The sequence below is a fragment of the Lissotriton helveticus genome, chromosome 2_1 (genome assembly GCF_964261635.1).
Source record: "Lissotriton helveticus chromosome 2_1, aLisHel1.1, whole genome shotgun sequence".
Lineage (NCBI taxonomy): Eukaryota > Metazoa > Chordata > Amphibia > Caudata > Salamandridae > Lissotriton > Lissotriton helveticus.
The window spans coordinates 1,582,764,411-1,582,836,499 of record NC_136059.1 but is presented as its reverse complement, the minus strand read 5'-3'; the positions used below and the strand labels follow the sequence as shown (position 1 = coordinate 1,582,836,499).

The window sequence follows — 72,089 nt, the reverse complement described above, 5'->3', positions numbered from 1 at the left end:
AAAATAATGAGAGATTAGTCTAAAAATTAAGCATGACCACTAGAAATCTGCAGTGAATAGAAAGAGTGGTGACACAGGACACTGGTTGAAGGACCAATTGGTTGGGGCAAGAATATGACAACTTTCTAAAAGTGATGCCAAAAACAGGGGCAGCCCTGTAATCATAACCTGGGGCAGATAAACACTGTGAATGTGTTTTAAGGAAATTCCAACAACGTTTTGTTGATATCTGTAGGTTTATTCCAGTATGATAAATATAACCCTCACAGGTGCAATCCAGCTTCAAACTGCTCAGTGGTAGATCATAAAATGCCACAGTCAACCGCTGTACAACACTAAACACATCATGCATTATATAGTGAATATTCCATGGAGTGTCACCTAATACATAGAGAGTGTTCTCAGGAAATTTTCCAGATTAAGAACATAACACATCTTCCCTCCTAAAAAAAACCAAGTAGAAGTAAAATAAAATAAAATAAAATAAAAACTAATCTATGCATTAATATATTTGAAATGTGAAGGAAACAGGTTTTGAGTTCAAAACGTTTTTATTGAGGTTTTATGCAACAAAAGAAATAAACAAGTACAATACAGAAAGAATAATTTGTACATGCGTAAATGATTAATTGATAAGTATGAAATGCAATAATCCAAAAATGAAGAGGAAGGGAAAGGGGAGAAAAAGGGATGGGAGGATGGGGGAATGAAGATATCATAGAATCATAAAAAACATAACATATAGAGTTACCAGTTGGTTGAATATAACAAAGATGGCAAATAAAGAAAAAATTAACCATCAAGAGACATAAAAGCATATTAATCATGTCATTGCAGAACATACGAATCAATAGGCGACCAAAAAGATTGAAATGACTGTGAATTGTGAGTAACGCCTTTAAGAGACAGCTGAGCTCCTCTTCTTGTAAAGGTAATCCAAGACCACCAAGCATGAACTGAAAGAGAAGAAGCGTCTTTCCAGCAAAAAGTAATGGATTTTAAAGCAGCTGTAATTAAAAAATTAAATAACTTTGTCTCTGAATCATTAAGAGGATGGGAGAGGGCAACCATATTAACACAGCATAAGAAATATCATCATGCAAAGGTACAATTTTCAAAATGACATTACAAACATCCAACCAAAATTTCATCCAACCAAAAACATATGACGAAGTGATCCAGAAGTTGACTTGCAGTGCCAACAAACATCAGATGGTATCAATTTTTCATGACTTAATCGAGATGGGGTCCATAAAGCGTTAAATAAAATATAAGCATTAGTCTGATAAAGGGACACCGGAAGCCAACCGGAGATGCTGCTGAGCCATATTGAGGACCATGAGTCATCTGATAGGGAAATGGAAAGTTCAGTGCTCCAAAAAGATGATATTGCACCAACATTGGAGCCCTGGAAAGTAGAATTTTTTTCATAAAAAACAGAGACATCTTTGGAGGATGACGTTACAGCCTTAAGATAAATCAAAAGGTCATTAGTGGTGGAAGAGGGAATACCATTGGGAAAGGAATCTAAAATGGAGTTACATAAAGATTGGTATTTTGAAAAATCAGAAACCGGGATACCAAACTGTAACTGTAGTTGCTCAAAAGGAATAAAGGCATTGTTATAAAAGACATCTTTAAGATATAAAATTCCTTTTGAAATCCATGAGGACCAAAAATTAATGTTTCTGTTTAGTTTAAGTAGAGCACTGTGCCATAAAGACAAGTGGACTGTAGAGAGTAAGGGTAATTCAAAATTAGAGTCTAAGTCATTAAGTATTAATCTAGAAGATTTAATTATAGATGACCCATGAACAACCTTAGAAACAGAGGACATTGACATCAAAGAAAGCAATGTAAAGGGGCGTACAAGTGAGGTTTCAATATCTAACCAAATTGGAGGCTTGACCACATGTGAATTTGAAAACCACAAGGAACTTTGTTTTAAGATAAAAGCTTTAGGTTAAAGGTAAAAGTCTGGAAGGGCAAATCCTACCTGGGACTTGGGGAGTTTTAATTTTCTGTAAGCAATACGAGGAACTTTGTTGGACCAAAGGAATTTAGATAGCAGTTTATCAACATCTTTATAGAATTTGAGAGGAAATTGAGTGGGAATCATAGCCAAAGAGTAAAAGATTTTTGGTGCAATATTCATTTTTACAGTCTCCATTCTACCCCACCAGGTGAGATGAAGGGGAGACCATTTGGACGTTTTGTCTTTGATGTAATCAAGTATAAAATCCGTATTTAGTTTTAATGTAGCAGGCAATGAAGAGGCAAATAGAATACCCAAGTACTTAAGCTTAATGTTTTGCCGAAGAATATCTGCGTTTGGTAGCATATCCGGTGTACAAAAAGCATTTAAAGGAAAAAATTCAGTTTTACTTACATTTAACTTGTAACCTGAAACTACAGAATAATTTGTAATAATGTCTAAGAGGGAGGGAACAGAGGAGAGAGGATTGCTAATAAACAATAACACATCATCTGCATATGCTAAAGTTTTAACAGTGACATCATTTATCGCAACACCTTGAATAGTATCACAGCATCGAACATAATTAGGAAAAGGCTCAATTCCTAATAAAAATACCAGTGGGGAAAGGGGAAAACCCTGCATAGTACCTCTAAAGAGTGGAAATTGAGTAGAAATTTGACCATTAATAAACAAACGAGCAGTAGGGGCAAAATATAAAGCAGAAATCATACGAATGAAATGGGTACCAAAATTAAAAGACAATAAAGTTTTAAATAAAAATTGCCAATGAATTTTGTCAAATGCTTTTTCCGCATCTAAAGCCATCACTCCCGCAGGAGAAGTAAGGTGAGAGCTCTGTTCAATAACGTGTAAAAGCGTTCTGGTATTATTTGCAGAGTATCTATTTTTCATGAAACCAGATTGATTTGGATGAATGATGGAATGAAGGATAGGAGCCAATCTAGTGGCAAGGATTTTAGCATAAAGCTTACAATCCTGGTTTATTGGGGAAATGGGACGATATTTAGAAACCAGGGTAGGGTCCTTATCAGGTTTTGGCAAAACAATGATTAAAGCATCCGTAAAGGAGCCTGAAATAGTACCAGAGGAACCAAAATTGGGAAAAAAGGGCACTTAAATAAGGTAAAAGGTGAGAATCAAATTCTTTATAAAATTCAGCTGGGATACCATCCGGGCCTGGGGATTTATTCTTAGGAAGGGATTTAATAGCAAGTAAGATCTCATCACAAGTAATTGGGGAATCTAAAGTTAATCTATCGGAGGGAGAGATTTGAGGCAAATTACATTTATTTAAAAAGCAATCAATTGAAGAATCATCACAGGTATCAGGTTTACTATATAAGGTAGAGTAAAAAGTTAAAAATTCTTGGACAATATCATTATGGGAAATAGCAACTTGGCCATTAGCACTACGTATCGAGGTTATTTGGGTCTTATCCTTCTTGATTCGTAAATAATTTGCAAGGAGTTTCCCAGACCTGTTGGCATTAAAGCGAAACTTAGCATTGGATTTTGCAAGTTGAATCCCTGCTCTAGTACTAAGTAGAGCATTAAATTCATAACGAAGCTTTTGTACTCTAAATTTGTGTTTAGGGTCATTAGAAGAAATAAATAAACGTTCATATTTGGCAATTTGTTTGTCCAAAAGTTTAACTTTAGAGTTAAATTGCTTGTTTGCATGGGCCATAATAGAAATTGTGGTACCTCTAATGTAAGCCTTAAACGCATCCCATCTATTGACAAGTGAAGTTGAACCTTCAGGGTTAAATAAAAAATAGTCCTGAACAGCTTGTAATAGTTTAGGTTTATGCGTGTCATTAAGTACAACATTTGTGTTCATACGCCACCTATTTTGTTTGGTAAAAGTAGAGGAGACATTTAAAACAAAGGAAATTAAGGCATGGTCCGAGATATCAATATTACCTACAACAGGATTGTCAGCTGATTGGAGTAAAGAAGGCGAAAGCAAAAAATAATCAATCCTTGAATGAGAATTATGGGAATTAGAGAAAAAGGAAACACATTTATCAGTAGGAAAGTGTATTTTCCAAATATCAGCCAACTTGGTGGAGCAAAGGAAAGATTTAAAGGCATAAATAACTTTAGGAGGGTGGAATTTTGCAGAGGAAAACCTATCTAATAACGGATCAATAATCACATTGAAATCCCCCCCAACAATTAAAGGAACTTGTCCCAACTTCAAAACTTCAGTAGTTATAGCAGACCAGAACGAAGGGTCATCAGCCGTAGGGCCATAAATATTAAGCAAATAGAAGGTTGAGTCATACATTTTTACCTTAACTACAATATATCTACCTTCTGTGTCATTAAACTTACTAAGAATCTGACAGTGTAACCTTTTTGCAAAGAAAATCGCAACCCCATTTTTCTTCCCCAACGCAGGCGAGGAAACAATATTATCAACCCATTTTTTCCTCATATATTGTAAAATCTTATCATCAACATGCGTTTCTTGAAGAAAACAAATGTCAGCTTTGCATGCACCCAGGTAGTCCAAGATTTTCGTGTGTTTTACTGGATGCCTCAGGCCCTTGACATTAAGTGAAACAAGTTTAATAGAGTGAGTATTAGCCATTAAGAGTTAGAAAGAAGAGGATAGGAAAAGATACAAAGGAAGAGGAACTGAAAAACAGCCATAGAGAAAAAGTAACTCTACGTAGTGAGTAATAAAAGGAAGGACACAAAAGGGAGAAACACAAAAGAAGGGAAAAAAACCAAACAAGAAACAGAAACATAAATAAGAAGATAGAGACGCACACACGTTCCTCAAGCATGGCCATATAAACCGTTGGATCCCGTGAAGAGAGAGAAGTATAGATGTCAGGAGAAATCAGAGTAGACGTCTTCAAGTAACTGGATCATGAGTGTCCATTGACGGTGAAGCCTGTTGTGCCAGAAAGAGTCTCAAATCTTCAGGATGATGAAAAGATTTAGAAAAGGTGTCTTTCCAGATTCTCATCGTAGATGGATCAAATAGACCATACTTAAAACCAAGGCTTCGCAATTGTGGACGAAAAGAGGAAAATTCCTTGCGAATAGCAACTGTTTCCTTAGCAAAATCTTGATGGATAAAGATTTTACAGCCATCTACTAAGAGGGAGGGAATGTCTCTTGCTGCTTTCCTGATAAGGACCAAATGATGGTGTCGCAGAACCTTAAAAATCATTTGCCTGGGCTTAGTGTGGCGAGGATTCCTGTGTGAGGGAATTCTGTGAGCCTTATCTATTTCAAATTTTTCGGGAAATTTGATATTTAGGAGACCAGGAAGCAAGGACTCTAGATATAATCGGCAATCAGATCCCTCAACCTCTTCAGGAAGATTGAAAATACGAAGATTGTATTGTCTATTACGGTTTTCCAATTCCAGCAGTTGAGTATGCATTGGTACTATTTGACTCACCAAAGGAGTAAAAGCGTCCAATTTATTTTTATTGTCCTGAATTTTGATAGTATTATCAGACACTTTCATGGAGATAGAAGCCATATTTTTGCGCACATTTTTCACTTCAGTGGCAATAGTGACTGTATTCAGACGCAGCGCTTGAATTTCCTCGAAAATCAAAGCAAGGGAAGGTTCAGAAGATTCAACAACCTTAGACTTAGTTGGAGGAGGTGATATCTGCTGTTTCCTTTTATTAGTAGGTACATTTTTATTTTCCTTCTTGAGGTGAAAAAACAACCTTTTGCGTCAGAAAACTGCAAAAAAGTAAAAATCACCCCAAATTTTAATAAATATGTGGGAAAAAGGATGTAAATTCCCCAAAAGTACTGCAAAGGGACTGGTGCAGCAGCTAAACAGGGTCGTGGGTGTGGCCAGGCCAAAGCCAGGCCCTTTCTTTGTGTTCACTCCGACCCCCCCAAGCAGAGCAAGCCAGCAGAAGCTGGAGCAGAGGCAGGGGAGAGGACCGAAGAGCGAGCAGAAGCACTTTCCCTCAAAGAAATCGCCCAGAAATAGAGCAGCCGGTAGGGGACAGTGAAAGAAAACAAGCGCCGCTATAACTTGGCGGGTCCTGACTGAAAATTCGTCGTTTTCCGGCTAATTGGGCTGGGAGACTTACGGAACTCCGGCCGTGGCGGCCATCTTGGTCGACGCGCTAGCGCGACTCCTCAGAAGGAAAAAGTTTTCGAGTGTATTTTTTTGACTTACATTACACAAGAACAATTGTAACTAATGGAAATGCATTACATAATCTTTGTGCCATGTAGGTTTAATTGTGGATCTCACTGAGTCACTTCTCAAACTTGGAGAAGAGTGGAACAATCCAACACAATTAGATAATCGTGAATAACTGCTAGAAGTTTTCACAAGACATGACATGTTCCAAACATCACCAGAATCCAGTTTGTTGGACCTGGCCCTTTTGGCAGGTTCACCCCAAAACGTTTTGCTTTTTCCTAGCCTATTTCTGTAACCATAGTGTTTGTGATTTTAGGCCTCTGCGCACTTTTTCACTGTGGTCCAGTGTAAAGTGTGTGCGCTCTCTGTCTGTGTGGTGAGGGTGACCTGCCCTCCCATAGGAATGCATGGGGAATATGTGTGACCATGGTAGTTCCTGATGTGTGGGGAGTGCAGGGTCGAGTGTGGTATGTGCAAACTCGTGAGATTGAATGCTGCGCAATGATGTATGCGGCATGATTGTGTCTAGTGTGGAAGTGCCACTTCTAGAAGTTGGCATGTTAGTGTAATTTGTGTCTGGCGTGTGATTGGCTGGAGCTGGCTGGTGAGCCTGGCTCCAGGAGTCAGGATGGGTCTGCCCCGGTGGTGAGTGGAGAGATTAGCATGCTGATGTGAGGGAGGGGTACACCTGGGACCTGAATAAGGCTGGTCCTTCCCTTCACAATGTTGGCTCCACCCCCTGTGGTGTGTCTGATGTCCCTAGCCTGGCCAGTGAAAGGGAGTTCCCCATAACCAGTTGTAGCTGGTTCTCACATTGCCTGCACCTTGTAGACAAAGGATTTTGCAGCATAAAAAGGGTGCTGTGACGCCCTGAAGATGTTCTTGTTTTACTAACTTGAAACTACCAGGGGCGTGCTGCTGCTGGGGCCCAGGGGAAGGCTTGCCTCCCTGGGCCTGCCCAGCCCCTGGTTTACTGATGGACTTTCCTTCTTGGACCTATTGCTGTGCTTGCCATGGCCAAGGCTGTTGTAGCCTTCCAGCGCCTAAGGAGCGCTCTGATGTGCTTTTTCAAGGTTGCCCAATGGAGGGAAAGCGTGGGCATCGTGGCGCAGGTGCCTACCCTGCTTTATAGCCAGATTTTGGAGGGAGCCTACCCCTCATGGCGCTTTTTAAAAAATGACCGCGTTAATTGTGCTGAGCGTGGGTGCCACCCCGCTTGTTGGATTGTTTGGGCGCACGGGCGCCCACCCCGCGATATTGCCCGACGAAGGAGCCTGCTCCTGGCCGATGCAGCACGACCAAGAAGTCAGGCACATTGGAGAGGGACATGGACGGGGCACCGGAGGCGTCACTTCCGCCTTCCCCAGCCGGGGGAAGTTGACCCGGAAGTCTGGCAATGGATCCTGTAGGGCTCCCGTTGCGAGGAGGGAGCCCGTGTGCCGCCCGCAGTCCCGCCGAGGCCCAGTGATTGGGGCCGGTGAGGAGTAGCATGGTGCCGGTGGCGGAGGGGGCCGAGGCACATTTTCGGTGCCTGCCCCGCCGCATTAAAGGAGAGCTGTTGCAAGGTAGGACGTCCGGAGTTTGCCGCCCCGCCTAGGCAGAAAGAAATCCCCTGTGTAGAGTCCCGAGGTCAAAGGGGCTATGTGCATGGGGCCACCGAGGCTCAATCCCGGTGAGTGAAGGCTCGAGGTAGGGACAGTGTGGGGGCTTAGGGGCCTTTCTCTGCACTCTCCGATGTAGTGCACAGTCCTAGCGGCCCCACATGGCAGGGGGTACTCCAACGAATGGTGGTTTCTGCCTGGCTTAGGCGCAAGCCTTAGCCAACCAGAAATCCCAGTTCTAACACAGTTCAACCACATTTTTCTTGACAGCAGAAATTACGAAAGGACCCATAAATTTAGATAAGCCTTTTTTTATGAAACCAGGTTTTCTAACTAGAACAGTATCACCTACACACCACACTGTGTGTTTTGTGTTATGTCTATTATCAAATTGAACTTTATACTTATCTTGATAAGACTTTCTGCGTACATCAAGATCAAAAGGTGAAGGTTGGTTAAAGTTGGATGTATCCAATCCCAACCAAACAGGATTTAACTTACAGTGTGGTTTTCTACCTCTACGAACAGAAAATGGGGTCACAGAAGTCACAGAATTTTGCGTTATCCTATGTGCCCACCATGTTTCTCTGAGAGTTACTTTTAGAGACAATTTATTCTGAATTGCTCTTAGCACACAATTTTTGACAATCTTGTTCATACTCTCCACAAGACCATTTGCTTGCGGGGGGTAAAGTGCAGTTTTGTAATGGTTGATAGCTAAGCTAGAGAAAAACGGTTCCATTTCTGAGGACACAAATTGTGTATCATTATCAGTTATGATGATTTTTGATATGCCTTCACTCGAGAACTCTTCACTAAGAAATTCAATAACATTCTTAGTGTTGGCCACTGGAACACACTTAGTCACTACCCACTTAGAAGTGTAATCTATAAGCAAAATCACAAAACGTTCTTCATGAGGAAGTAATTCAAATGGTCCCGCAATGTCTAGTCCTAATTTTGTCCATGGCTCAAGAGGGATCTCTATGGGAGAAATTGGTGCTGTGAAGGTTTTTTTAGATTGTTTGCACACTGCCAACAATCTTTCACAACACTCTCCACCTCATGAACCATACTTGGCCACCAATACCACTCACGAAGTCGAGATTTTGCCTTGTTACGACCCAGATGACCTTCATGTGCCAAATTAATCAATTTTTCTCTTAAACTTGAAGGAGCAATTAAACATTTACCCCTAAATATTTTTCCGTTCAAAATACTCAGTTCATCCTTGACTCCATGATAACAGGACATAGTGGAAGACAACATTTTCTTGTCAGGCCACCCCTTAACTATGAAATCCCTCAAGATGTAAAAATCTGGATCATTCTCATTAGATTCAGTCCACTATTTGTCATCCAATGCTGACTCACAAATCCAATTTACTTTGGATAAATCAGTTCCTGTTACTTCTGACTGTATGGACAATCTCGACATACAATCTGATAAACAATTGTTAGGACCAGGTATGTATTCCACAACGAAATTGTAATTAGACAAACCATCCACCCAACGAGAAATCCTTGGAGAAAGATTGTCTTTCTCCCTAATAGTAAAAATCTTGAGAGAGGCTTATGGTCAGATCTCACTGTGAAAGGTATACCCCATAAGAAAAATGTAAAATGGAGAATTCCCCAAAACACAGCCAACGTTTCCCTTTCTATTACAGAGTATCTTTCCTCTGCACCTCTTAAAGCTTGTGAGGCAAATGCAACAACTTTCAAATCATGATTGTCAAATTGGGAAAGAACAGCTCCTATTCCAGAAATACTAGCATCAGTATATAAAATGGTTTTCTTATGTACATCAAAATTTCCCAAAGTTTGTAACTTTGCAATACAATCTTTAACGTGGCTAAAAGATTTGTCACAATCATCTGACCAATCAAATTGAGTACCCTTTTTTAAAAGTGATCTCAAAGGCAGAGTAATGGAAGCAAAATTCTGTATAAATTTTGAACAGAATTCTGCCAAACCAAGAAAAGAACGAATCTGATCCTTATTACAAGGTTTGGGAGCTTCATATATACTTTTTGCCAACTCCAACTTAGGACTGATACCTTCTCCAGATATGGTATGACCAAGATATGTTACTGACGTGACCCTAAATTGACACTTTTCTTTCTTTATCACAAGACCAGAAGATTCTAACATACTCAAAACTTTCCACACAATTTCATCATGTTCTTCCAAATCCTTCCCATGTATCAATATATCATCCTAAAAAAACAGAACTTTATCTAGACCATTCAACACTTGTTTCATCACTCTTTGAAAATATGCAGCTGCCGATGCAAGCCCAAATGGCATTCTCACAAATTGAAATGCCCCAATAGGTGTAACAAACAAAGTCAAATGCTTTTCCTCTGGATGTAACTTAACCTGGTGGTAAGCGGAGGACAAATCTATTACACAAAAAATGTTAGCATCCTTGATAAGAGCTAAGGTCTCATTTATGTTCGGTAGAGGCTGTCTATCAACCCAAATACATTTGTTTAACCCTCTCAAATCAGCACAAAGACAAATCTACTTTCCTCCATCCTTTGGCACCAAAACTATTGGAGCCAACCACTCTGAGCTTTCGATCTCTTCAATAACACCCCTATCTATGTTTCTTAATTTCACGTTCCAAAGGCTCCATCATCATAATTGGAACTTTTCTGACTTTCGCTACACAAGGTGTGGCTCCATGTTTTAGGATAATTTTATGTTCAAAATTTTTTAGTAACTCAAGATCATCTCTAAATACTTTAGGAAAATTCCCACAAGTATCTTCAAGTAATTTACCCATGTTCATTAACAACACCTTTTGTATGCCATTAGGGTTAAGTGTAATTCCCATGTCTCTCTGGTGTCTCCACCCCAGGTAATTGTCACCTCTCTTTGCCACATATACTTTGCCCACAGTTTCACGGTCATCAAACTGAATATTTTTGATACAGTAACCTAGTACATCAACTTTCACACCACCATACCCCACAGGATTAATGTCTGGAGGTAATAAATCAATGTTCCCACCTCCAAATGTTATATCCCAATTTTTATCGCCAATCATAGTGTAAGGTGATCCTGAATCTGCTAGAACTGATATTTTCTTTCCACCCACCATTATCTCACATTCTGGCATCTCTAAAGGATCTGTATCCACACTTCCATCCTCACGTATACTGGAAACGATCCTTGTTTCTTTAGAAAGATAATTTATAATTTGTTGTTTTGGTGCACGACAAACTCTGGCATAATGGCCTTTTTTATCACAATTCTTGCAAATAGCATACCTTGCAAAGCATCCTGGTCTATTTGTCCAATGTCCTTCACTACCAAATCTGAAGCTTTTAGGATTGCCACTCCTACTATCATTCTGAGGATACTTTTTCTTTTCGTTTACTTTCTCCATTTCATTGTTTACAGTATTGGAATTCTTTTCATTATCCTTTTTACTAAGTTTGTCTGTTCTGGAAACTTCATTAATTGATTGCTCCCGAGAAGTGGAATTCTCTTTACCTGAATCATCTTTACCTATATCATTACGCATCTCTTGTACCCACATATTAGTCTTTTCCATCCCCTCAATAATGGCAACTGCATCTTTTAAATTAGGATTTTTGCGTAATAGTTTCTCTTGTACTTTTGTATTATTTGTACATCTGACAATTTAATCTCTGATAAGAGAATCAGTCAAATGTTCAAATTCATAAGTTCTAGCTAAGGTCCTAAGGGCAGCCACATAACTAGAAATTTTCTCAGATTTGCCCTGAACTCTTGAAAAAAATGTATGTCGTTCTAAAACCACATTCATATGTGAACCAAAATGTTTTTCAAGCATTAAGACTGACATGTCATACAAATTAGCAGGTTCCCCAGCTTCATTTAGAATCTCAATCAAATCTAAACTCTCATAGATGCATCTCCCTTCAATACCTAAGTTGTGTAAAAGGATTGCTTGTTTGCGACATGCAGAGAACTTTTCACCACCAATTGCAATGAGATAAGAGTAAAAAATTTGCTTCCATCTCTTCCATGGCAACACAGGCACACCCTTCTCTGATAAGAAATGTGGGGGGGTCACAAGATGTCGACATTGTAACCACATATAAATAAACAGACTCTACAATAAAATCTCAAAATGTAAGTGTAAGAGCATGAAAATGAATTACATATATTATTAATCAGTCTGTTAAAAAAATACCATAAAATGTGCTTATATCACAGTGTATACACAAAAGTCAATTCCTAGAAATCACAGTAACTCTCTACATGGAGAGATGTATTTGCGAATTTCAGTTCACAGAATGGCTCGTTAAAAATGAAATGTTACTGGGTCTGTTGATAAGTTCCAAAAGATGAATGCATGCCTAGTTCATAGCGTATGAATATGAGTTCTGTTGAGATATTAATAAATATTTTACATTTAGAATGATACCTCAATGTCCCACTCGATCGGTAGTCCTTCAACGTGTGAATCGGAGTTGCACTGCAATAAAAATAAAATTACGAGTGTTACCTCATTGCTGCTCATGATCGGTAAAAGAAGAAAAGTACAAGTAAAATGGCCGCTACGTTGCGTCAATAACATTGTGACGTATTGACGTGCCTAAGTTCTTCCGGGAAGGTTGGCAGTCTAGATGCTTGAAGACGCTCTAGACGTGCGTGACCGTTGAGTTAACGCTATGTCATAATTTCGATGAAGAACAGTGAACCATCCACATACCTTGCACGGAGTTTGGACAAAAGGCTATACACCACGAAATACCTGAAGGTGGTACCGAGCCTTATTTCGCTTAAAACTTCCGTGAATATTGCCTCCCGTCGTCTCCTCAACTTGCTCGACTTGAAGAAATCGGAAGGAATCTTCAAGTATTCACGTGAGTTCTTCTTTAAAAGTTCTGTGTTTAGGGTTGTTTAATCTTCGCTCTGATCGTCTCTTTACCTCGTCGCCAGTGTTTTAAGGAAATTCCAACAACATTTTGTTGATATATGTAGGTTTATTCCAGTATGATAAATACAACCCTCACATGTGCAATCAGCTTCAAACTGCTCAGAGGTAGATCATAAAATGCCACAGTCAACCGCTGTAGAACACTAAACACATCATGCATTACATAGTGACTATTTCATGCAGCATCACCTAATACATAGACAGTGTTCTCAAGAAATGTTCCAGATTAAGAACATAACAGAATGTTACAATGGTTCAGGTTCCCATTTGAAAAACAAAACCTTTACACTGCCTAATGGTTCATAAAGATCCCATTTTTAGCACAATCATGAAATAATTCACTACCCTCAGTACCATTGTAATCAAAAATTATATTTTTCATGAATAAGAAATTCCAATATACAATAATACAAAAGGTGCTCCAAAGGGTACACAAGCATATGTCAACAACAAGGGACAAACTAAAGTGTAAACATGAATAATAATCAAGCAAAAAAGAAAGAATAATATACAAAAGCTGCTTTGTTGGATCACAAATACAAACAACCCCCAATGCTTTCTACTAAAATATATTAGTACGGGTCTTGCTCCCATAAGGTCCAATAAATCTGTGTCTAAATAATAGTTACTTGAGGTAACTATAACTGGTGAAATTCAGTGGTTTTGTATGTTTAAAACATTACGTTGTCACTGAAATTCTCACCTAACTATAACCCTATTTTAGCCTTTGTTTTTTAGTGTGAAAAAAAAGATATATATATATATATATATATATATATATATATATATATATATATTACCTACTGGCGGTCGCCAGTAGGTATATATAGTTAGGATTTTTTCTCTATGGGTTTTTTGAAAATTCTATGTCTAATAACTTTGGCGTTTGTGGACGGAATTGGCTGAAATTTTCAGGAAAATGGCACATTTTGTTTCTGAGCAGCCCCTGAAAATTGGGGGGGGTTTCGTCCAGGGGGGGTCGAGAAAAAAGGGGGGTCCCAAAACGTGTTTTTAACATTGAGTTTTCCATAGGGCGGTTGGCCTCACTTTTAGCCCGAACGGCTGAATGGATTTGCACGAAACTTGGCAAAATTGTAGGGACTGGTAGCCCGATGTGCCTTTTGTAGGTCTCAATATATGTGCTCCAGTGGATTTTGAGAAATTAACGTTTAAAAAAAGATATATATCTGTAACAGCGGACCGGGCAGCGTCCCAGGACGCGTACTTTTCGCGCAACGGAGCTTTGTGAAGCGAAGCTGATTGGTTCTCCGGCGTCTGTCAACATTCCAAACAGTCCGTAGCAGCCGCCATCTTGTCTCTCGGTAGGATCGAGAGACAAGAGGAGGCCAAAGCGAAGGGGCAAATGACCATAAGGGGGAATAGTAGATCCTCGCTGACCCCCTAGGTTTGATGTGGAGGTTTTAAAAGGGCCCCGCGGGGCAAAAAAAATAATAATAATAATAATCGAACGGCTGAATGGATTTGCATGAAACTTGGCAAAATTGTAGGGACTGGTAGCCCGATGTGCCTTTGCTAGGTCTCAATATATGTGCTTCAGTGGATTTTGAGAAATTAACGTTCAAAAAAAGATATATATCTGTAACAGCGCACCGCTTCGCGTACTTTTCGCGTTACGGAGCTTTGCGAAGCGAAGCTGATTGGCTCTCCGGTGTCTGTAAACATTCCAAACAGTACGTAGCGGCCGCCATCTTGTCTCTCGGTAGGATCGAGAGACAAGAGGAGGCCAAAGCGAAGGGGCAAATGACCATAAGGGGGCATAGTAGATCCTCGCTGACCCCCTAGGTTTGATATGGAGGTTTTAAAAGGGCCCCGCGGGGCAAAAAAAATAAATAATAATAATAATCGAACGGCTGAATGGATTTGCACGAAACTTGGTAAAATATTAGGGACTGGTAGCCCGATGTGCCTTTGCTAGGTCTCAATATATGTGCTTCAGTGCATTTTGAGAAATTAACGTTCAAAAACAAGATATATATCTGTAACAGCGCTCCGCTTCGCGGAGATAAAATTATATCTGTATTACCTAGCTGTTGCTAACACCAGTTAGCGACGGCTAGTAGGAGATAGCGACCATCTTGGGCCCCACTTTGCATGTGAGTGATATTTATCACTAATGACATGCAAAGTGGGCATGCCAAGATGTTAGCGACTGGAAACAGTCGCTAACATCGCTATCTCCTATTATCAACTTTTGGAAATATTCGAGATAAGCGCGAATATCCCCAAAAAGTAACAGCTGCCCTGAGCAGTTCTTAGCCATGTTATCCAATGGGAGGTGGATAACATGGCTAAGAGCATTAGCTCGGTAATGCATGAATATCGCTGAGTTTTCAGCGATATTAATGCATTGCGGTCGTTTTTTATCGTATTTGCGATAAACCTTGATAATAGCAAGGTTTATGTGCGATAATTTCTGACGGTAAAAAAATCTTTGCAATGCATCGTTAGGGATAAATATCGCTTAACTTTGGTAATATGCCCCAACGTCTGTTAACGTTCGATTCGAAGGAAATCAGGAAGTGTTGAAAAACATTGTCTGCGCCATCTTGTCTTTTTTCAAATGCCACACTTTTGTCGTGCACGGCAGCCATTTTAGATGCCTTGACCAGACCCACTCTGTGCACGCTGTCGATCCTTAGCATGGCTCCCCACCCTCGCAAGCATCTCACCCAGGCAGTGGTCACCCCCGCTCTCTGTCTTATGCATGGGTAATAAACCTCCCCCCATCTGCGCTGCTCTTCCCTGAGAATCACACCCTGTGCCCGCCCGACACCTCCCTTTCGCCCTATTCACTACCGCACCCTCTGACACTCCTTTTCCTCTGTGTCCGATTGTCCAGGCCGGTCCTAGGCTATCAGCTAGCCCTGCAGATGTAGTTTATGGCCACAGCTGTAAAGAATCACCCCTCTTCAAAGGAGTTATAGTAGATCAAGGCCCACACTCGATGAGATCCGTCACAGCAGAAGCGTTGCTATTATCTGAAAACCATCCTGTATTGTGATTGGGGAGGGGACCGAGCGTGAAGCGGAAGATTCCAGGGATGACTCTTTGTACATCAAAGTTTTTACAATTATGTGTCACATTAAAAATATATAGCACTCCGACAAAGTAGTAAGATTATAAAACTTTAATAATTTATAAATATATACAAGAAAACAAAAATAGTAATAACATATAAACATTTTTAGGGAAAAACAACGAAGTAGCGGTCGGCTGTGCGAATAGTCCCAACGCAGCACAACGTCCAGATTTCCGGCGTGGGGCGTCGCGGGGGGTGGGTCATCAGTAGCAAACTGTTGTGCGAATAGTTCCAAGGCAGCAGAACGCGCCGAAATCTAGATGACACGAAAGTGATGTCTAGTAAGTTGCCACCCAGCAAATAACGGCGTGGGGCGTCGCGGGGGGTGGGTCATCAGTAGCAAAGTGTTGTGCGAATAGTTCCAAGGCAGCAGAACGATGGCACCAAGGTGATGTCCAGTAAGTTGCCGCACTGGTTTTGGTATCCTACAATGCTGCTCCGAATAACGGCGTGGGGCGCCCCGGGGGAGGCGGTGTGAACGGGCCTCTCCAGGTGGAGTGTCATCTGTTGTAGTGGGGCGCCCCTTTACCGTTTCAGTTGCCATTCCGTCCGTTTTTGGTCCACTGTGTCAAAAGCCGCAATTCAGCTGAGTTGCGCCCACTCTTGCGGTGCAGCGATAGGCGGCTGTCACAGGACTCTCAAAATGGCGGCAGGCTCTTTCCTTTTTGGGCCTGGTCCACTGAAATGGCCCTGGGACACCTTGGAAATCGGACGCTTGTCTGCTAGGTCTTGGACCCCATTCTCGAAAGCGTCCCCTCCGCATTGAGAATTCATCAAAAGTTTTGGGGGCCCCGACTCCTGCAGGCTTCTGGTGGGGAGCGGCTGCCATGATTGCTCGCGGAATGACCACGACGGAGCTACGAGATGGTGGTGCTCTCATGCTGACGCCAGCTTCAGTCTGAAACATCCAGAAACAAGGTGGGGCTTTCATCGTTTGGGAAAAAAAAAAAGTTTTCATCCAATGAAAAGTGTTGTTTTTAGGTCATATGATGAAGCCTTCCATCATTAGGAAACCAAAAGTAAAATGAACCAATGAAAAGTTTTATAAACAAGTCACATGACCTGTTATGCGGCATAGGGTGTAAAATGCGGAGAAAATACGTTGGCACGTGAGGCGGCGTCAGTAGCGGACCGATGTGCGAATAGGCCGAAGGCAACACAACGCGCCAAGATCCGGATGGCACCGAGGTGGTGTCCAGCAAGTTGCAGCACTGGTGTGGCCATCCTACAATGCTGAAAGTCGGCGTGGGGCGCCCCGTTGGCCTGTGAGTTTGCGTCAGTAGCGGACCGATGTGCGAATAGGCCGAAGGCAGCACAACGCGCCAAGATCCGGATGGCACCGAGGTGGTGTCTAGTAAGTTGCCGCACTGGTGTGGCCATCCTACAATGCTGAAAGTCGGCGTTGGGCGCCCCGTTGGCCTGTGAGATCGCGTCAGTAGCGGACCGATGTGCGAATGGGGCCAAAGGCAGCGCAACAATATATTCTGAATTGAAGACACCACAAGGCGCTGAGATGCCAAGTTCCAGATGGCACCGAGGTGGTATCTAGCAAGTTGTGGCACTGGTGTGGCCATCCTACAATGCTGAAAGTCGGCGTGGGGCGCCCCGTTGGCCTGTGAGATGGCGTCAGTAGCGGACCGATGTGTGAATGGGGCCGAAGGCAGCGCAACAATATTTTCGGAATAGAAGACACCACTAGGCGCTGAGATGTCAAGATCCGGATGGCACCGAGGTGGTGTGTAGCAAGTTGCCGCACTGGTGTGGCCATCCTACAATGCTGAAAGTCGGCGTGGGGCGCCCCGTTGGCCTGTGAGTTTGCGTCAGTAGCAGACCGATGTGCGAATAGGCCGAAGGCAGCACAACGCGCCAAGATCCGGATGGCACCGAGGTGGTGTCTAGTAAGTTGTCGCACTTCTGTGGCCATCCTATAATGTTGAAAGTCGGCGTGGGGCGCCCCGTTGGCCTGTGAGATGGCGTCAGTAGCGGACCGATGTGCGAAAGGGGCCAAAGGCAGCGCAAAAATATTTTCTGATTTGAAGACACCACAAGGCGCTGAGATGCCAAGATCCGGATGGCACCGAGGTGGTGTCTAGCAAGTTGTGGCACTGGTGTGGCCATCGTACAATGGTAAAAGTCGGCGTGGGGCGCCCTGTTGGCCTGTGAGATGGTGTCAGTAGCGGACTGATGTGCGAATGGGGCCAAAGGCAGCGCAACAATATTTTCTACAATATTTTCGGAGTAGAAGACACCACAAGGCGCTGAGATGCCAATATCCGGATCGCACCGAGGTGATGTCTAAGTTGCGGACCGATGTGCGAATGGGGCCAAAGGCAGCGCAACAATATTTTCTGAAGAGAATACACCACAAGGCGCTGAGATGCCAAGATCCGGATGGCACCGAGGTGATGTCTAAGTTGCGGACCGATGTGCGAATGGGGCCAAAGGCAGCGTAACAATATTTTCTGTATGGAAGATACCACTAGGCGTTGAGATGCCAAGATTCGGATGGCACCGAGGTGATGTCTAGCAAGTTGTGCCACTGGTGTGGCCATCGTACAATGGTAAAAGTCGGCGTGGGGCGCCCTGTTGGCCTGTGAGATGGTGTCAGTAGCGGACTGATGTGCGAATGGGGCCAAAGGCAGCGCAACAATATTTTCTGACTGACACCACAAGGCGCTGAGATGCCAAGATCCGGATGGCACCGAGGTGATGTCTAAGTTGCGGACTGATGTGCGAATGGGGCCAAAGGCAGCGTAACAAGATTTTCTGTATGGAAGATACCACTAGGCGTTGAGATGCCAAGATTCGGATGGCACCGAGGTGATGTCCAGCAAGTTGCTGTACTGGTGTGGTCATCCTACAATGCTGAAACTCGGCGTGGGTCGCCTCATTAGCCTGTGAGATGGCGTCAGTAGCGGACCGATGTGCGAATAGGCCGAAGGCAGCACAACGCGCCAAGATCCGGATGTCACCGTGGTGGTTTCATAGTTGAGAGGCACTTCATCTGCAGTGGGGCGCCGAGATCCGGATGGCACCGAGGTGATGTCTAGCAAGTTGCTGTACTGGTGTGGTCATCCTACAATGCTGAAATGTAGTGGGGCGCCCCTTTACCGTTTCAGTTGCCATTCAGCTGAGTTTCGGCTGCTCTTGATGCTACAGCGACAGGCGGCTGCAAGAGGACTCTCAAAATGGCGGCCTGTTCTTTGGATTTGGGCCTGGTCCACTAAAATGGCCCTGGGACACCTTAGAACTCGGACGCTCGATTTTTTTTTCCTTTCCTGTACATGCAAAAAAAGGTAAATGCCCGGTACGTTACACGCTTCATCTGCCACGATGAACTCTCCAGAGGAACCGAAAAAAAATATAGTTGTGGTAACTATACCATGCATCGTCATATGGAGAGGTGGCACCAATTAATTATAGTGCTGCATAAAAGAGAGATTTGGAGGAGAACCCCTGACCTGCTAGTACATTCATCAAAGAAGTGGCACTGAGAGCTTCAGAGGCAAGGGAAACGGTCCCAAATATTTAGAAGAACTTTGGAAAGATTAAAATGACATGTTTAGATTGTGGCAAATTAATTTCATGTGGACAGATGAGTGTTACTCTAATAAATACAGCATATGAACGTCATCATAGTCGATGGTTGGTAGAGACATTTTGACTATATCCTGGACCTGCCCGTCCTCGCCCAAAATGGCGCCGGAATAAATGGGACTCGTAACTCCTTGTTGTGTACTGGTTGCAGAACCTTGAAATCACGAGATACGTATGCAGTTTTGAAGCACATGGCGGGCGGGGACGAGAATTGATTGAATATTTCGACATCCCTATTGATATTAAGTTCTGATGTGTTATTGATTACTGTACTGTTGAAAGTTCGAATTAACGTCACCCATGGTACTTGCCCGCAAATGTATATCTAGATAATTTTATTGTAACTGGCCCTGTCGTATTTTAATTATAAAATGTACGTCCACCGATTCCGTAACTATTAGACACCTTAGTTCTTGCAACCTAATGGCCCACCCGTTACGTTCCTCTACAGTGTAAATGTCTATTCATCATATACGATTACAGTTTGCTCTGTGGCAGGCCCACGTGGTTATAGGCTCGTGTTTGTATAATGAAATTTTCACAATAAAGGTTTTTAAAAGAAAACATGGTAGTAGTATATACATTGGTAAAGTTTTTAATAATAGTCACTGTTTTAGAATCATTAAAAGGCAAGTGAACTAAAGCAGACCAATTACATGAAGGGTAAAAGGTATAATACGAAGGAACGCAGTAAAGATAAATGGTCAAGGGCTGTTGTGTTTTCTATTCCTGCAACATAAAGTGATCGATAAGAATCTCATATTCAGGCGTATCGGCGACTAAGACAGCGGGTCGACCCTCTTTTGCTCAACGGCTCCGTCATGGGACGAAGAAACGCTCTTTTTCTCGAAAAAAGAATATATTTTACTTGCAGGACAGTTGTAAATTTTCCGGGAAAGTACATTAGCCTGGAACATTATAACATATATTTAAGAAAAAATAATGTTCGGAAGTAATAAAAAGCGTAATTTTTAGGTCATATGACCAAGCCTTTCATCATTAGAATAAGAAAAGTAAAATGAACCAATGAAAAGTTTTATTAACAAGTCACATGACTTGTTATGCTTACGTTACGCGCTGCGCGCCCCGGATGACTTCCGGATGCGCTAACGCGGCGCGTCATATGACGCATTACGCGACAACGCAGGTCCAGAATATAGTCAAAATGTGTCCACCAACCAGCGGTCGGAACACAACCCCTTTCAGCAGGCTAAATAGTTCTGTTAAATGACAACAGAAGGGACAGGCAACAAGAACCATTAGTCAAAGAGGGGAGGGCTAGTTCTTCTCTACCGGGTTACATTGGGGCGCTACCAGAACTGATCGAATTGGTAGTCTACAGTGTTTCTGGATGTTTCAGACTGAAGCTGGGGTTAGCAGCACCATTTCGTAGCTCCGTCGTGGCCATTCCGCAACCAATCATGGCAGCCGTTTTTTATCGTTATTTTGGGCGGGGTGGGTGGCGGAGCCGAGCTGTTTTGCAGCCATCATTGTGTGGAGTTCAGTTCATTTCACTAGTTTTGTATTTGTCATGAGGGGTTGTTCCTAATGTTTCTATTTTAGCGAGGTCAAAAAGAGATCCCATTAGTGGCCTACTGATTTTGCTCGATTCCTTTTCTTTTTTTTTTACACGATTTTTCGTTATCTGCAAAGACTAAACAGAGTATTGCGACTCTGTGTTTGTTTGTAAATAGAGAATGAACCAAAGAGAACCAATTCTAAAACAGTAAATACTTGGATAACAATCAATCAAATGGAGAGAGAAGCAGGCACGACGTATTACAACGGGGGCAAAGGCCTGCGTTAACTACCCTTCACTATGTGCAAAGAGAGAGTACTCCTAATAGAAATGAGGGGGGGGGCACCATTCAAAGCAGATCAGTGTGCATAAACACGAAAATGTTTTCACTTACCACGTACTTGACATTCGACAGCTTATGATATTTGCTATTAAAAAACCATTGAAATTCACTGAAAAAACCATAGGTTATAGACCATATATAGTTAGGAATTAGCATTTACAAAACCTTGAAAATTCACTGAAAAAACCATAGGTTATAGACCATATATAGTTAGGAATTAGCATTTAAAAAACCTTATTTTACTCACACAAAACCATTGAAATTCCATATATAGTTAGTTGCACTAACTATATATCGCGCACCCGCAATCCACTGCTGATGATGTCACATATTACATCATTCATGACATGGTCAGTGACATCACTGATGACATCACTGATGACATCTCAAATGACATCACTGATGACATCACTGATGACATCTCAAATGACATCAATGACCACATCACTGATGATATCATTCATGTGACAATACAATGCATCTCCTCACATTTTAATATAACCTCTGTTTCACCCAGTGTTAAATACAGAGTATAATTTTTGAAACCATTGACACACCAATACTAGTTACTACATACGTACTCACTGATTCCTACGTCTACACACACATTCACTCATTCACCCATACAATCATTCATACATACAATCACTCATCTTTACAACACTATCATATGCACTCATACACCTATACAGACACTTACACTCTGCCACTCATCCATGGAGTTACTCACACACCTAGTCAGTCCTGTAAAGAATCAATCACACTTCCATTTTCTTGTCTATACAGTTAAACATAGAGCACCTTACATTTTCAAACATACACTAACACATACTTACTTTCTTATACAATCATTGATACAAGTACACATTGATCGGCACAGAGTCACACACCTCCCAGCCAGCCACACACACACTCAGTCTCCTATACAAATACTTGGACAATCAATCAATAACCCATAAAGTTAATCATATAGCTACTGATCAACACATGCAGCAGTTTACAGAACAACAGACATAATGATGCACAAATTAAGACAGTTTAGTCACTAACCCATGCACTCAGTGAGACACATTTAATCACTCACTCATACATTCAGTCATGCACCTACTAAATCCTTCGTCCAGACACTTATACATCTACTCATTCTTCAATATGTAAAACATATTTAAACTTTACAGAAACACACAGTCACTGGATGATGTCATCAGTGATCTCATCAGTGATGTCATTTGAGATGTCATCAGTGATGTCATCAGTGATGTCATTTGAGATGTCATCAGTGATGTCATCAGTGATGTCACTGACCATGTCATGAATGATGTAATATGTGACATGATCAGCAGTGGATTGCGGGTGCGCGATATATAGTTAGTGCAACTAACTATATATGGAATTTCAATGGTTTTGTGTGAGTAAAATAAGGTTTTTTAAATGCTAATTCCTAACTATATATGGTCTATAACCTATGGTTTTTTCAGTGAATATATATATATATATCCAAAGCAATCCTTACTCCTAACATGAAGAAGGCACGCACACAAAGACTGCAGGATCAAGGCTTCTTTATTTTAAAGGGCCTCCTACGACCCAGCGACTGAAGAGACGCGTTTCGGCTGACTTCGCAGCCTTTATCAATCTGGTAGGCGCCATCTTATTTCAACTTATATAGTCTGTCCCCATTAACAGACATAGAAAAAATCCTAATTACCCAATGTGACAATGTACAATACATATACACATTAACCATGTAATACAATCAACACAAAAGTGCATATTGAAAATTGCAATAAATGAAAATGATCTTTAAAATGCAAATTGCATTAAGGTATGCTGTATGTCTGCCTAATGCATAAGCAATTCACTATTGATTATACACAATTAAACGATTAGCATGAAAAATGTAACACCATGTCTTCCGATGTTTTGGGAACATCCACTATTATTAAAACATATCCTTTCATATGGCGCTAACCCCCTCAGGTAGCATATTTAAAAAACATATAGACATATAAGCAGTTGCAGCTTGAAATACGTCATACATGGGAGACTTAAATGAACTGCTTCTTTAGCTCTTTTTTTCGGAGCCTGACAACCTATACGACTTTATCAAAACAAGCCTCACAAGCGCTGCAATTTGGTATTGGACTCCTAATTGAAAGTCCCGAGCTGAATTTCCAAGTACACCAAAGCACTGCCCATCAGTATTGTTGTGAAATACTTGACAAACAATAAATGACTCATATAACAAACGCTTAATTGCGTATTTTGTCAGCCTCAGCATAGTTGATTATTATCGGCACGGACTGCACTATATATATATATATATCTTCAAACACACAGTTCACCAGCCACTGCTCCTCTTTGTTGCGCGTGCGTCCCCAGCGCGCGGTGAAATGCTCTGATTAATTGCACAACTCCAGTTTACCAATTCCAAAAACTGTTCCAAAGAGTGCACTCCTGAGCCATAAATCGTATTCAAAGCAAAAATGTTGTCTTTATTTCATCCGTTACAGCGAAAGTTGACATCTTTTGCTGTAACGGATGAAATAAATACAAAATGTTTGCTTTGAATACGATATATGGCTCAGGAGTGCACTCTTTGGAACAGTTTTTGGAATTGGTAAACTGAAGTTGTGCAATATATATATATACTGCACACACACATATTTATATATATATATATATATATATATATATATATATATATATATATATATAGATTGATAGATAGATATATATATAGATATAGATATATACACACACACACACACACACACACACACACATCTATATATGTATATTCACTGAAAAAACCCATGGGTTTCAGGGCTATATAGTTGATTCAGTAGGTATATGAGGTTACTCTCACTGGTACATGTCCAACAAACTAGAAAAAATAAAAGACTGTGTATGTGACAGTTGTATATAAATAAGTATACATAAGACTCAGAGATTGTATGAGTGACTGTATGGATAACTGTGTACTTGTAATAGTGATTGTATAACACAAGCATGAGTTACTATCTATATGAATAAATGAAGTGGTGTTTGTATAAGTGTGTAGCTGACTAAATGTAAGTATGATCCATTATTTGCATAAGTGAGTAGGATGACTGCATAAGTGAATAGGATGTGTGCTGGTGTGTAATGTCGATATTGGTATATAAGTATATTTGATAGTGTTCTAATGATCATTGACAGCATGTATGAGTGAATCTATAGGTAAGTGATTAGATGTGTGTGTAGATCTAGGAATCACTGAGTGGGTTTTTATAAACTTATATTGGTGTGTAAATGAATTCAAATATGGTACTCTGTATTTTACAGTGAGTGATGAAACGTTATACTAGTGTTTAATGAGGTGTATCTGATTGTCATGTGGATGATGTCATCAGTGATGTCATATGAGATGTCATCAGTGATGTCATATGAGATGTCATCAGTGATGTCATCAGTGATGTCACTGACCATGTCATGAATGATGTAATATGTGACATCATGTGACATCATCAGCAGTGGATTGCGGGTGCACGAGTTATAGTTAGGAGAACTAACTATAACGTAGGAATTTCAATGGTTTTGTACGAGTGAAATGTCCAGCTAACTATAACAGCCCTGAAACCTCCGTTTTTTTCAGAGAATTTCTAAGGTTTTTTAAATGCTAATTCCTAACTATAATATGTCTGAAACCTATGGTTTTTCAGTGAATTTCAAAGGTTTTTTAAATGATAATTTTTAAATGTAATAATAGTTATATGTATTTTTGTATACAGGTTTTCTACAGTTTTTTAACTGTTTATTTTTACATATTTTATTTTTTAAATTACATTATATATTTTTATTATAAATGGAAATAAAAATGTTTTTTAAAATATTGAAACTGAAATTTTGTTTTTTGTCAAGGTCACTGGATAAGTACTTGGGTACTGACTGAATGATTAGCGTACTGCAAGGAGAGTGCCTGGGTGAATTTATAAGTGTTTGGGTTTTGACGCAGCGAATTGATTAGTACGTGGTGCTGAATGGGTCACTAGAGGAGTGCAAGGGGAGTGACAGGGTGTTTGCTGGAAGTGTATGGATACTGACTGGGGAATTGAAGGTGTTAAAGACAAGTGTGTAGGTTGTTAGAAGACTGCATACATAGTGGATAGGCGTTTGAAGCAGTCCATGTGCTATGGCCTGGTTCACTGCATGAGTACTTGGGTACTGACTAAATGATTAGAGTACTGCAAGGAGAGTGCCTGGTTGAATTTATAAGTGGTTGGGTTTGGGCATAGTGAATGGATTAGTACATGGGGCTGAATGGGTCACTAGAGGAGTGCAAGGGGAGTGACAGGGTGTTTGCTGGAAGTGTATGGATACTGACTGGGGAATTGAAGGTGTTAAAGACAAGTGTGTAGGTTGTTAGAAGACTGCATACATAGTGGATAGGCGTTTGAAGCAGTCCATGTGCTATGGCCTGGTTCACTGCATGAGTACTTGGGTACTGACTAAATGATTAGAGTACTGCAAGGAGAGTGCCTGGTTGAATTTATAAGTGGTTGGGTTTGGGCATAGTGAATGGATTAGTACATGGGGCTGAATGGGTCACTAGAATAGTGTAAGAAGAGTGACAGGGTGTTTGCTGGAAGTGTATGGATACTGACTGGGGAATTGAAGGTGTGAAAGACAAGTGTGTAGGTGGGTGGAGGACTGCATGCATAGTGAATAGGCGTTTGAAGCAGTCCATGTGCTGAGACCTGGCTCAGTGCATGAATACTTGGGTACCGACTGAATAATTACAGTTCTGCAAGGAGAGTGCCTGGGTGAATTTATAAGTGGTTGGGTTTTGGCGCAGTGCATAGATTAGTACATGGTGCTGAATGGGTCACTTGAGGAGTGCAAGGGGAGTGACAGGATGTTGCTGGTAGTGTATGGATACTGACTGGAGAATTGAAGGTGTGAAAGACAAGTGTGTAGGTGGTTAGAAGACTGCATGCATAGTGGATAGGGATTTGAAGCAGTCCATGTTCTAAAGCCTGGGTCACTGGATGAGAACTTGGGTACTGGCTGAATGATTAGAGTACTATGAGGAGAGTTTCTGGGCAGCCTCTAAATTTCTTCATTTCCCTCGCACCTGGCACAACCACGCCCATTTTTTCTTTAAAAAAAATGCTTTTTTTGCCCCTCAACTTTTTTTGAGCCTGTGCCCCCGGCTGAACATGAGAGGGGAAGAGAAACAAAAGCTGTATTATTAATAACCCGTTAAGGGAAATGTTTGGTCGAAGAGATGGCTCTTCAGTCTCATATCCAACTTTCAGACCGGACCTTCACATGAGGGGCAACTAGAGCTGCTTGACTCAAGTCCCACTCTAGACAGGTCCCTGTTCTTGAGCTGACAACATTTGAGCTCAGCGGCTCACACTAAAATAAACATAACTAGGTCTACTTGTGGATTTGTGTTTGTTGCCTCATGCATAGAGGTGTTATGCAGGAGCCAGTATTTTTCTGTTCAGGAGAGCAAAGAGGACAGATGTCACCGAAACCAGTACAGCAAGAAAAGATGGGCACTCTTTCCTATGGTTGACACATTTTAGTGTTCAAAAACACACATCAGAACATACATTGAGGGGGTAATTGGATGTGAGGGACGACAAGGAAGGGATAGGTTGGTACTAGACGATAAGGGGAAATGTTACAGGGGTACGCTGGGTTTATTTGTAATGCACAAATGTCACTTGCCACCCGGTAACCTTTAAAGTCCACAATAACAAAATAACACATGAATAGTGCTTAGTTCTAGTGCTCCACTACTTTCTAAGTGCATTCATTCTTTGAGTGAGCAATTGGTACATGTCTCTCAGTTGATGTGCCTGCGGCAGATATCTGTATGTAACCTGTAAATCACAAATTTGAATGTCAGATTCAATCAGCATTCCACCCTTCCAAAGCAGACACAATTCCTAGTCTACGGGGCCTCACCAAAATGTTTTGCCCTTGGTCCCAAATAAGCCTCAAATAAGGTGCTTAATGAGGAATGCCTAGGGCTAGGAAGACAAAGTGAATTAGTACGACAGGAAGGTGTCACCATAATAGGACAATGAGCTTGACTCACAATCTACTTATTCAGTCCAGCAGTGGAAGGTAGTACTGGAAGACCGATGTTGGATGTCTGGTAGGGAGTAGTGTCAATAGACAGCATCTAGATTTGGGTAATGCCCAGGGTCTTAACTTTTGCTAATGGGGCAGTGTGGATATATTCAAGCATATATAACTTGCACTCCAGCCTTAGTTTTTATAAGAAATACATAAGTCTTAGCGTAGACTCACTATTTTAGGGCAGGAATCTCCAGACTCTTCCGTAGCTACAGCTACATATGTGAAATGAAAATGATGAGGAGCTACTCATATCAATAGTGTTGTTTTAATGGCCATACCACACAAGACTACATTGGTGGCCACTTGCAGTGTGAAAAGGTTTTGTCAGTTTCAAACACCTTTCATGGATAATACATAACCCAATGCCTCTGGCACCAAAGGCTAGGGTATTAATAATCTGTTTGCCCAATGTCACATGACTAATCACTCACATATCAGCTTTAAATATATTTCACAAATTAAACAATTGTTCTCCAAACATGAACGTATGAGTTCTGAAAATACACACGTTCATATTCAATAAAAACTCTCAGTTTTATTTTACATATATTAGTTCATTCAAGCAAAATAGTCTAATTTAGTAGTCTGGGTTGCACACTGGAGAGCAACCTGCAGGGAGCGGCGAAGCTCCCAGTAGCTCATGAGCTACTTGTTAGAGAAGTCTTGTCTAGGGTGAACCTAACGTGCTTGATTTGGATGTGTTAACCCCTTTGTAAAATCCTCTGTACAAGAACAGTAGGGTGTCAACTGCATTATTGTAAAATCTCATTTCTTTGGTAAATTGTGAAGTGCCTTTAAACAAGTGGCTTGAAGTAAAGTGATGGTGGCCCCCCTGCAAAATGGAATGAGGGGATCCACAAGACTCCCTTATGTCACACATATATTCATTGTTCTTGGGTTGAAGGGTGGTGCCTCTGTAGATCTGGGGCCCATCTCCGCCACACAGGCTGTAGGGGTCTGTGTTACAACCCTGTTATAAACATATGGAAGAAATGTGCAGGTCTTCTGGTCTGTAGTCTTTCTTCCTGATGATAACAAATGACACAACTTATAAATGTGTGTTAAGATGCACTGGACCCTGGTGAATGGATGCATGATGGTACCTTATCTTAATAGTTAGGATCGAATGATGTATACAGATCCATCATTCTCTGTCTTCTTCCCCCTGTCTCCCTCTGTATCCGTCTTGTTCCCACTCTTTCTCCTCGACTCTAATCCCCCTTCACTCTATATTTCTCCATCCCTCTTTCGTATACCGTCGTTTTTTCTAAATACAGTTTTGTCTGTCACTAAACTGCTATCTCTCACTACAAATCTATGTGAACATCTATTTTGCTATTCCCTTTCCTATGTATCTATTATATATTCTCTCTAATGTCTCTCTTCCTTCATTTCCCTCTTCCTTCATTTCCCTCTTCCCATCTCATTGTCTTTCTTGTTTTCGCCCTCACTTTCCCTCTTTCTTTCTTTAATCATTCATCCTTTTTACTCTCTCTTTCTCCCCCTTTTCCCTCTCTCTCTGGTCTTGTATCTCTCTTTCTTTTTTCACACTCTCGCTTTCTCTCCTACCCTTGCTCTCTGTGTTTTACTTTTCATCTTCCACTATTGTTATCTCTTCCTCTCTGCCTATATCGGTTTCCCCTCTTACCTCAGGAAACCATCTTTCCTTCTATCGTCCTCTCTCTGTCAACCTCCTCTATTTTCTTGCTGCTATGTTTCATTTATATACACAAATATTAAAATGTGGCAGGAGTTCCCTGTGTCTTAAACCCTCCCCGGATGCCAACACTGGGACCCAGATTTACAAATATTTTGCGTCGTGAATAAACCACTTGTTTGGCTCAGCCATGTTAAAAATATTTTAGCAGATATGACGCATTTCTGCTGTCTCCATTTCATGCAAAGCAGAGCAGCAGCATTGCTTACTGCTCTCCTTTGCATGAAAAATTAGTAAATATCCCCCCTTATATTTATTTAACGCATATCTTCTACCTGCTGTCTGTCTTTCATACTGGAAACTGTTGCCGAGTCGGAAAATACTTTGTGCAATATGGCGGGTGACACAGATATCTTATATTAAGATTTTTCATCCTTTGCACTTTATTTGTCTCTGTTCTCAACAGGCCATTCTCTTGAGCTCATCAAAAAATTTGCTAATCCATCACGGTTGTACACTGGATGCAGTGACATTTTCATGTAAGGTTTTAAGATAAATGACACTGGTTGCTGCACCAGCAGTGTACGTGAGCGCACAGATTTGATGCGCAGTTTGTAAACAACGTTGTACTCGATGCTGGTAAAACGTGCAGATTTATGCTGTAAGGAACACAATGTACTTCACCAAATGAAAGCTGGTGCAACTAGCTAGCAAACTAGCTAGCAAGGGGCTCCATGTCATGCGTGACACTTTCACCAGTCCTGTCTTTCAGTCAACCGCCTTTCCATCATGTGATGTTTTTAGCGCATTGTTGACAGCAATACCACAAGTCCCAGAATGCAGCTAGCTGTTACCGAAACATTAAGTGAAGTCTAATAGTTCACACGTGACAAGAGACAGCAATTCAAGAAGAGTAAGCTATTTTGGGAACAACATGCCACATAGCGCTTGAACTAAAACATGTTTAGGGTTTGCATAGAACTGGTATAAGTATCAACGTACACACCTGTACCATGATGACGGTGTGCCCTTGCCGAGCAGTGAAATAATTTTGCTACTACACCGTGGGCTGGTGCTTATGTCATAACAAGTAACCCTGAGTGCACTTCGCACTACGCGAGCTACTAGTAGCACCACGCGAACTGCGTAGTACCCTGTTCGCGATATTTGCACAGTGCCGGATGCTTGTCCGCACTGTGCAATCATTGAAAATGGCATCTTGCACAGTGCGAGCTGTCTTTTACTGCCGCTCGAGTAGATTTTATCTTGAGCGGTAGCTTTCTCAACAAGGACTGGTAGTTTCTCATCGCGAGCGGTCGCATGCATATGTGACCACTCGCAATCAGAAATCTGACTTTCCCGTGTTAAGAATCTTGCTGGGAGGTTTATTTTCCACGCTTGTGATCGGCAACTTGATGTTGCTGATCGTGAACGTGGAAAAAGTCTCGACAGGATGTCATTTTGCTTGCTCACGGTCAACAACTTGCGTTGAGGACCACGAGCAAGCAAAAAATGACCGCTGCACTATGCTACGCGTGTTTGCACTGTGCTACGTGCAGTTAGCGTAGTGCGAAGTAGAGCAAGCTTCAGAAACTACGCAAGCGTAGCATAGTGCTTTGCCCAGGGTTAATACCAAGTGCGGCTGGTGATGTACACAGAGGCTGCATCTGTCTTCCAGAATTCTTCAAAAGAAAACAGAGCCTCCGAGATCGGAGCGGAGAGCAATTGCGCAGATGACAGATAGGAATTTTAGTTTGTGAGAGTTCATAATGTATCTCTTACAGCTTCCACTGTGGTTATATACAGTGTTCTGGGGAATCATGAAAAAGTTGTTAGCCTTGTTAAGATACAATCCATTGTTTTTATGCAAACTCTCGCGTCCACTAATCCTCTGCAAAGCCACCTGCCATGCACGTCTGACCTGAACAATAAAACAAAACTCATTTGTCGGGCCTCCTCACATTTGATATTTTTGATTTACCCGGCGACTGCAGGCATGCACTATTTTGTTTCTAGTTTGCAGAAAAATGTCATTGTTCTTTTATGAGAGTTATCCACCGAATTGTATTTACTTAATCATAAAAATAAAAAAGCGCAAGGAGAGCTTCATTTTAATAAGTGCAATACTAGTAAATGTGCAAAGGAGGAAAGGTACACTGAAGCAGAGAACGTTGTCAGTGATATTTATTTACATTAAATGAGTCTGGGGTTTTGCCAACAGCTTTGAATAGCATATCACATTTCAGTGACCCTCGGGAAGATCAAAGAGATGTAAAAGTCACGCCCTAATAAAGAGTTGCTTCCGTACAAAAATAACCAGGCTTGAGAGTTTCCTTTGGTGAATGTGTAAACAGCTTCAAAGTCATGAATCTGACCCTTCAGTCCCACTGGCTCACTCCTTTAATCCCAGTGCACCCGCCGCTCTTCCTCGGGCACGATACCCCAGTTGGGTGACGCTGCATCCCGGGCCAGCCAGTCGAAGTCATCCACCTGACTCCAGTGATTGCGGGAGCGATCGAGGCCGGGGCAAAGGTAGTCCTCGACCATGCCTGGGTAGTTCCAAGTGACTGAGGCAAAGCCCAAGCTGCAGCAGTCCTCGATGATGGTCCGGCATGTGACATATAGGTAGATGCGGGTGTCAGTGCTTTGGTGCACCTGTAGTTGCTGAAAGAGAAAGGTCTATTCGCAGCTGTGGCACTCATCCATAAACACCGAGCTGGAAACTGGCCCACAGAGAACAGTACAACCGTGCAGCCCTCGCATGGGCAAAGTAGCAGGGCTTCCCTCCCTGCAATTGTACCCGGAAGTCCCGCAGATCTGATAACTGCACGTCCCGCCCGCTTAGCTCTTCCCCACTAAATGCCAAGCTCTGGTCCTCGAGGCTGCGGAAGCCACAGGTAGGGTTCCAGTTGAGCAGGAGCGGTCATAGACGGCGACTCTTCAGGTTCACAGGACTTGAATGCGAACCTCTTTTTGGGCTGCAGTTGCTCTCTGCGATCAACCAAAGCCACCTGCAGTCACTGCAGCGCATCCTGCGCCTGCTACACGAATCACGTCGTAAGAAGGCAGGAAGCGCAGGCTGTCATTCACCAGCTTCTAAAGAGCCTGAAGTCGGATCCACCCCAGCATCCTGCAGCTCAGCCTCCACGTCTCCATCCCTGGAACATCTCCTGACTGTAGCAGTTGCTCTAGAGCATCACGCTCAGGCCCGAAGGAAGCTTGAAAGAAGTCCCACTTTTCTTTTCAGTCCGACACTCCTTCACCTACCGTCGCCTCTCCGCCCCAACTGCCGTTCCGGATCACGTCGGATATACATATATATATATATATATATATATATATATATATTCTTGCTACAAAATCCAATCACAATCCTGTGAAATTAGAGAACAGCACTCGCAGGGGGGTATAAAGCCAACGATTCTTTATTTGGCTACCAGCACAGACAAGACGCGTTTCGGCGATGAGCCTTCGTCAATTGCAAATGTAAACGCGCCGCCATTGCATTTAAAACACACAGTGTAATCGTCACAGTGAGTCATGGCATCAACATGAAAAAGGGACTATCCAATGGCTAAAATCGCGCCATCTTGGAAGTCCTTCTTACATACAGAAAACGGAAAAATACATATCATTTTCCTTTTCATTTGTAGTCTAGAGTATGGGTACATTAGGTAAAGTTCATACTTCACTCCATTCGGTATATATATATATCCAACAGTCCCCATACATAAGATATCGCCCTGGATGGGCACATTTTGTCACCAATTGATCTTGCCCTCAGATGGGCTATGCCATGATAAAAACCCATTACTGACATGATTACATACTAAAATTTAAAAAAGGCAGTTCATGAAGCAAAACATTAGTATACTAAGAGGAAAATTTCAGAGGTGAAAAAAGAAAAGAAACTAAGAAAAAGGAACAGGAAAGAAGCACAATACAATTCATATTAACATGTGATGACCAGAGATACAGTGAGTTGAAATATCTGCAGAGTATTAATATCCTAAATGGACTGCTAAATCTTCATGTGTATTGAGTCCCAATGGACTCTTGCTCTGTAGGTCTATAATGTAGCGTGACTCAAGCCGCCGTAATTTCTGTAAGCGGTCTCCACCACGTGGTAGAGGTGGCACACTATCCAGACAAAAGTAGGCCAACAGATCCCTGTTGCGTCCATGCATTTTGTCGAAGTGTCTCGCCACAGGGTAAGATTCATCTAAATTGCTGATGGCACGCATGTGCTCCAGTATACGTAATTTAACGGGATTGATGGTACTACCGACGTATTTTAGTCCACAGGGACATATCAGACAATAGATGGCATAAGGTGTTGTACACGTTAGAAACTTTTTTATGCTTTTAGGGGTTTTTAAACCTGGAATTTCATAGGTAAGGGTCCTTTTGCTGATTTTACAGGCCTTACATCGGCCACATGGAAAGAAACCATTAAGGGGTATCTTGTTGGATACATTGGATTTTACCGTTAGATGACTATGTACTAGATCATCTTTCAGAGCTCTAGCTTTGCGGTAAGTGACCAACGGATTTAATCAGATTAATTACGACCTATTCCCAGAATTCAGAACAGGTCCGAAAAATTCTGAAAAAGAATTGGAATATATTACTAGCGGATAATGTCATCAGGGAGGATTTACCTGCCAATCCGTTGGTCACTTACCGCAAAGCTAGAGCTCTGAAAGATGATCTAGTACATAGTCATCTAACGGTAAAATCCAATGTATCCAACAAGATACCCCTTAATGGTTTCTTTCCATGTGGCCGATGTAAGGCCTGTAAAATCAGCAAAAGGACCCTTACCTATGAAATTCCAGGTTTAAAAACCCCTAAAAGCATTAAAAAGTTTCTAACGTGTACAACACCTTATGCCATCTATTGTCTGATATGTCCCTGTGGACTAAAATACGTCGGGAGTACCATCAATCCCGTTAAATTACGTATACTGGAGCACATGGGTGCCATCAGCAATTTAGATGAATCTTACCCTGTGGCGAGACACTTCGACAAAATGCATGGACGCAACAGGGATCTGTTGGCCTACTTTTGTCTGGATAGTGTGCCACCTCTACCACGTGGTGGAGACCGCTTACAGAAATTACGGCGGCTTGAGTCACGCTACATTATAGACCTACAGAGCAAGAGTCCATTGGGACTCAATACACATGAAGATTTAGCAGTCCATTTAGGATATTAATACTCTGCAGATATTTCAACTCACTGTATCTCTGGTCATCACATGTTAATATGAATTGTATTGTGCTTCTTTCCTGTTCCTTTTTCTTCGTTTCTTTTCTTTTTTCACCTCTGAAATTTTCCTCTTAGTATACTAATGTTTTGCTTCATGGACTGCCTTTTTTAAATTTTAGTATGTAATCATGTCAGTAATGGGTTTTTATCATGGCACAGCCCATCTGAGGGCAAGATCAATTGGTGACAAAATGTGCCCATCCAGGGCGATATCTTATGTATGGGGACTGTTGGATATATATATATACCGAATGGAGTGAAGTATGAACTTTACCTAATGTACCCATACTCTAGACTACAAATGAAAAGGAAAATGATATGTATTTTTCCGTTTTCTGTATGTAAGAAGGACTTCCAAGATGGCGCGATTTTAGCCATTGGATAGTCCCTTTTTCATGTTGATGCCATGACTCACTGTGACGATTACACTGTGTGTTTTAAATGCAATGGCGGCGCGTTTACATTTGCAATTGACGAAGGCTCATCGCCGAAACGCGTCTTGTCTGTGCTGGTAGCCAAATAAAGAATCGTTGGCTTTATACCCCCCTGCGAGTGCTGTTGTCTAATTTCACAGGATTGTGATTGGATTTTGTAGCAAGAATCTATTGGATGGGCACACCCCCACCTGGAAGAGCACCCGCTCGCGAGTGCAGCAGGCTGGTGTATTCTTGGGAGCAATTATATATATATATATATATATATATATACAAATATTTTTAGCTATGCCCCCGGGATTGGGCCCCCATGGGGCTCATTAACCACGAAGCGCGGGAGCCCGCGCTTCATTTTTTTTAAATTTACCTGCAGGATCCGCGCACCCTGCGCAGATTTTGCCGATCTAAAATATATATATATATATTTTGGGGACTTGGGGTTACTTGTGGGACCCCCTGAGCAGGCCTAGGGGGTCAGGGTGTTTCTACCCTGCCCCCTTTTTGCATTGTGCGCATTTCTTTCTTAGGTTTCTTGTGCCTCGGCTGCCAACACTTCCTGGTTTAGAGTGTTGACAGATAATTAGCATACAGCTTGTGATCGGGAGGGTGCGCAGATCCTCCGCGGCCATAGATATATATGTGATTTTACTTTTGATTTTCTCTGCAACTACTGAATGTATTTACAGCATTTAACCAAAAGGCACAAGTGTGAACTAAGGGCTACCTCTTTGCCCAATTTGGTGTAATCCCTTTAAGCAGTTCGGGCTGTAGCTGCGGCTAAAGGTTCCTATGGAAAATTGCATGGGGGAAACACGTTTTGGGACACCCTTTTTTTCTCAGCCCCGCTTGACGAATCACCTAGAGACTTTCAGGATAGGAGCAGACCGGAGCGCCCCACCAGTTTTGAAAATTTTGCGAAGATTCGTCAGCCGACGCCAAAGTGATTCCAAATAGAATGTTGTGGATTTCCTATGGATAATAGGTCCTAACTATAACTACCTACTGGCGACGGCCAGTAGGTAATATAATATATCTATGTATGTATATATATATATTTTACATTTACCCACTCCAAACTCTAAGTTTGATATTCAATGTAACATTTTTTTCTATTTTATGGGAACCCTTCCTTTTAGTGTATCCTTAACCTTCATTTATCACTACCCACCTCAGTCTAAACCCTCAAATTACCAATACCCACCCATTACCACAAAAATTACCCACTTGCCGCCACTCAACCCTAAATTTATATATATGCTCACCTTAAATATACTTACCATTCTTGGGAAAGGCATTAGGTGTCGAAGGTATTGGTTTAAACACTTTTTCCTTGAGTAAGCAGGCTCACTTATGTCAGGGAAACTGCTCACTCATTCTGACACAAAAGCACCTCCAAGTACAATGCGCTGTTAACCTAACAGACTATTAGAAATAATTCTAAATGTAAGGATTCTAGATCCAAGCCCTACCCTGCATTTCTAAACAGCTTCTAAGTATAGACACACAATCTAGACAAACTGACATGTACTACATGCACAGGGCTCCAGATTAAACATCTTTAGCACTCTAAAATAACTATGTCACATTCAAAAGAGAAATGAATGAATTCTTTATAACCTATGTGCCTCATTTACAAGGCCATTGTGCTGTCAGTGTGCCACCTTTTTTTGGACACACCGGAGGGGCTGTGTGCCTGCCCACATTTACAAGGCCATGCAAAGTCACCCTATGTCACTTTTCATGGCCTTGTAAATATGGCCCCCTTTCACGCATTACTCTGCGTTCTATGGTTGTTGCTGTGGGTGTTCCCAAGCAATATCCCCGGAACCTGGCACATTCCCAGACTTACAAAGTTTTGTAAATCTGGGAATGTATCAGAATCCTATGCCTCCCCAGGGGTGGCATAGGAGTGGCGCAACAAGGAGTAATAGTTTTTTTTTCTCCTCGCTTTTTCCTTCACGCTATGCTTGCTGCATTCTGCCCCACACATAGAAAGAGGAAAATGCCATCAATGATTGTTTTTGTGCAGGAATGTGTCCCGTCCTGCACAAAACAATCACCCCCGCAACGCAGGCACCATTGCAACATAACACAAGGGTGCCTGCTCTGGTGCATGGCAGCCAATTGTGCGCCAGCGCAGTGGAAAGCACATTGATGTGTTGTATTGTTGTTAATAAAAAGCATCCCTGTGCTTTTAAAACGATGCTGCTCAGCACAGATAAATGGCTAGCAGCGCCGAGCTGTCTCATTTTTTTGTAAATGAGGCCCTTTATCTCTAACAAAAATCAAACACAAAAGAAATCATTGAACCTACACCTCTGGGACTCAGATAAATGAAATACCTAACCTGTTAAAGACCACTAATGGTTCCAATTCAAGGTCTGGGGAGTCAGTTTAAACCAGGACCACAAACACTTCTTGTCACAAGCACATAAAAGCAAGTGACCATTGAAGTGCATGATTTATAATCAACAAACATAAACATGAATTCCATAAATGCTTTAAATCCAAATTAACTGGATGTGTTGAGCCAGGCCACATATTACCCTAAAATCTTGTTTAAGTGGGGAAGAATATGTCACTTTTTTGTGATGACTATCTAATAAGTTAAAAGGTTGTGTGTCTGATGTCGGTGAAGATCTCAGGTCATTTGATGAACTGCATGACTAACATCTTTGGCATGTATTTTCTACACCATATTTATATTGAAGCAGCCAGGTACTGTAAGTTCATATTCATTCATTCTCTAAATGTCAAATCCAGCCTCTTTCTTCAAGGATGAATTACAGGCACAACTGTGCGACAGTTTCTTCAGGCAAGTGTTATGAATCAAGCAAGTTGGCAGGAAAAGCTGTAAAATTGGAAGTTTAGAATGTAGTGCCACCTGAGGACACCTTGGACAGGGAATGTACATTCATTTCTGTCCCACTGACTCCCTTCTCATAGCTGAACCATTTTCCTTGCTGCATTTGTCAGCCTGGGATCAGAGGTCAACTAGAATATTCTTCACTAATTGAGAAGCCATATTCTATTGAAACTTAGGATGATTGACAAGCACTGTTCGGCAGCTGGGTGCTTATAATGAATACTCAAATATTTGCAGAAGGAAAAGAAAAAGATAAAGAAAGTAAATCTTGGTTAACATTACGATGATATTGGACACAGTGTAGGTGATATAGGCAACATGTATCACTGTATAGCATAGAGACACTCCAAGATGGCGGCCGTGATTTCCATCGAAAGGGAGGAGTCTCTCCTCACCGTGACGCGGTGCATGACAAACCAGGCAATAAAAACGAACCGCGACTAGAGCCGGGTGCTGCCGAGACAACGCCCGGTTCCAGCTTCACTCACGGTACGGGGAAGATTATAGCGGGCGGCATGAACTTAGATATGCGGGCATAAAAGTGGTTGGATAAGTAATCTTAACCTGCGCGGTAATAGATGTACACGAACGCATGCGGGCGTGCCGCGAAAGGGACCCCGAGAGTAGAAATTTCTCGCAGCCAGTTTTGCAATCCCTTAATAGCAGTGACGAGGAGAGATTAACACCTACTTAAATGTGGCAAGAGCTAAATAACATAAAAACAGTGGGAGAACATACACAGAGGTAGTACACATTGTGGCAGAGTTTAACATATGATTAGAGTGAATCAGACAGAGAGCCTTTGCACAAGACTTTTATAAATACAACAAGTTAACAGCATAACTACTTTTATAACTTTTACAGAGACTGACGGGAGCAGCTCGCTGCAAAATTATCCATAACAAGGGATACAGATACTGCCAGAATGGAGGTATAGGTATGCCTTCCACAGCAGGTGATACAGTAAATGTTTTATGACATATGATGAAGGGGATATATATGGGCGCTCAATTCTGAGCACTAGTTTTTGCTATAGAGAAAGTCAGTAAGCCGTCTAACCAACACTGATTAAGAGAGTGCCTTTTTGTGTTTTGAATTTTAATCCCCTAGGAACACCAGTGAATGGGTGCAGGGCGAAGCGACAGACCCAAGCCCAGAAGAAGTTGCCGTAAGTCTTTTTAGTTGGTAAACGAAACATGTCGGCGTTTTAAATACGAGTAAACTCACAGCCAAGAATAAAGTCAAGAGGGCCAGCGAGTTATAACTCAACTCTTAACTTTCACTTAAGTGGGGTGGCATCATCAGTGTCACCCCCCTTCACTTTGTTGGGTTCAGCCTTACTGTGTACCAATCTTGGTGCACAGGCAGGTACTGTTGCCCTAGCACCCTCACCAGTTCTTCTTCTTTCACACTTCACATTTTCTGTATGAGTGGTGTACGCTAATGATGAGAACCTAGGCGGCAGGTGAGTACCTTCCTGCAGAGCCTCCATGGTGTTACTCCCGTGAGGCGACACCATTCTTTTCCGCACTATTATTGTGTTCCAGCCTTTCCTCCTGCTTTCCTCTTACTCTAGTTTGTTAGCAGGGTGGGAAGAGGTATATGGGGGAACAGTGCACTCTCTTTTTAATGAATAATTAGAAAGTGGTGAACCTGTAAAGTAAATAGCTTGAAATGCTGGCTATTGCCCAATCGTGAAATGAATATAGGAGGGTTTGACTAGGTGCAACTGTAGCACCAAAAGGAGCAGGTCCTGTGTTGTTGCGAGAAGCAAATGTGAACCAGAATATCTTCTTATAGCTAAGGTTAAAAGTATGCTAAAACAATGTATAAAACTAATGCACAACTCTATTCAAAATGTGAGTGTGATTAAAGATGTTCTTTGCAAATGAATTAAAATTCTTATATACATTTTTATGAACCTAGAGGTCATCGTAGCTTTATTCAATATTGATTTCACCATCTTGACGTTTTAGATATCTTGGGTTCCTTGAAAGGGCTGACAAGGACGGACGGACATATCTGTGCAATTTGGACAGTGATGGTTTATCCAATTTATTATGTGGCCAAAATGAGACTATCTGAGGAATTATGTTCTATGTGGTTTAGATCAGTGTGATTTGAAGAATGAGCAGGCACCTCATACAGGCCCATATCCCTCGTTAACACCGAAGCCAAGATATTGGCCAAGACCCTGGCCAATAGACTTACGCCATACTTAGCCAAGTTAATCCACCCAGCTCAATCAGGATTGATGCCAGGGAGAAAGACGGCCTTAATCCTGAGACGCCTCCATAACGTCCTGGGACGTAAGCACACAACACAAGAAGAAGCCATTGTGCTGTCCTTGGGCGCGCGCATGGCCCTCGATACTGTCGAATGGGCCTTCCTTTTCGCCGTCCTCATCAAAATGGGGTTTGGTCCTGCGTTTTGTTCCTGGATCAGACTATTATATACCAACCCCCTGGCTCATGTAGTGGATAATGGACATATGTCCGGAGAGTTAAATGTAAACTGTAAATGTAAATTGATACTTGTATAGCGCACTACTCACCCGCAAGGGTCTCAAGGCGCTTGTACGAATACCGCTGTGGAACCCATCCTGGCTTTCCCTGTGAGGTGTCCACTCCTGGGCAACCCAAGGTGGAGGCCAAGCATGCTTAGCATTGTGGGGGCCGTTGTGGAGATTAAGCAAGCTATTGCCCAGAGTTGCAGAGTGGGACTTCATGATTGGAATAGGCACCGAGGCGAGAATGATCAGGTCCGTGGAATTTTGAGCCTAAGACCCGCCGAGGTGGGGAATTGAACCTGGGTCCCGGACTAGACCTCTGCATCAGGGTCTGCAGCTCTAACCATTGAGCCATACTTCTCCACTGACAGAGTTCCCACTGCAACGAGGCACACGACAGGGCTGCCCATTATCGCCGCTGCTCTTCGCCCTTATATTAGAACCCCCGGCAGTCATTCACAGGCTTTGTTCGACTGCTGAATGCGAGGACCGCATATACCTATATGCAAACGAGGTTCTCCTATACAGAAGTTACTACACAAGAACCACTATTTACAAAATTTGGAAAATTGATACCCACATGTGCCTGAGGAAGTGTGGAGTGATCGGTACCTTCTTGCATACCATCTGGGCCTGCCCCGTAATAACATCATACTGGTCATCGGTTATAACCACTATCACAAGAGTAAGCGTAAACACAGTCCCTCCAGAACCCAAATGCTGCCTGTTAAACATCTGGGAAACAACAGACCTCATCACTGCAATGCAGACATGGGCAACATTGGGAATAATGCTGGCTAAGAGGAACATCGCTAAACATTGGGGGGGATCTACCACTCCCACATTTGCGGAATGGTGCAACGATACGGACATAGCCATGGTGGCAGAAACGGTGTATGAACGCAGAGGTTGCCCTAAAACTGGATTCGATTGTGGGGAGGATGGAATACCTTTCGGGGGATATATGTGCTTTACCAACAATGCCGCAAGAAAAAGACATAGTATAATGCGTAGGATATCTCAGTTATAATGGGGCGACATTATAATGATGCAACAAAAGAGCAATACTGTAACATTATTTAAAAAAGGCGATAACTAATGTATAAGACTAAATGTATACAATGCAGTAATGTAAGTTAATGATAACCATGTGCCATATATGATACAATAAAAAGAATTAAAACAACAAAAAAAAGAACGAGCAGGCAGTTCCTCAATGACCACTGACTCCTCCCCAAAAGACTTTAAGTGCATCAAACTTTTTTTAAAGGAGCACCTGCTCCTTATAGGAACACAGGTTGCTTTAAAAATATATTTGGGCATTGTAAGGATATGGGTTCTGCACATCAAAACTGCCCGTATTATTTGCTTTTTGACCACTTGGTATGTTACCCATTTTATTGTGGGTGAGCCTCACAACCAGTGACTCACCTACAATAAATCCATGGTAAATGAACTGCACATGTTTACTGCCAGTGTCTGTCTTTTAACCCGTTGGCCGCGGCCGCGATTTCACGGCAGTGCAGCACATCCTTAAAAATGGGCGGGGCCGCGTCGGCCGTTGGACGTGCGCAGCACTACGAAGGTAGTGCTCGCGACGTCCAACGGCCGACAGCAGCACTTAAGGGGTTAAGATAGGGCAGCTGCAACGCAGAGAAGGTAAAGGGCAGTTTGCTATCTTTTATTCCTACTATTTTCAGAAGTAGACCTTGTGTATTTAAAGTTAAGAAAACTCAGAAACAGTTTATAGTCACAGAACTATTAATGACCTCTTGAAATATATGGCTGCAGGTACAAAGCTGCCTGTGCAGAAAAGTAGGAAACTAGTAAACAGAAGGAGAAAAAAGATAAGGGTTCCTAGGGTAGTGATATTTTTAATGTAGCAAAGAAGACTAAGATCTCCACTCTAAGAGCTGAGAACAATTCTGGAAAAATGGGAGATTATGTCAAAATTGCATGTAATGCTCCAAGATCAAGATTAACATGGGGTAGTGTTTTGATCTGAATAGGTGATCTGTTATAAACTTCTAGTTAGATTCTAATTTGAGCAAGTTAAGTTAGCCTGTCTACTTTTGCTCCTCATTCAACATGTCATAACTTTTGCAGAACTTGTGAAAGCGTATTTTCATCTAAACAATGTGTTTGCTATAAAATCAGGAAATGCAAGTCTACATAAAGCTATGTAATAACCAAATTTCAAGGTTTGACAGTAGCCATGTAAGACAAACATGTAGTCTGAGTTGAAATATTTTAATCATGTTGGTTTTAAACTGAATTTATCTTGAATCATTGAACATTTCCCAAATGTAGGCTAAATGTAAGTGGCCAACCATATATAAACCCCTAGGATTGACCACTGAATTTGAAAGGCCTATATACTAGGTTTTCACAGGAGGTCATGCTGAACTGCTGTAGGATCCACTTTTATGCCATGAGTCGATACACTAATGAGAGGAGTTGCACCCAGCTGATAGTCTGTTTTCCTTCCGAGGGAACACTCACTCTAGGTAGAAGTCTAATAACAAGAGCTGATTCACTGAGAACAGGTGTGCAGTGTGCTGGGCCCCAAGAAACTCTAGAAGCAAGTTATGCCCAAGTTAGCTATTCCATATTTTCCTAGTGTAGCGCATAGGCGTAGCTTTAGGGTGGTAGGCTTCGAGGAATATGCCAATTATGTTAGAACTGTTCAACTTATTTTCACTTCTAGCAATGTGCTTAAGTGCTGTTTTAATTATATCGTGTGTGGTTGTTACTCAGCAACAGGATGAAACTGTTGAAGTAAATCACTTTAACGTAGGTAGTGTCTTTTCTTGGTGCAGTTCTTGGTTGTGCTATTCTAAAGAAAGAAATTGGTTGTGAATAACAACTGAATCCCTGAACATTTTCTGGGACTGTTAGTGATCTAGGAAGCACAGACACCACACCAACAGGTATGCTCAGTGGGTTGTGTGGGGCTACAATAACTTGAAATACTCTGCTCAAGCAATGGTGCACTGAGCTCAGGTGTTGCACCCGTGGTTAGAGAATAGAAATCTTGTAGAGCAGGGCCATAGTCCCAGGTTAAGCAACATGGTGGCTGACATCCACACTAGGATTGTTTGGACCACTAAGTATACATTGAATATGCACACTCAAAAGAACCATCATTACAACTACACTAAGATGTCCATAGTAATCTTAGTTATCTCCTACTGACCAAGCAAGGAAGCACCTATTTACTGTATTTTAGTCAATATTGACTCCTAAAGTGTTAGTCCCCATTTGTGGTTTTCTACGTTTTGAATCTCATGTTTAAAACAGTGGTTCCTTTCATGAAAGGAGTAAATAACAGGGAGGAAGATGTGACCTTGATGCAGGGGGTAATTCTTTTTGTAATAGCGGCACATGCAGCATATGCCTTCAAAACATTTTACTCATGGGTGGAGTTTGAGGATATAGACGCTGCCTCAGGGATGTTCCATGCAAAAAATCAAAAATATCACCTGCACACTTTATGGCACACTAGCATCTGGAATCCCTTTTTAGGGGAACAAAAAATTTGCTTCGCTTGTAACATGCCACACCAACATAGAAATGTTAGATTGGGTCCTCTGAGTAATGCAAGGGTTACATGGCCTATATTGGCTGGATGTCCACCATTTCCACATCTAAGAACCCACCAATTGCTCATAAAGTAGGAATCATAAATTATGCAGTCGCCTCATACAGGAAACTCATAGAGTAAGTGCTACAAAATATGAATGCTCTGGTAGGATCAATAGTGCAGGGACAGATTGCAGTGCAGGCAATGAGCACACAGCCAATAAACGCTATCATGGGAAATATGCCCACAGAGCATAATACAATTGCCTTCTGGATCGCCTGAAAAATCAAGTTTACCCTCAAACAATACCCCAAGACAAACATAGAATACCGACTATGTATCTTCCCCTTGGAATGGTACCACATGAAAAGGACTGCAACCCCTTGACAGACATTCCGTCGCCTACACTGCAGTGCCTATTTAAACAGCTCTGCAGTTGGAGGTGGAAAAATGCCTGTGGGCTGGGTGGGAAGGAGGCAAACGCTGGTGACAAGAGTGTGTTGGTGTTTGCCCTGCAGTGAAAAGTTTGCAAATCTATTTGCATGCATCTACACTAACACGCACAGCACACCTTCATTAGTTTTTTTAACAAATGAATTGAAACACGTGCAAAATGAGCACAAGGCTGAACCGGCCCTTGACCTAGGGATGAAATGAATAGGACATTGTTCTACAGTCGTCTCAATTCATCCCAAGCAACATTTGTGGTGAAGAGTCAGATCTGGCTATATGACAAAGGCTTGCAGCAGTCCCTGTTGAGGGTCATGAATGGGACTTACCAAAAAATATATCTGAAGTTTATACCTCTGTGGGTCATGACACTTTATGTACATGATTTGGTAAACAACATCTCAAACATAAGGGCAGGAGTGAGGGTTTTTCTAAGGAAAAAATAGGTATTGAAGGTAAAAATAAACATTGAGAGAAAGAGAAAAGACAGACTGGATCTCTGGCAGCCAGGGTGGTTCTAATTTGAGGGTCCACAATAAAATTAAAAAGCCAGATCGGTGTCAGTATTCTGTTAGCCAATCGTCCAGTTCTTTTCAGGACTCTGAAATAATAACTGAACAGAAAGATTAAGTTGGACAGCGTACCAAAGATGAGAAGAACATAGCAAGGAGAACGGTGAATCAGAATGAGAGACTGAGGTTAGTGTATAAAGAGAAGAGAACGTTTCAGACCCTAAGACTCAATTTGAAAAGAAGAAGGTGGCAGGACTTACTAAGAAGCAAGCCATACCAGTTAAGAATACCTTTGGGGACTGGGACATGGGCAAGAACACTTCTAGACAGTATAGCAGGAGCAACAATAGTACATCAGACTCTCCAGGAGTTTCAGGTGACAAGTTCAACTGACAAACTCATAAAGATAAACATTACATTGTACAGATAGGGTTTATAACTTGAATACACAAATTGAGGGTATATACCACCCACAGGTTAAACAGTCTTCTGCTGTATTTATCTGATACTCATGACATCATACTAGCAATGGATGACCGGCCCCAGGTCTTTGTTAGGGAAGCCACAAAGGAAAGGAGTTGATCCAGGCGGCCCTATCCTCCAGAGTGCTCAAGGACATCAGGGAAATCTATTGAAAACAGTGGACTGCAAGACAAGCCCCAGTCATATACAGAATCTAGGTAGGGCTTGTTCATCATTTAGAGGTCGCCATGGGTCACAGCTATGACCCCAGGGTTCTCCCTTGCAGCGCCTGGTACTGCATTTGCGACCCCTGAACTCTGAGGTAGCAGAATCAGTGCCAGCACCACAGGGGTAGCTTGTCAATATGTACATCAGTTGGGACTCCTATTGCCTTGATTTTTATAGCAATTGTTTATTACACTAATACTGAGTAGTATAATTATTAGTGCATGTAATAGAAAATGGAGAACAACAAGCTGGAATATGATCCTCCCTGGCAGCAAAGGTAAGTAAAAAACGCTTTTAAATGTATGTTATGTGCAAGCCTGCAGGTGAGAGTGTGCTTTTGTGAGAGTGTGTGTGTATATGTAACTGTGTGTGTGCATGGTTAAGCATGTGTGTGCGTAAATGTAAAGGTCAAATGGTGTGTGATGTCACTTCCGCTACCCCTGACCTTTTGGTGAATTGACGTTCATGAGGTCAGGTGGGATAAACACGCTACTCCACATTAAATCAATTACATTATCAAGGCATTATTGCCGTTTGTAATTCACCAATGAATACTCCTCTTTTCCTGTTTTTGAAACCAGATGGATTATATAAAATAGTTTTATATTGTGGAAATCTGGGCTCACAGATATAGACAGTTAAAATGCTCAGCAAAGGTTTAACAACAAACCTGGTATGGAAACAATATAAAACAGCCCTGGATATTTCCAATGGGTTTTTTAGTCAGCACTAAGGTTGTGTGGAACTCGTGAAGTTCTACTCTGCGAAATTCCGCTGAGTTATCTAAAATCTCCATAAAATTCTGCAGAATTCGGCGTATGGCAGAATGCTGCCTGTCCTAGTTTTTGTCCAGTATTTAGTTCGAGCACCGATGCTATGTCACAACGTGTTGCTTAAGCAGGCCTACAAAGTGAAGTGGTATCTGCACAATTATCATTCAGCGTCATGCAACCCAGCGTATCTGCCTGGGAGGTACTGCAGCAAGGTAGGGCAGATCTAGGCACCCAGGTGCACTGCAAGGTGTTTCATGTGAATTCACATGCTTCCTTGTACTAAAGTATGCAGTCATTACAAGTGTAGGATGGCAAACCAATGTAACATGCGTGCAAACCGCTGCTGACTTGTCCTACCTGCCTGTCACAGAGGTGCCTTGGACCCAAGAGGAGCTGGGGGGGCGGGGGGAGGGGGGGGGACGTCGGTGGGGACATGGTGCGAACATCCACCACACAGGTAGGGGCACTGGGACAGCAGTGCTAGTTCCTCCACATTTACTTTCAGCTGTCTGCAGCTGAAAGTAAATGTGAAAGAATCCAGTGGAGAGTTCACCAGGTCTGCACATATGAGAGCTTCCAGTACAAGACCAGTAGTGGCCATTTTAGCAATAAAGTTAAATCTCACTGGGAATGATTGCCAGTGAAATTTTACTTTACATTTTCATATTTGAGGGTGGTAAAACTGTTAATATTATATTGGACTGTAATGATTTCCTAAAGCAATATTGAGATTTTTTGTTTCTTTGCGGCGATACTATCATTAAAAAACTGGAATTTGGTGACAAAAGCAAAAAGTGCCAAGAGGCGAAATAATCAGCGAGCAGTGCACTAAATGTATCTGGCACTGCCAGATGTACTCCACTTCCCTGTGGCCCCTTCCATTTCATGCAAAGTACCACCTCACCTCTTTTACATGCACCCCCATACCTCATGTCCCCATCATTCACTAAACCACTCCTCACCATGTCTAGTAATCCACATGTGCTGTGGGCATCAAAATACAAGAGGGGACTAGATAACCTCACATGTTGTGGGGTGTTTCTGAGCCCGTATACTGGACCTGGGGTGTTCATATGTTGTGGGGTGTCTCCCAGGTTCTCACATATCTAGGGTGGCTCTTGTGTACTCTCACATCCTAGTCACAAGCAGACAAGCGGCTGGCCCTGGGGCACACCCTGCACCTTGGAGCCAAGGGGCACGGGCATTCTCTGCAGCAAATCCCATGTCCTGCATGGAGCGAACGCAGACAAACCTTTCTCAACCAGCACCTGTCGCAGTTTTCAAATTCAAGCTCTGCAGAGAGACAGCCAATCTGCGCTCATGCTCTCTGCTGCATGCAAAGAGAGAGCTTCAGTCCGGCCTGAGTGGGAACGGATTCAGCCAATGGGAGGAGGAAGCTCGACTCTGCACACCTATCACACTGAGGCTGCTTATATGAGGAGATACCTTGAGGTGTCAGATAGGGAGGAGATGACAATCAGGGGGTGTGTGCCAGTAAAATATAGCACCTGAGTGCGAGCATCTAACTTCCTTCAATTGGAAAGGAATTCAATATTCCTTTAAAAGATTACCCATGAGGTACGAGAATAGCCCTTACTTACTCCCAGCGCCTGTTATGGTGATCTTACAGCCAAATTCTGAGGTGCTATCTTAAATTGATTACATTTACCTCATAGATAATGATTTAAATGTGCACCTAACTAGGGTGGACCTCTAGTGACAATACTGACTTACACAGTTACAAAATTAACTTAAAAAAATCTAAAATATCTCAGCCTTACAGTGGCTTTTCTTGGGTATGAATTATTCAATGAGGGCAAGTGAATGGCACCTGATTATCTTCAGAACTGTACTACCTTCTGACACATTGAAGAAGTGACACTCACTACTGAGATATCTTAACTTCAGGGGGATTGATTTGTCACACTATGATGAGCGAATGAACCCCTATACAAATTTATCGCACCACATTTTCTTCAAAACACTGATATCTTTAGACATGCTAGAGACAAAGGGCCTTATTTATGAAAGCCTTGCGCCACCGGTGCGTCACTTTTTCCCATGTTAAAAGTGACGCACCGGCGGCGCAAGTCCTTCATAAATAAGGCCCAAAAAAGCACCTCAGGTTATACTTATGTAATCTTCAATGAAGGACATACAGTTTCTATAACTTACAAGTCACACTTGTATTTTCCAGTTCAAGCATGTTTTCCTTCTATGGTGAAAATGCTTGCATCTCTATAAACAGCCATTTTGAAAGGGTGCCTTTTGGTGCAGGAAAAACAAATAATTGTAGTTTCTCTTGTTTCTACTGTAGAAGCATTCGCAATGATCTCGCTCTACACCAGAGATGGGTGCAGTGGGCCACTTCGCTAAGTGCTGTTGATATAACGTTTGAATATGATCCGACTCATAGGACACAAGCATTTCTCAAATATGAAGAGAATATACCTCAGACTTCACAAGCATTACTCATTGAGACACATCATAGAATGTCTTATACAAATATCTCTGCACAATCTGCTGTTGGTACTAAACAAAAGGACTCTGCAACCTGCATGGCTGTGCAGAGCGTAGTTGAAAGCACTGAAATCCACCATCAGCACACCCACACCACAATTCTAGTTGATAGCACCGCACAACGTGCAGAAATTCATGCCTTGGTCCCTGCATTGCAGAGGGTGATCCATCTGCTCTCACAAATATAGTGTTGGATTCATCCCTGCGCATGCAAGAATACAATGTAGATTTGATACATTGGCCTCTAGATGGACTCAAAGATTCAAAAGTGAAACCAATTAAAAATGAGTGGCTCTGGGGAACGGCAGCTACTGTAGAAGCCAAGCTTCCTCTAGTCCATTTGGTACACGATGTGGGCCATCAGTGTGACAGAATTCACACCAAAGGAAACTGTGCAGCTGATTTAGCTGCAAAGACTGCAGTGCAGACTGTTAAATTATCAGCCATAATCTGATTTTAGGTGAAGATCAACACAGATATACTAGCAGTGATATTTGGTGACTTTCTTCTTAATTCGTCTACTTCTTAAATCCAGATTACATTTGAGTGGCTTCCATACATGCAATGGGAGACAAAATAATACAAATGGAACTATCTAGATTAGACCTCAGTAAAGCAGCTCATGAGGGGTTAGCATTTGCTCATGCTGGGATGAATACCACAGGAGCAATAATACAGCAACGCTACTAGTGGCCAGGTTTACTTGAACAAGCCAGAAGCTATATAAGACAATGTAAAGTTTGTCAACATATTAAAGCTTTTATTGTTAGAAGACCAGAGCAGACCCCACCTCACTGTTCCATTTGGAATTTTATATTTGGACCATGTAATGCAAATACATTCTGTTAACCAATATAAGTACATTTTGGTGGCAATTGTTTCATGTTCTTGATTCCTGTGGGTTTGGCCACAAACAAATTGCAGGTGTTTGTACGGTCATAGAGGACTTGAGGTATCTCATAGACATGGGAGCAATTCATACCTCTTTTATTTAGACAATGGTGGTGCGTTAACATCAAAAGCTTACAGGGATGTTATGTCAGCTTCAATTCACCAATCCGTTTTGATTAGAGAATAAAGGGTTAATCAAGCAAGCTAATGGTATGCTTAAACAAGCCCTGGTCACCATTGTTCTCAGCAGAGGATGTAGTAGGCACCATCTACAGTAGGGAGTTAAGAGAGAATTAAAAACCTTGCCTAGCAGACGACTGGGAGGACAAGTTCCGTATGAAGTACTCTTTGGAATGCCTATGCATGTACCTGAGCTAGCTAATCATAGGAAGGCGGCAAAAGAAAAAAAATGGACCTCGATCAATGGTTAAATATCTTGCAGATCATCCAAGAGGTCAGAGACACGTTATCTAATTGAGAACATTCTATAGCCACTACTGGTGAAGAAAAGGTATCACCAGCTGCTTTCGTGTAGGTCCCTCAAGTAGATGATTTAGTTCAAGTAAAGATCCATGATAAACAAGCTTTTGGGCCATCCTAGAGACTGCCCAATCCAGTTTGTGAGTAAAAAGTACACAAACTGTAATGCTGCCTCCATTGTCTGCTTGAAAAAACAGACAGGAGTCCATTGGCCACACTAAGACGCACTATGCTACCGATCCTGTACAGAAGACTCTCCTGGAAACCAAGAAGAATTAAGAGTAGACCCTCACAGCCTCTCCATATACAGAATTAAATGCCCTTTGAGAGTGCAGTAATAATTAACAGTTTCAGTCCCGAGCTGATAATATTTGAGCCTACTGTTTGTCCAAATATACCAAACAACAGATTACATGAAGGAATCTGATGCTGCAATTTCTACAGTTGCAAATGTTCCAATCAATGCTGTGGTTTATTATGAACCTCTCGCATGAGTCAATATCAGTGGAGATGATGCCTTTGCAAGAAATAAGAGAAAAAATGATATAGAAGAATTAATCTGAGTTCTGCATGGACTATGTTTCATCTCACTCCTGAATCACTCTATGCAATTGATCTAGTCTTGTCTATCATCGGTTTCCCAAAAGGTATCTAATACAACTGTGGTCCTAGGTTTGGGTTGCTACAAGAATGTTTCTTTTTATCATGTGGCTTATGATGCTGACTGTCATTCTGCTAGTACTGATAAGGAGACGCATGGCGTGACCGCGCCGGTAATGCTATTTTGCTGTTCTTATTATCTTTACTGTTTTTAGCCAACTGTGATGTGGGGTAATTTTTAAACCTCTAAAACTTGTGAATTTGGAAATTGTTCAGGGCTTACCTGACTTTTCTGCTGGCGAGGTTGTAGCTTGCAAAGCAGGACTTGCGGGCAGCTGATTGGCCATTGAGGAATCATTCAGCATCCCGGTTGGATGTGGGCTGGGGAGGGAGCTTGCCACACCTCCATAAGGAGATGCATGGTGCGACCGCACCAGTAATGTTATTTTGCTGTTCTTATTATCAGTACTGTTTTTAGCCAACTGTGGTGTGGGGGGAATTTTTAAAACTGTAAAACTGTTTTGAACTTGGCCTACATTAGGAGATGCATGGCACGACTGCACATCATGTGCACACAGTGGGTGCGCCAGTGGTGCGCCAAAGGCAAGCCCGTCTGCGCAAGTTCACGGCAGGCCTGGGCCAGGGGCCAGTTATTATGCCCTTTTCATCACGTATGCCACGAAAGATCTGATGTCCCTTAATCAAGCGATGCAATCCAATTTGGGCCCTCTTACAAAATCACTAAATGAACTAGGCATTTTGGGGTCCCCTCTAAAAGGGGCCCATGGGTGTGGTAGCCATCTTAGCACTCAACAGACCAATATCGTCACCGTTCTTACTTCTTTAATGAAAGAGGGAGATCAGTCCGGAATTCTGGTGATGTACCTGAATACTCTCTCCTTAGTGAAGCATAAAGATGACATCTTTTACCTCCTGGAGTCTCAGTCCCCAGATATATTGTTATTAATGGAGACTCACGGAGGAATCCATCCCTGATATACTCTTGGCCCTTCCCAATCAGTTCTACATCCTGCAAACTAACAGGACAACAGGGAAGGGGGGGGGGGTGTCACAGCTACAATTAAAAAGAGCTCTGATTTGCTAATCTGGCCCCGTTGGACCTACCCTTTGTGGAAAACTTAGTAAACCACCTGGAGTACTCAACCTTGTCCCACACTTGTGTTTTGCTATATATACCCCAAAATTATATGCAGGGATTTGCTCAGGCCCTTGCTGATTCTATGGCGCCCATAATTATAGATCACACCAACGTTCTTCTTATAGACGATCTAAACTATTGGACGAATGAGGAAAAAGGGGGTCCGCAAGCCAATGACCTCAACGCTGCCCTCAGTGACCTGAACCTCGAACAATTAGTAAACCTTCTGACCCTTATCAAAGGTCTCAGTTTAGACCAGATTTGGACCATGAAAATTCCAGTGGGGAAGCTGAGTATAGCTCCTTGTGGGTGGTCAGACCATCATTTGATTTCTTTCTCAGTGCTCCATATGAAAGGGATTGGTCTTCTTACCGGACCTGCCACTAGTTCTAGAAACTGGGCTCAGGTCAACCTCACAGCCTTCTGCGAGGAACTAGGGAAGTCTCTGCCTATCGCTGAGGAGGACATCAAAGGATATGAATATAAAGTCAGAAGCTGGCTGAGGGTGGTCAGTAATCACCATGCACCAATTCACAGCTCCATCTCATTAAGAGGTCATAAAGCCAATAAATGGTTTTCGGGGGACCGGAAATTGACTAAACTTAATCTTCGACAAGCAGAAAGGAAATGGTGGTCTGAGTACTTGCCAGACCTAAAACAAGATATCTCCTACAACTTAAAACGTACATGTCTGACTTAATGCAAATCAAAGTGAGTTATTTTACGGGTAAAATCCTGAACTCTCCCAATAAAACAAAGGTGATATTCAAGATTGTCACAGACCTCTCCAACCCAGATAGAGTGACTCTCCCGGTCCCACCCTCACAGAGTTTGTGTGTTTATCTCAATGATTTCTTTGTGAGCAAGATTGAGGCTATTAAAAAGAGCATCCCCTCCAGTTCCTCTTACACTAAGTCATCATGCACCTTCTTTTAACTGCGAGGCATAAAAAAGATAAGGAATTTTCATATGAGGGAGGCTCTGATTCAAGTATTCATGAATTTAGTAATGTCCTGAATTGAGTATACTAACTCCCTTTAACTGGGTCTCCCCTACTTTTAGTTGCACAGGCTCCAGCTAATGCAAATTCAGGCCACTCGGCTGATATCCCACTTCCCCAGAGATGATCACATATCCCCTGTGACCAAGGACCTTCACTGGTTGCCAGTGGGGCAGAGTACTAGGTTCAAGGTTTGCTGTACGGTCTTTAAAACCTTATATTTGAGTTGTTCGGTCTTTATAAAGTCTCGGATCACCAAGTACTACCCCACCAGAGAGCTGAGGTCCAGTCACCTACACCACCTGGTCATCCCCACTCATAAAAAACACAGGACTGGAGGGTTTAGGTACTTCTGCATTATTGCCCCGCGAGTATGGAACACTTTACCCTTGGAGCTTAGGACTACACCTAACTATACCAAGATCAGACGTCTTTTGAAGGCATGGCTCTTTAAACAGGCTTACCAGTAATGGTGGATTAGGACACATCAACTACCTAGCGCCAAGAGACCTTCTGGTGAACGTGCACTTTAGAAATTGTCTTTAACATAACATAACATAACATAACTGAATAGACGCTATGGCCCTGAAAGAACTTTACCACAACCTGTGGTTAGAGAACTATAGCCACATCTTTCTTCCCGCAGAGTTTGATGATATCGCTGTGCTGAACACATTACAGCTTATCCTGTGCCTGAGGGTATGGGTCAGGAGAGGGTTCCTTATCGGGTTATGTGATCTACTGAAACAACCCAGCAGACTACCTGCCTGAGATTTTTTAACTAGAAAAAGATCTTAAAAACCCTCTATACCAAAGGTTGACTCAACATAGTTCTCCAATCGACTGAAAATAAACATTGCAGACTCTGATCCAGAATGAAACTGCAGGTGGAGTAGCGTAGAGTGGAGTGGCGTGGAGTAGAGTGAGGTACCGTGTAGTGGCATACAGTGAAATAGCATAGACTGGAGTGGTGTAGTCCGGAGTGGCGTATAGTGGATTGGCGTAGAGAGCAGTGTTGTTGAGTGGGGTGGAGTGGAGTGGAGTGGGGTAGAATATAGTGGTGTACAGTGTAATTGCATGCTGTGGAATGGCGTAGAGTGGAGTGTTGGAATGTAGTGGCGGAATAGCATAGAGTGTAGTGGCATAAAGGGAGTGGGATAAAGTGGAGTGGCATACAGTAGAGTACAGTGCACAGGTGTAGAGTAGTATAACGCTATGTTCACTGGCATACAATATAGTGGCGTTAAGTGGCGTAGCATGGAGTAGAGTAGCATAGACTGGAGTGTCGTTCCGTGTAGAATGTAGTTGTGCAGAGTGTAGTGACGTAGAGTGGAGTAGAGTGGCATTGAATGGATTAGTGTACAATGTAATTGCATATAGTGGATTGCTGCTGAGTGGAGAGGCATATAGGAGTTGCATACACTTGAACAGTGTACAGTGCAGAGGTATACACTGAAGCGGTATACAGTGAAGTGACAGAGTACAATAGCGCAAAGTGTAGGGTCATAGAGTGGATTTGCGTTCAGTGGAACAGCATACATTGGAGGGGTGTACTGTGGAGTGATGTAGATTGGAGTGTTATAGAATGGGGTGCAGTAGAGTGTAATAACATACCATGGAGTGGAGTAGAGTGGAATGGCGCACAGTGAATTAGAGCAGAGTGTAGTGGCATATAGTGGATGGAGGTAGAGTGGAGTGGCGTAGAGTGTAATAGCATAGAGCACAGCTTTTCAAACTTTTCATGTTGGTGACACACTTTTTGGAGATGCATAATTTTGGAACACAGTAAGGCAATGTAGTGAGCGATTTTAGCGAGCGAGCCTGAACCACCTAAGGGGATTCGGGGGGTTCTCACTCACTCTGTCTGTCTCCCTCTCTCTCTCTCTCTCTGTATCCCAACCCTCCCTCTCCCTCTGTCTCCCTCCCTGCCTCTCCCTCTGTCTCCCTCTGTCTGTCTCTGTCTGTCTCCCTCTGTCTGTCTACCACCCTCTGTCTCTCTCTGTCCGTCTCCCTCTGTCTCCCTCCCTCTGTCACCCTCCTCCCTCTATCTCACTCCCTCTGTCTGTCTCCCTCTGTGTCCCTCTGTCTCCCTCCCTCTGTCTGTCGCCCTCTGTCTGTCGCCCTCTGTCTCCTGCTCTCTGTCTCCCTCTGTTTCTGTCCCTCTGTCCCCCTCCCTCTGTCTTCCTCCCTATATTTTCCTCCCTTGTAGCAGAGATTCCGTTCAGACCTCACAACAACACTGTGTCGAGTTATCCTTGAAGGTTTCAGCACTCACTGTACAGACACAGTTTACCAAGCAAAGCTGATATCAGAGCAATAACATATTATTCTCGAGTAAATCACAACGCTCTACTAGGCTGAAAGCTAAAACAACAATTATGCGTCGTGTGCAGAAGCAGCAAAAGGTAAAATGGCGTTTAAACATTTAATAAGCTCATGCTAACTTAACACAGTATATAGGGAATAAGTATCTATATGACATCCCCCCATGATACGAGCATGGATAAGATAAGATAAGATAAGGGGCACATCCAGAAAGCAGAGTTCAAGAACGATTAGCCAGTTCAAACTCAAAAATCGGTATAAAAAACGTTTTTATCAGTCAATTTAAAAATATTCCAACTTGCCAATTTACTGTTCACTTATACTCAAGTCAATAGGTCTGGGTGGTGAAAAATTTCCGCATAATTTTCAAAGATTGTGTAAAAAATAATGGTATGTCATCAAAAGCATTGAAAGCCTTTAGGACAGGACTGAATATGCAAAATATGCAGCAACAGCCTCCAACAGGAAGTCACTGTCATCATCCGAAAACAGTTCTGCCATCCAATTTAATAGCGGGAAAGAACATACGTGCTCTTCAAGTACCGGAGCCTCTAGCACCATCAGAGGACAACTCGGTGGGTTCTCAATAAAACTGTGTGCCAAGAAATCTTGCTCTGCTGCGAGTATGTTTCAATGACCCATTAGTCCATGCATCGCTGCCAAGGCCATAATCCTTTCGCCAGAACAAACCAACTCGTGAGTAACTATGGGACTCATCAGTCGATTAAAATCCACGTTAGGAGACACCGTCTTGCAGAGACACAAATCAAGGGCCCACTCGAAATTGCAGCTCAGGCAATGAAACACAGGCTGGACACACGTGAAATAGGAAAATCAAAACGATAATCCATATGCTGCGCTTAAGGTGGCAAGCGGCAGCGTACCATAGTAATCAAGCATCCTGTTGCGAAACAGTGCAAGGTGGGGCTGCGCGTCGTGTAACACAGGAAGGGCATACATTTTTAATAAAACTAAATATCACCAGAACGCCTGCAGCCAGCGCCAGCAAAACAGGAAAGCCTCCAAATAAGCTTGAAAATATCGAATGGAAGAAAGCAGGAATGACTCCAAATATCTTTTCAAAGGAAGTCACAAGACCACTGCTAACTATTTTAAAAAAGTGAGCGAGGCCAGAAGTGGAGGACGCGTTAAAGATTGAATGAATCAGCTCGCTGAAATGCAATGGCAAGTCAGTATTTAATAGCGCCTGCACCTCTGTGCGGGTGTTGGCGACGGGAAGGACACATGTTTCATGAGCCAAACTCAGGGCCACTTCTTTTTGAGACAAAAGGGCTCTTATTCTACTCATTCCATTGAACTCTGCCGTCAAGGTTGGAATCCCCAGCCAGATGGAAACATCCGAATTCCCATGCGGATGAGGATACAGAACGTTTCTGCAACACACTACACATTCAGATACAGTGCCCATATAAGCAATACCTCTAATTAACCCACAACAATCTTCATTATTTAAAAGTAAATAACTGCCGTTTGCCAGTAATGTGAAAGTAGGGATGATTGCAGGAACTGGAGTACCTTTCAAAAAACAGGCTAAATTGGGCCGTTCTTGGTTGCAAGAACCATGTAATTGAATATGTCTACACATTAATGAGTGATCTGGTGTCTCTGTGCACTCTTCATCTTTAAGATATACTTCTTTCCCATCTTTGAGGCATCTGTAAGTAAAGGGGAGTGACCAGGCTTCATGTAGAAAAGAACTACCCAGTGTTTCGTATCGGCCTAGCGCAATATATCGCATACAATTTGTAAATTTAAATAAGGCAAATGTTAATGTGATTAAGCCGTGAATAAGCCACGTTGCTGCAGTGGCTTCTGCCACAGAAAACGGTAAAGACTCCAACCTTTCAATGTGTAACATGGAAAAGGATGCATCCCTCATTGAAAGTAAGCGCTGCTTTTCAGTCAAAATAAAAGGGGCAAAGAGGGAGGAGACGTTCATGTAATTCCAAGGCACTTTCCCAGACTTAAGCGTCTGCAGGGTCCACGCAAATTGCATAATTGAACGTAATTGATTTTGACCATGGTACAACACAGATACTTCATCTTGCACAATATCAACATCAGAAGACACAATATTATCTAACGTGTAAATGCGGGAGGAAAGCATGTTAATGCTATTATCTACAACTGCAAGCACTTTTTCTAAATTTGCTTGATCAATAGCTCTAAGGCGTTTAGCCGCTTCAATCTGTGATGTTTTCCAGATTTCATTGTAAATCGCATATATCCATCTCTTCGATCTACCATTAGCCGGGCCTTTTATGAAATCATTTAAATCTACATCATCAGTCAGCTTGGATAGATGCAGTTTAACCGATGCCAATGTAGAGTGTTTGAGCCAATTCTGACTACTGAATAAGTGGTGACAGAATGGTCAGTTTCAAAACGTTGATCGGACCTAACCTGAGTAAAGCCATCAGCTAAACCCAGAAAAGGTCGTTGGCAGGAATCTGCACTTCTGTGCCAAACTAGCCAACCTTTTGGGTTCAAACTGGATATATTAAATGATGAATTTTGCAAAAGAGTTTGTAACTCTCTAATTGAAAAGTCAGTAGTATTTCCCCAACCGGAATATTCTTCTAAATTAGGTAGGGCAGGATAATTTAAGTTTTTTAGAAGTAGCCAATCCAAAGCATGTAGTTTGAAAAATTGTAGAATTTAAAAACAACATATGATTTGGGATGAGACATGCACGGTGCAAAGCCTCAGTGCCTTGTACCTGCCAATTTTTAGAACCCCAAACAGATTCAGGTCAATGGTTTCCTTCCATAACTCGTAGCCTTCTACAGCCAACTTGTCTAGAAAGGACTTCGAGTACAACAACTTAGTATCGGTAAGTCTAACCTTGGACATGGACTTCTCTGTCATTTTAAAATAAAAAGACGCGGGATTTGACTGATTAAAGTTGGTAAATAAGTGTACTTTTTCAAAAAAGTACTCGAACTGCCTTGTAAAGGAGCCGGGCAATAATCCCACTGTGTATAATTTATAGCACTCCTTCTGGAATTAGTTTTATGCAGATAATGGTTGCCAAAATGTTGGAAACAAAATAATTCACCATAATTAGCAGATTCTAAATACAAATCTTCAGCATCAAAGGCAGCATAATATTTCAAATCAGAAAACAATGCCTCTACGGCCTGAATATCCCAATCATCAGAACGTATGTTTTGTTTTACCACATCCCCCATGTTTACCCTGAGCACATTAGGGACATTAACAACCTCAGTAGGGCCATGGATTTGAAATTTAACAGCATCCCACACAATCCCATCAAGGACAGGCCAAGCAGTGATGTTAACAAAAGTCAAGTCTCTCTTCAGTCTGTGTGCTGAATGCAATGAGGAAAGGGGTGCCAAAGTACCATTTAGATGTCGAATGCATGTTCTCTCCTCGACATAGTGTCCATTGACGATTCGAAAAAAATAAAACGCAAAACCAATTGACATAAAAAGGTAAATTGAAAAAAGTACCAGCCAAATATATGTCCAAGGGGGAATCAAAAAGTGTTTTTTAAATAAACTGGCATAAATTGCAAAACGTGAGGGCTTCTTTGAGTTATGCGAAACAGTGTCAAAAGAAAATCTGGATCTCGGGCCAATCGTGTTTGCAAATCAGGCATCGATAAGTCAGTTGGGTAAGTGTAATCAAGTTCATCAACGTTATCACCAGGCAAAGTACTTAATAAAGGACTAGAAATCGTAGGCATCTCGATGGCCACCTCTGGCTCAGGATTAGAGGCAGTGGCCAAAACAGAATTTCTCACAATCGAAGGACAGGAGACCGCCGGTGTCATACTAAGAAGAATCGGCAACTCTGTGTATCTTGACATTGTCAATAGAGATAAACCTGTTTTCTTTACGACCTGGAAGCGGTGGTAAAATGACTGTTCTTGTGCCCTTCACGCCAAGCACAGGAACCGGAGCTCGATAGGAAGGACCAAATTCTTTCTTGTTATCGATCTTCTCTCTAACCAGTTCTCCAACTTGGGGTAGCCAGCCAATTACCGGGATCTGCAACGCATCATCCGATGTGGAGGGCAAATGTTCCTTTGCAAGACTGTCTCTGGTCTTTTGTAGATCCTGTAAAACATTGCAATGTTCATCTGCGTCAAAGGTTGTGTCTTGGGCCACGCAGTCTAGACCGTCAAGGTCCGGGACATACATCTTGATACCAAAGAGCATTTCGTATGGGGTCCGCCCACCCAGAGACCTTCTAGGGAGATTATTAAGAGCACGCTGCACGCCATTGAGATGGGCCAGCCAGTTTCTGCCAGTGCCTATAACTCGAGCTGTCAATGATTGCTTTAAGTCAATGTTCATTCGTTCCACTACACTGTTACCCTCAGGTCTGTATGGAGACGAAAACTTGACTTGGGCCCCCATCGACATCATGGCATCCTTGTACGCCTTAGAGGCGAAAGCCGGACCCTGATCCGAATGGAAGGTACCCCAGGCAAAAATCCCTACAAAGACACGCAAATCTCTTATGACAGTCCGTGAATCAGCGCTACGATGGGGCCAGACCCACACAAAGTGTGTGCATGAATCAACTGCTACTAAGATGTACTTATACGCAGTATCAGAAGAAAAAGGACTGCAGTGATCTAAATAAATGCATCCTAGTGGTTTATTAGATATGTACAACTGTGTCTGTGGCGGACGCGCAGCAGTCAAAGGCTTAATCTGCTGGCAAATGTCACATTGAAAGACATAATCGGGCATCTGTTTGTACAGTCCCCGCCACCAGAAACGTTGTTGTAACTGTGATACAGTGGCCGAAACGCCCGCATGCGCAGACGCCACACCTTCATGTGCCGCTGTGATCAATGTATTCCTGCGGTCCGAGTTGGGAATCAACCGCTCACCAACTCCAGGAAGTTTCACATAAGGAACCTTATCGGGACTTAAGTGGTATGTGTACTTCGAAGGGAACCCGCAGGATATTTACCTCCCTTCTCAGTGGCAGCAACAGCCGCCAAGATATCATCATCAATCTTACTTTTGGACCATGTAACTGCTGCAACGAAATATGCAGATACCGCTGATTTCGGCGCTTCATCATCAAGCGAGTTACCCACAGCGTGAACTCCAACACGCTGATGGCCAAGAGTATGAATTATAAACACAAGTGGCAACCGCTCTTTAAGGTCAGTCCCCCGAACCCAGATCATTTTATGTTTCATTGTGCTACCCTTGGAATCACGAAAGTCATTTTGAATCCAAAAGAACAAGTTTTCATTGTAAGACTGGACACAGTAATAAGAATCACTCACAATAAGAGTAGTCACACTGGGATCAGCATACTCTAATGCAAGCATCAGAGCCCGAAGCTCTGCCAATTGTGCGGTGCAGTCCCCTAGAGTCTGCGTGTGCACCACTTTGGACTTGAACTCATCGTTCACCATGGCACCGACCACAATGGCGCATGCGGAAACATAGGCGTGTTTAGAGCCATGCGCAACCTGCGCCGACCCATCAGTGTAAATGATGCAATGGAAATCCTCCAAAGGTTGCATAGCTAAAGGAGCCGGATGAACGAATTCATAGTGTAGGTACTCCTGCGACCATAAAGAGGCGTCAAAAAGAAACGTGACATCCGGGGACGTCAATGACGCAGCCCATTGTATCCACCGAGGGTGCAAAGCTTTAGAATTCGGTACACTGGCTTTCGTAACTGCCTCCAAGGCAGGACACGGGGTAACAACCAACATGCGTTTTCCCTGTGACAGAGCACGTTCCTTAAGAATCGCCATCTGTACAGCCGTAAAAACTTTCTCCACAGTGGAAAATCGCATTTCAGCCGAAGTGTACAAGTGTGACTTGTAAGCAATAGGTACTGTGTCTCCTTCATTAAAAGTCAGGTAAGTGAAACCCACCGTCCCAGGGATGATTCTTATCACCAGGTTGGTGTGGTTGTCACGAGTCAGTAAGAATTTAGAAGCGAGCAGATCAGCCTGCAAGGATTGCAGAACTGCTGAGTGCTTAGGCAGCCAGCATGATTTGGTAAAAGTTGGTTGTATCAAAGCATACAAAGGCTTGATACGCTGGGCATATTCCGGAATGTAAGTTCTCCCGAAATTAAAAAAACCCAGTAAAGACTGTACTTTTCTCAGAGTTGTCGGAGCGCGCAGTTGTGCGCATTTCTCCAGGAAGTGAGGTATCAAACCTCTACCTTCATTGTTGAGCTCCTAGCCCAGGAACAACACTCTATATTCTGCTATGTGCGATTTTGCAAAATTGAATTTGTAACCCATGTCTGCAAAGCTACAAATTAAGAGATCAACTCGACACAGATGCTCCCAAAGTTCGTCGTCTGTGAGATAAATGTCATCCACATACGAGCATGCATCCGGGTCAACTCTCTCTAAAAGAGAGACTATGCGGGCAGTAAAAATTCCAGGACTATTCTTATAGCCCATAGGTAGACGTCAAAATTGTTTTTACACACCGCCGCATGTAAAGGAGGTCCATTGGGAACTCAGACCATCCAAGTGGTGGGCATAAAAACCGTTGGATATGTCAAGCGTGGTTTAAACCGCTTTCGCACAAGACTATCCACCTGTCAAGACAAACACTACGTCGTCTCTTACCTGGTCTTGATATGCCTTCCTTGAGACGAGTAGTTGATTCGCAGGGACGCAAGGGACCAACTTCCCCAAAGACTAACTCCTTACCTTGAGAAAGTTTAATTCACTACAAGATATTTACCTAGACTATAAGGAGGAGGGCCGGTACTGGACGTAATCTTCTTGCTGAGGACCTGCGAAACAACAAGAACCTTAAGTATACTCAAAACTCACTTTCCTAATTTTTTAGCTAAATTCTCTATCTCTTGTTCACTTTCTAAACGTTCTTCCCTTAGCCTACCTGCATTCAGCTGTTGTTAATCTTTCGTCCAGTATGTCTTTCTTGTCAGATGAGTTGGGTGATTCGTCTGTGTCCTGCGTGGTTGTTCTTTAGTAGCGTGGTCTTGTGAAGTCACTGTAATAATCAAACAGGAGATTCAAAACATATTCTTATGTCCAACAGTGGTTTCTTAAATAAAATGCAAACGTTCTCAAATTATGAAAAAATCTTTTCATTAAATGTACAAAAGCTTTTCTCTCTCTCTCTCTCACTTCTTACTTACTCAGAGTTTTATCTGTGCCTTTAAACTTCCGTGACTTTTCCTACTAAAATAAACAAAACAACTCGAGGAAAGAATCACAGATCAAACGTTCAGAAATTACTTCTTTCTGAAATACTGAAATCACCTTTTGACCGTTCTGTTACCAAATGTTCATAAACCTAAACACCTAAAAGAAATAACCAAGTCCGAGATTCTTCTATAGTCTTTTGATCTTTGCTCCAAAATAGTTTGTGCTGTCTTTCTTGCGAAGGGCGCCTTTAAATAAACAAATTACACTTATCTCTTTTTCTTTGCAGGTTTTCAATGAAGATGAGAAAGTGCAGAGCTGTTGTAGTTTTCGGGGTTGAAGTCTAGTTTCCAGGATCTCTGCTCAGGTTTGTGGCCGTTCTCTCAGCGCCGGGAATCTCCTCAAGACCTTCCTCGGTGCAGACTGAAGGCAAAGCGCCTTCCAGAAGGCTGGGTGCGGTTTAAATACCTGACCGCACCCAGCCGCGCCCCACGTATGCGTGCGCCCAGCCAAAAACGGGCTGAGGCACACGCGAGGGAAACACTGATCAGTCCAAACCAGAAGCGCTCCCGGCAAGAGCCCCAACCCTGAATCAAACTTGAAAGGAAAAAGTCAGGTAGTATTATGTGATCAAATGAAACATAGAACAAATCACTGCAGTGCTAAATCGAAAATACAATCAGAGCTCAGTACTATTCAGAACCTTAGGAGCACTGTAAGCAGCACAAAACGTATACACTCTCAATACAACACCAACACTCTCACACTACAACACCAAGGAGTGCAGGTGCACGGGAAAGGGGTGTTTTTTTTTTAGGCGAATAGCGCCAAAACGGAAAGCATAGCTTCCAGTGGAGGCTTCATAGGGAATCGTGACAGTACTCCCTCCTCAAGATCCCCCCTAAGACTGTAGCTATAGGTCTTGGTTTGGAAGGGTTTTGCATATGAAATGTACTTAAAACTCTTGGAGCATTCTGTAAATGAGCTATCGGTTCCCACGATCTTTCTTCAGGACCGAATCCTTTCCAATCTACTAAGTAGAAAAGTTTGCCTCGAATCCTTTTGGAGTCCAGAACCTTTTTGACTTCAAATTCAGGATGTCCATCAATAAGAATGGCAGATGGAGGTCGAATTAACCGAGTTTGGGGATTAAAAGGCTTGATTAATGAGACATGAAATACAGGATGGATCTGATATTTCTGAGGAAGGAGTAATTTAACACAAACTGGGTTAATTACCTTTTCAATAGGAAACGGACCTATAAACCTGGGGTTAAATTTTTTGTTTCCTCTTAAAGCCAAATATCTTGTACTTAACCAAACCTTGTCTCCAGGATTGTACAAGGGTTGTTCTTTTCTGTGTCTATCTGCTGCTTTCTTTTGGTTTTCCTTAGTCTTGGCCAAAGTATAACGAGCTTCCTCGTGAACAGAAGACAAACCATAAATATAATCATGGATTGCTGGCACAGAATTATGAATCTTAATGTCTTCCGGAAAAGTCTTAGGGTGGAAGCCATAATTACAGAAAAAAGGAGACATTTTGATTGAAGTATGTTCTGAGTTATTGTATGCAAATTCCAAAGTGCTTAAGAGATCAGATTAATCTTCAGAAACTGAGGTTAACATGCAACGAAGGAATTGTTCTATGGTTTGGTTAGTACGTTCGGTTAAACCATCAGTTTGGGGGTGGTAACTAGATGATAAGCGAATATCCATTTGAAGAAGAGAACTCAAACTCTTCCACACATGAGATATGAATTGAGACCCCCTGTCAGAAATCACTACATATGGAATTCCATGTAATCTGATGACATGCTTAATCAATAAGTTTGCCAATTCCATAGAGGTAGGAAGTTTTTTCAATGGAATGAAATGAGCCATTCGAGAAAACTGGTCTACGACTGTGAGAATTGTGGTGAACCCTTCTTGCGTTAAAGGAAGCTCAACAATAAAATCTAGAGATATGGAATGCCAGGGGTGAGGTGGGACAGGAAGAGGCGTTAATAAACCACTAGGAGACTGATGGAAGGCCTTATTTTGGATGCAAACACTACAAGTAGATACATACATTTGAACATCTGTAAACATTGTGGGCCACCAAAAATGTCTCTTGATTAATTTGTAGGTTTTGGCCACACCTGGATGAGCTGAGAGGGGGGTGTCATGAAAAAGGTGGATAATGGTGTCCTGAAGAGCTTTTGTTGGAACCATGACTAGATTATGTACATAAAGAAGCTCCTCTCTCTCCTGAAGACATGGGTGTTCCTTTTTCCATTCTTCAAAGCTTTTTTTTTTAAGTTCCGTCTTTATGTCAGCTGTAATGTCTTTGACAGATAAACACGCTTGAAAACAAGTAGTAGGTAAGACAGGATGAACCTCAGTTTGTAGTTCTAAACCACTATCTCCAATACGAGACAATGCATCAGCCTTTAGGTTTTCCTTTCCAGGACGGTAAGTAATTACAAAATTGTAGTCATTAAAGAAAAGAGACCATCTTAATTGTCTGGCTGATAAGGCTTTCACCTTTTGTAAAGCCTGCAAATTTCTATGATCAGTATAAATCGTAATTGGGTGACGTGCCCCTAACAAGTAGTGACGCCATTCCTCGAAAACTGCTTTTAACGCCAATAGTTCTTTATCAGCAATTGCGTAATTTAATTCCGCCGGGGACAGCTTTCTGGAGTAATAAGCAATGGGATGCATTTGACCAGTTTCCAAACTCCGTTGTGACAGAATTCCACCTAAGGCAAACTGAGATGAATCCGCTTCAACTATGAATGGTTGTTTGGGATCAGGATGACTCAAAATGGGGGCTGATGTAAACTTTTCTTTTAAGTCACAAAAGGCTTTGTCGGCGGATTCCGTCCAATCAAATTTTACTCCTTTTCGAAGTAATTTAGTAATGGGGGTTATTGTCTGGGAGAAATTCTGGATAAAACGACGATAAAAATTTGCAAACCCTAGAAAGCTTTGTATTTGTTTCACAGAAGAGGGTCTGGGCCAAGAGCTTACAGCTTCTACTTTTTTAGGGTCCATTTCGATTCCTGATGGACTAATAATGTATTCTAAAAAATCCACTTTGGATACATGGAAAATACTTTTTTCTAATTTCACATATAAAGAATTAGAAAGTAGTTTTTGAAGAATGGCGCGAACTTGTTGTACATGTTCTTCTTCCGAATGTGAGTAAATCAAGATGTCATCAATATAGACCACACAACAAACATCAATGAATTCGTGTAATACTTCATTTATAAAAAATTGGAAAGCTGCTGGAGCATTACAGAGTCCAAAAGGCATGACTTGATATTCGAAGAGTCCAAATTTGGTACGAAACGCCGTTTTCCACTCATCACCATTTCGGACTCTGACAAGATGGTATGCTCCGCGCAAATCCAATTTAGTATAAATGGTTGCTTTCTTTACTTGGTCTAACAGTGTCGGAATAAGAGGCAAGGGATATCTGTTTTTAATAGTTACATTGTTCAGGGCTCTGTAATCTATGCACGTTCTCAATTCCCCTCCTTTTTTCGGAATGAAAAAAAGAGAAGATGATACAGGAGATTTTGAATGCCTGATAAAGCCATTAGCAAGGTATTCGTCCAGATATTCTCTTAAATGTTCATTCTCTTTTTCAGTCAAGGCATAGATTCTGCTACAAGGCAAAGTTGCCCCAGGCACCAGATCTATCCTGCAATCAAAATCCCTATGGGGAGGAAGAGTGTTAGCCCTTTTCTTATCGAAAACGTCATGTAAGTCTGAATATACAGTCGGTACCCCTTCAAGGAGCAGAATACTGGAAGAATCTGCAAAAAAGTCAAAACCTTGTATTGAGTCTTCTGACCTGTCCAACAAGAGACATTGGCTCTTGCAATGGTGTGATTTAAAAGTCAAAGTTCGTGCTTGCCAATCTATAATTGGATTGTGTAAAACAAGCCAAGGGATTCCCAAAATTAGTTTGAATTGAGGGGCGTCAATTATATCAAACTGAATTGTCTCTCTGTGAATAGGCGAGCTGTCCATTTGTAACACCTCTGTTTGCTTATTTATAAGTCCTGAAGTTAATTCCTTACCATCTACTGCCCTCACTGTTTCTGGGTGAATCTTTTGAATAGAGGTAAACCCTAACCTTTTTAAGAAATTTGTATCAATGAAATTCCCTGTGGCTCCAGAATCAATTATTGCTTCAACCTTAAAAGAATCTTCTGGTTTAACCAAACTTTGTAACTCCACAATTATACTGAAGTGTCGACACCCCTTGGGTGGGACAGTAGAGGCCGAACTAGAACAAACACTCGACAAACTGACCTCCTCTTTTATCGAGCATTCTAGTTTTCCGCCCCTTCAACTGTTAAAGCCACTTCTAAGGACTTGGGTTTCCCCTTGTTAGGTTTTGAAGGACATTCCTTCTCGAAATGTCCAGCCTTCCCACAATATAAACATTGATTCAATTTCCGTCTTTTTTCTTTTTCCTCTCTGGATAGAGGTCCCCGAATAGAACCTATTTGCATGGGTTCTACCTGATCCAATTTTGGGTTTGTTTCACGAGGGGTCGAACCCCTTTCCTTTTGAAATAAAATTTTGTGATCCAATTTTCCTCTTTCCCCTTTCCGTTCAGATAGTCTATGATTCAATTTTACTACAAGGTCTATAAATTCACTGATCTCCTCTGGGGGTTCCAAGATTTGGGTAACCATGTCTTTAAGCTCGTCTCTTAAGCCGCGATAAAACAAAGACACCCTCTTTTCAGCAGGCCAATCAGCTTCCAGAACCAGGCGATTAAAGACTGAAATATAATGAAGCAAATCCGATGAACCCTGCTTTAGATTCAAGAGTTCACTGTCTGCAGATTGAACAAAAACGTGCTTAGCAAATATGTTCTTTAAAGATCGTTCAAAAGCTCTAAAATTATATAAAACTGGATCGTCTCTCTCTACCAAAGAGACGGACCATAGAGCTGCGTCCGCCCCTAAATAGGATAGCATAAAGGCCACCTTAGAAGAGTCATCTGGAAAAGCTGTGATTTTAGCTAAAAAATGTAACTGATTAAGAAAGATGGTGAACTTGTTAGGGTCCCCATAAAACCTCTCCGGTTGGGCTAAAGGTGTTGGAACTGGTGTTACCACATGGATTTGAGTGGGAGCGTCCGAAGAGGAAGCTCCTCCCTGAAAAATAGCTGGTTTAAGATCTGGCTTCTGCTGTTGATGAACAGAAGTTTGAAGAGAAGCCATGTCTCTTCGCAAGGCTTCATTTTCCTGTTTTAACTCGTTTAAAATGGCTGCAATGTCTTGTAGGGATACTTGGTCCATTGCGTCCAGGCGAATTTATTCAACGTGGGCTTTGCCTTCTGTCAAGACAAACACTACGTCGTCTCTTACCTGGTCTTGATATGCCTTCCTTGAGATGAGTAGTTGATTCGCAGGGACGCAAGGGACCAACTTCCCCAAAGACTAACTCCTTACCTTGAGAAAGTTTAATTCACTACAAGATATTTAGCTAGACTATAGGGAGGAGGGCCGGTACTGGACGTAATGTTCTTGCTGACGACCTGCGAAACAACAAGAACCTTAAGTATACTCAAAACTCACTTTCCTAGTTTTTTAGCTAAATTCTCTATCTCTTGTTCACTTTCTAAACGTTCTTCCCTTAGCCTACCTGCATTCAGCTGTTGTTAATCTTTCGTCCAGTATGTCTTTCTTGTCAGATGAGTTGGGTGATTCGTCTGTGTCCTGCGTGGTTGTTCTTTAGTAGCGTGGTCTTGTGAAGTCACTGTAATAATCAAACAGTAGATTCAAAACATATTCTTATGTCCAACAGTGGTTTCTTAAATAAAATGCAAACGTTCTCAAATTATGAAAGAATCTTTTCATTAAATATACAAAACTTTTTTCTCTCTCTCTCACTTCTTACTTACTCAGAGTTTTATCTGTGCCTTTAAACTTCCGTGACTTTTCCTACTAAAATAAGCAAAACAACTCGAGGAAAGAATCACAGATCAAACGTTCAGAAATTACTTCTTTCTGAAATACTGAAATCACCTTTTGACCATTCTGTTACCAAATGTTCATAAACCTAAACACCTAAAAGAAATAACCAAGTCCGAGATTCTTCTATAGTCTTTTGATCTTTGCTCCAAAATAGTTCCTGCTGTCTTTCTTGCGAAGGGCGCCTTTAAATAAACAAATTACACTTATCTCTTTTTCTTTGCAGGTTTTCAATGAAGATGAGAAAGTGCAGAGCTGTTGTAGTTTTCGGGGTTGAAGTCTAATTTGCCAGGATCTCTGCTCAGGTTTGTGGCCGTTCTCTCAGCACCGGGAATCTCCTCACGACCTTCCTCTGTGCAGACTGAAGGCAAAGCGCCTTCCAAAAGGCTGGGTGCGGTTTAAATACCTGTCCGCACCCAGCCGCGCCCCAGGTATGCGTGCGCCCAGCCAAAAACGGGCTGAGGCACACGCGAGGGAAACACTGATCAGTCCAAACCAGAAGCGCTCCCGGCAAGAGCCCCAACCCTGAATAAAACTTGAAAGGAAAAAGTCTGGTAGTATTATGTGATCAAATGAAACATAGAACAAATCACTGCAGTGCTAAATCGAAAATACAATCAGAGCTCAGTACTATTCAGAACCTTAGGAGCACTGTAAGCAGCACAAAACGTATACACTCTCAATACAACACCAACACTCTCACAATACAACACCAAGGAGTGCAGGTGCACGGGAAAGGGGTGTTTTTTTTTTAGGCGAATAGCGCCAAAACGGAAAGCATAGCTTCCAGTGGAGGCTTCATAGGGAATCGTGACACCACCAAGGCAGAGCCGTGAGTATTCTGTACTGCACAGGTACGGCAATGCGAGTTTAAATGCCGGTAATCCAATACCAAACAATATGAACCGTCTGGCTTGGTCACAGTGAAAAGAGGGTTATTCATCGGTGACACACACGTTTCAATCACTCCTTGATATTCCAATTGTTCAAGGATTTCCGCAACGGAAGCCTTAGCTTCACGTCGAATGGGATATTGAGGTTGAGGCTGAGGCTGAGACCGCAAAGGAATCTCGTGGTGTCGGGAAAATTTATCCCAACCACAGTGTGTACGGTACAGAGCCGGCGCTAGAGCCTTAGCCCACTCTTCTGCAAAATTCAGCGCATGCTCCTTCGAGACTCTGTGCGCGAAACTGGGGAGGATCACCTCCTCCCCTCGCAGAGCTGCGAGAACAAAAGGTGGGGGCCAGTCAGCCTCCAAAAGCAAAATGTCATACGTAGACAAAAGATTTTCCCAAAACACCCCTTTTATGGTACGTTGTATGTCACCTCCGATTAACAGGACAATTTCATAAAGTCTGTCAGGGGGAGCAACTCTAGTATCAGCCGTTTCTATTACAACATAACTGTCAGTCGCTGTCACCTTCAGTAGTGGACGGAGGACCTCCCGTATTATGGTAATCTCCGTCGCGCTGTCCAGCAAGGTCAGAGCCCATGTCAGATTCCGAAGCCGCGTTCTCACTATCTGTGGCATATCTCGCTGTTAAAGCGGCGACTTTCTTATTTTGAAACTGGGGTCTTTTCGGTGTTGTGCCGTCCTGCTTTCCTGCACCGTCTTTCGGGCGGGGCTGGTCACGTCCTTGCTGGATACCCCGACCCCTTCCGCCTCCTCCACCACCGGTCGACGAGGCCGATGACTCCTGAAAAGAACGAGGAGAGCGTTGATCAGAAACCTGAAAACGATCAGGTGATTTAATCTTCGCGCGATCGCGCAAGTCATAAACACGTTCTGTGGGCGCAGGCACTGGAGACGCAGGATGAGACTCCTGTTTCTATTGCTGTTGCTTTCCCTGTTTTTGTTTTTTAGGCCAATTTTGTTTTTTGGTCTTGGGCTGAACGTCAGTTTCAGACTTCTGCCCTTGGGGTTGCGTTTTCTCTTTAGTCAAAAAAGGTTTGAGACCCCTACTATTGCGGCCTACGGTTTTATAAGCCGCCACAATAATCCTCGCTAACTGTCGGGGTTTCTCGGCATCGGGAAGCGCACCCAAAGCATTAGCCACCTGAAAGTTCACTGCATCCCCCTTGACATTAGCAAGAATGAGATCGCAAACCACATCAAAGGAGCCACACAGGCGCATACCCAATTCAACCGCAGCCTCAGGTCCGTGCTCATCCTGAACACGCTTAAGGACCGTTGGCAGGACAGCCATGCACGGAGTGCCGTAACACCTCGCATAGACCGCCGCAAAAGTTCTACCCCAGGTCTCACAGTCACCGATTTCAGGGGCCAAGCCTTTCGGCAAACTAATCGTCAGAATCCTGTGTTTCTCACCAGGAGGCGTGTTAGGAAATACTGCCTCAAGCTGGTCAAACTTCTCGGCAAGCCAGAAAGGAAAGTCATCCTTATCCTGGGGACGCCTGCCCATCACAACATTGACAGTCACGGGACTGAGCTTCATACCGCCCTGTCCTGATTGAGGCGCCGCAGCACCCGGGGCCCCGCCCGGGAGATTGCAGGTTATGTATTGCACTATCGCTCGAATAAAGCTAATAGAGACTACATGTAGCCTCCGTAGCTCAGCAACGGTACAATTGCTGTGCTGCGGATGAGGAGTAAATCCAGCCAAAACAGGCCAATTTGCGCCTGGAATGGACAAAGGACCTAACCTCGGAGCGGTTAAAGAATTGGGGAGGGCGCCACCAAACCAAACGCGATGCTGCCAAGTATCAATAGGTACCTCCTGTGCCCTATACGGAGTATATTCATTTGTCACAGGGGCGGGAGTGTATGTATGGAACACACCTGAAGTCGCGTCCACAGCTGGAAATGTCACCCACGAATAAAAGATTTCGTAAGGGTAAGCTGTTTCCGCACTCACCACCATTATCACGGCCATGCCATCCACTGGGACATTGTAATTTTGCAAATGATTGCGCACCACTATGCGACTATGCTGCGGAATGTCCACGGCAGCGGCCATGACGATACAGAAAGGTAAAAGAGCAAAGCAAACTTTGTAGCACAACTGGGCAGTAATTCAAGGAAACCGTTTAGAAAGATTCAAACTTGAAAAGACCTATTACACAAACAGGTAGGTTTTTTCCGACACCACCGTTTTCCGGAAACGACAGTGAAGGTGTTAAGGAATGAATGATATACTACTCAAGTGTCATGATATAAGACCACCAACGTATGGGAGCCATGTAGCAGGGATTCCGTTCTCCTACAGAACTGTCCATAGAGACTTGGAACCTCAGTGAATTAGGGTGTGCCAAAACTCACCTTAGTACCCAAAATCCCCTTACCGAGCTAGCTACAGTGTCTCATTGGTCATCACAAACTCCCAATGTTTAGACAAACCAGAACATGAACTTAGAATACCTCAGGTCACGTGGAACACATGAACACTCTTTCGTTATACAATCATTTCAAACCAGAACGTGGAGTAAATGAGGACGTGTGCACATTTGAAATATTTATTTACTAATGCAGTGTTCTCAAACGCAGTATCTTAGATAATACAAGCAAACATATTATAAGAAGCAAAGTTATCAGCATAGTTACTAGTCCATAGAATGCAAAAGGTGACAACATGCTAAAATGCTGAAATGAATAGGGGTTAACAACACCTCATTCTCACCCTCCCTATCTAGTATATGATATTATATCTAAGAAGGTCTCTTTTGGGTTTTAGCAGGGCGGCCCCATACCTCAAGATCCTAGTGGTAATGGATCACATCATCTTCCACCAGCTCTTTGCATGCGAAGCACCATCAAGTGTGTTTCGTGTGCTCTCTGTGGCGCAATATCAATCGTGCCTAAAGCCAGAACTTGGCCGCTTTATTATTATTAGAAA

The 72,089-nt window shown here is 42.4% G+C and overlaps 1 pseudogene; it reads right to left on the bottom strand.

Annotated features, from left to right (window-relative positions):
• Positions 1-31,430: 31,430 nt before the first annotated feature.
• Positions 31,431-50,974, bottom strand: LOC144820288 (tubulin-specific chaperone C-like; annotated as a pseudogene).
• Between the last annotated feature and the right edge of the window lie 21,115 nt (positions 50,975-72,089).